We start from the raw sequence: 50,831 nt of genomic DNA, 5'->3' as shown, positions 1-50,831 counted from the left end.
AATTTAACCCCAAAACCTCTAGGTTCTCCCACTGAATTTATAATGAAGAGTGGACGCTGTTCCAGCTATTTATCCAAGAGACGTTGCAAGTCTGGGGCTCTCAGCTGGTCTACCTCCCCGCTTTGTAGAGATTAAATCAAATCGTAGTGTCATGAAGCCATTTAAATGGCCCCCAAAGTTTCAATGGAGGACATAAGAGGAGTTTTGATCCCAAAGGCTTCAAAAAGAAGTATTTAGATGAGCACAAGTGAGGTTTTGGAGGAGGATTCTCTGCAAGAGTTGGACTAACATTAATTTTTGTGTGAGCTAATGATTACAAAAAGAAAATAAAGCAAAGAATGGCAAACATCACACCGAGGTGGAACATTTTTCCATACATTTTGTATGTAAACATACCTTCATTTTGTCTTATTATTTCAGCTCTGCTCGCATTGGCTTCACTCAAACTCTTTCAATGGGAAGTAAATGCAAGAATCTTGATTAAATACCGTTGCACTCCTGGGATAAGATCGGATATTACTGTAAAACAATGTCTGTGAGGATGAGTTAACGTGGTTTTCCCTTTTCTGACTCATTCTGAGCATTAGCAGGGTCATGAGCAGAACGTGCCCTGAAGTTCAGTGCGTGAGCTGCAGGAATTTAAACCTGCAGCATTGAGGCCTCAGCTTCACGTCCCCTCCGGCTCCTGTTTTGTAAAAATTGCTCTAACAGATGAAGCAAAAAGAGCTCACAGAGTATGGCTGTGTTCAGATGATTGTTTCACCTTTAATCATGAAACAATCTCCATAATTGCTTTTCATTTTCTGCTTTCAGTCATTTATTCCAAGCTATGGTACAACTTCTCGCCTTTTTCACACTCGGAAGGCCTTCTTCAACAGAAGTCTTCCTTCATCCTCTCCAAACAAGGAGCCAACTGTCTTGTCTTCAATCTCCCGTGTGGCTTTGGGAATCTAGAACTGTCTCCCAGCCTCTTGTGTGAAAATTCCCTGCTTTTGTTCGTGCCAAAAAACCCACTTCAACATGCCTCAGGGTAAGAGGAGGATAAGTGTCATGGGTGTTGATTTCTGCTGAGTTTCTGCCAAACATGCCCCAAGGAGAAGTTTCTTTGAGCTTGCTGTATGGCTTTGAAGAATCTGAGTCATCGGAAAAGTGGAAAGTACAGCAGATGCTAATAAAATCTGTAAGGTGTGCTTGTGATTTGAAACAATCAAAACTTGCATGTAAACACGGGTTTGTTTATTGGTTAAAAGTTCATTTATCTCTGTATCTCAACAAGAGGCAGTGTTGCTACTGTCTCTTGTGGCGTTAACAACAGCCGCCTCAGACAAAATGTCTGCCAGTCTCCCCCAGTGGTCACTCGCGGTACTTCAACGAATAATGTATGCTGCAGTTTGTAATGGTAATCTGTAGGGACGCACGAATATATCCGATACCAATCTTAGACCGACATATCTATTCAGCTTCTTGACTGGAGTCAGCCAATTGGCCAAAAGGACAACATAAACCGATAACAGTAACTGATGTTGCGTTGACTTTGCCCTGAAACCGATCGGATAAGTCTGCAAATATCAAATATCCAGTAGGTGGCAGCACATTTCCATAGTGAGCTATTTTTTTTTCACAAGAACATTACGTTGGGCCAATCAAGTACTAAAAAGTAATTGAGTAGGTAATAGTTTAACAGGTTAAAAGGGTTATTTGTTGCACAAAGGACTTTCCTCATGTGAAAGGCTATGATAAAGGATTGTTAATAAATCTGTTTAAAAGAATTTGTATTCAATAAAAATTGGCTTGATGGAGGACTGAATGACTTTTTCAATAATTTTTTCATATTGCCTATATTATTGTTTCACTGATACTTTCGGCCATCGGCCCACCGTTTTACAGTCGGTGCAAATGCTTCACTTTCAACACAGCAGAAGTGTGAACGTGTTGGCCAGAAACACCCAGCAGCGGTGGGTAATTTAGATTTTAAAAAAAAAGAAAGTTTAACCTTTGAGCTGCAGTTGCAACTCCTACTCTGACTTTACAGGATAATTGGTGTCTGCTACCATCCATTCAGCTTGTTGAACACAAGAAAGCGTGCTTGTTAGCTTGTTGGGGACTTTTTGCAAGAAAGAAAACTATAATTAAGTCGGTAATTACGTTACAGTAGTGCACTTAAACCCTTACAAGTATAACACTTACTGTTCAACAAGTTTACACTTGTAGAAAAATGATATTTTAAGCTGCTTTCACCCACCACATCTAGGTTTTACACAAGCCTTCATTAACTGTTAAAGCGATATGACGCCTCACTTTGTTTGCTGTAGAGTCTCTAGTGCAAACGGCACCTCTGTTGGTTTCTGGGCACATCTGAGGGAAGGGCGAGAAACCTCAACAGAAAAGGGACCAAGGTTTAAATGACTGAATGATTAAGCCTTTAATTTAATTTGACGTCTTATGTCTGAAAAGGGCTTTACTTTCTAGACTTAAACACTATAGAGCCTGTGGATGGGACCAGAGGGAAACCCATACTGAGCACAACCTCGAAACTCTTCTGGCACGTGGCAGAAATGCATGATCAGAACAACTGACTGCATTATAAATCCTTCCTACATAGGTGAAGTTGACATTTAAAAAGAGCAAAGTTAAAAGCTGTGTTTTGTGTGCCACTGCACACTGCTTCTGTGCTCATAGAAAAAAAAATGATATCTCTAAAACGCTATTAAACATTGAAGGGCCGCACCTGGTTTGCTGTAACACAGCACATAAAAGGCCTCTGGTAATGGCAAGGAGATTCATGCCTTTTCTATCCAGATTTTTATTGAGAAGCTAATAAATTCAAGTTTCAGTTCAAGCATGCTTTCCGTTGTCTCTTGCTTTTTTTGTCCTTGAGCATCAAAAAGTGGCAATGTGGGAAAGGCGCTTCTTGTAAAGACAAATGCAAAGCTTGCATTTGGTTTAATCATCTGACTTAATGCAGAAGTTTAGTGGTAAACTTCTATAACTACTTTTTAATTTTTTCGCCTGAAACCTGTTATAAAAACAGTAAAAACTCTTTTCTGCTGCCCTCTGCTGGTCAACAGTGGGAAGTCCATGCACCAGCAGGTGTGCAAATAAACTCGATGGATCGTAGGTTCTTAAAAGATCATCAAATTTTCCTCAAATTAACTCATGTTTGTCTTTCAGGGCAATTGTGACTGATGTGGGGCTGAACTGCGCTTTTGCAGGGATGTATTAACAACATTTATGCGAACATGGCCAATGGCCAGTTCTTTCATTGGACTGGTTCATTAAAAAAAGGTGACATTTGGTGCTGTGGTGTGTGCAGCGGGTGATAGATATGTGCCTACTTCTGCATCAGGACATCAAAAACATCTTTACAGCTCCTGCACACATTACCAACACCCTTTAGCCTCTTTCATCTGTCTCATCCCCTTGTCCTCCATCTTTTGCCTGCTAAGCATAAAGATTTTATGCTCCCGCTGCAGTTTCTCAGCTTCGTGACCCCTACTGTTTAGCCGGTGTATCGTATTTCTGGCTCACCATACTCATTTCCCACAGTTCACACGCTCAGAGGGCTGTCAGCTAATCGGAAGAACCCTCGTGAGGAAACGCATCTGCTTCTGCGGCGACTCCAGCTGTGGCTGTTAAAAAACCGCAGCAAAATCCTCAACTTTAAGACCAGAAGCTGCAGCTTTGTTTCACTTTTTTTGTTGTTGTCGTTTCCTTTGGTAGTATTTGCCTTAAGGCCGAGATTTTTCAGGGCTTGTTACGCAGTAGAATTATCAAGATAAGGCACATATCAAGCAAGTTGGGTGTCAGAAATTGTTGTAGGAGCATGAAAAATGACAGGAAGAATCCTTAAATAAAGCAGCATCCAGTTGGGGCTTGTTGCAGATGTCTGAGCTGTGATTTCCCCTCCAAACTTCTCTCATGGTATCGTTTAAATAACTTTAATTTTACTCAAATCTGCTGCAGATCGACCACTCCGATACTTTGAGTGCATGACACTCATATTCCCTTAATTTATGTAGAGCTCCATGTATTTTTAACCCATTGCAGATGATATGATAGCAGCCAGGGGAGCTTTAACCTGCAGCTGCAGGTAACTACACGCTCCTCTCTGTATGTGTATGGAAGCTGCCTTCATAAAGTCGCTCTCGCTGCGGCACGAAGCAGCGGGATGTTTACTCGCCCTGCTCGTGGACCCGTGCAGGTCGGAGCAGCTGACGGCTCCCGGCGATGAAAGGTTTTTGAAACGCAGAGGGGGTGTTGACGTGCGGTCGCCAGAGCCTGCGGGGGTGACGTGTGGAACATGAGTGCAGCATCTAAACACGTCTGAAGTACAGAGTCCAGTTTACAGTTTTCCAGGTTTCTTTGTTGTTGTTTTTTAATCTGTTGTTTTTACTGTTAGTACGAATGATTTTTTTAACTTAAATGTGGAAAAAAGTGTCCAATTTTCAAACATTTTGATGCATTAGTATTTATTCTATTTTTTTTTTAATTACCAGGTGTTCATTCTCTGCTTTTGAGGGGGGGGAAAAGCAGGGATTGAATCAGAAAGGAAATAAGTTCGACAGGAAGCCTGTTATTGATTTTGGTAATTAGTACAAGACTTATGAACTTCTGCCTGTAAAGTTTGCATGTCCATGCCATGTTGATGTTTTTTTAAGGATGAGGCTAAAAAGCTCGCACTGATTTCCACTAAAAGAACAACTTATGGACAATTTCAAGTATGTTTTTCATCTGAGGACCAAGCTTCTTTGTGGGGTCAGCATAGTTTAAGATAACAAGGGTGACTTTACTTTGCAAAAGCTCAAGAGCTTGATGGGAAAATTCTATTTCCATTGTGTTAAACCTACACTATTTAATTTGGTAGCTTCTTTGGGCTCCAGGAACGATCCACATTGTGCGTTATTTGAGGGAAACGCGGGTTTTTGAGGACTTTTACATTGATATCATGTTTGATGTACTTCTAATGTCCAATGATGGCACATATTAAATCATGGGCTGGATTTACGACTGGTTTTCATGCTACTGTGCCGACACGATTGATCTGGCCTAAATAATTGTATCTGTCGGTTTTTACCTCCGTCTGTTGATCTGTTTCAGCCCAGTCTCACAGCTACAAGTTAACAGTAACAAAAGCCACAGACAAGAACGTTCAAGTCACTTTATCAGGCAATCCTTTGGATGATTTATCGACAATAAACTGAAGTTGCTGTTTTAACCATTTGTGGTCAAATGGCAGGAGTTTAATGAGTTCAAATTGAATCCATTCATTCACTTAAACCGAAAACAATGTTTGACGTTAATGGTCAGAAATTCCTCCACAAATGCACAAAATGTCTGTCATGCGGCGTGGGCGTGGGAGGTCCGAGGGCTGGAATGTGCAACAGCTGGATGTCCCCGCTTGGTAGATGAGGCGGGTAGCTGATGAGGAGGGCACTCTGGGCCTTGTGGAGGAGTCGGAGGAAGAGAAGGAGAGGATTCCTCGCTCCCTTCCCATCCATCTGTGAGAACATGGAAGTGCCGTGAGGATTGGATTTTCTACCATGAGGCAATGGACTCGTTCCCCAGGGAGGGCTGGTGCTCCTCCCGCCTCACACTTTCCTCAGCTGCTGTGTCTCATTCAGCCTTCACACCGCTGCTGCAGTCCTCTCCAGCTGTGCTGTTCATCAGATTTCCTCACTTACGAAACAGCAGAAAATTGACTTTGGAGCCTTTTTTTTTTTTTTGGAAACGGAGCAACAAATCACATTGGAACACACTGACCTGCCAGCATTTTGTAACGGAGCGCCGCATTCTTTCCAATGCCCTCCTGAAATCATGTCTCTTCCGCTGCAGGTCGTTTATTTTGTGTCAGCCTCGACATGTGCTTGGTATTCTCCAGGTGTCGTCTAATTTTGTCAGCTGCTGGATTCATTCATTGAGTTTTTTCTTTTTTTTTTCCTCCCTCCTATTTAAACACGCTGCCACGGGCAGAGCTGGAAGAAGCACTCTGACGCTTTCTTTAGTAAAAGTATTACGAACACAGTTTAAAGTTATTTACAAGTAAGGGTTCTGCATCTAAAGGCTGATGTAGCTGTACAACCCCTTGCTTTATTGGACTGTTTTGAGAAATCGGTCTCAAATTCTTTTTCATTTGATAAAATTTGACTTAAATTTATCAGTAAACTTATATAACTTATCAGTAAACAATATTAAATAAAAGGAAGCGGAATGGAAATGTACATAAAGGTTATTTAAGTCAAAATTCCTCAAAATGCACTGAAGGACAGAAAACTGTATTGACATTAAATTTGTCCTGAAATCTGTACTCTGACCTCTTTAAAGAACAATCAGTCGCACTTTTTCTGTCAGACAAAACTAACACTATCTAAATCTACGAGATCTAAACACTCCCTATATAAACTCTCAACTAGGCTCAAATGGGTCCGAGACAGTCCGCACAAGCTCGAAGAGTTAATTGCAAGTGTAATATTAACACAGCCATGCTCCCGAATAAAGCTGCTCTCATCCATGTATTTTTGTCTCTCTGCTCTAATAAAATCCAGATTTTACCACGTGTCGACTCACTATCTTTTAAAGCATTTCCAGGCAGTTTCTCTGCTCTAATAAAATCCAGATTTTTATTTTTAATTTTTTTAACCACAGCCTCATCTGACAAAAAGCCCCATTCAAGTAACTATAAGACCACGTCTGTGCCGTGAACACAGACGCAAAGATTTACGATATAGAAACTTAGAATGTCATTTTCTCACACAGCCCACAGCGTTGCAGCGACTGAGGTTTGTTTCCTCAGCAGCCCACACACTTTTTTTTTTTTTTTTGATAACTCTGTACTCCAGGTTTTCCATGAAGAGTGTTTTCGCTCTGCTGGATGTTTTGATTTGGATGCTTCATCTTTTTGTTTGCGTGTCCACGGTCAGTCAGCTGCTTATACAGACTCTTGATACCGAATTAGATTATATTTGATTGGATCAAATTGGTTTCTGTTTGGACTGCAATGAATTGAGTTTAGTTGGTAGTAACTAATAACAGATATCAAGCTTGTTCTGTCTTTTAAGTGCCGTGAGGTCATATGTGTTTTGAATTAGCATGACATAAATAAACTGAATTGAGCTGAATCCAGTAAAAGTGTCATGATTTTGTACAAAAATAGAAATTTGATTCTCTTCTTGTGTACCCACAGTGATCTTTCCCAGATGGAAACCATTGCACTGCACCATGCACTCAACAATCAATACACAGCGTCCAAGCAGGGTAGACTCAGAACTATTCTGGGATCCTTTGATCAGAAATGAATGCAGCGCTATTGACTGTGCAGTGAAAAAGAAGCTATAGAACCAAAATCTAGAGCCCGTGTTACGCTCATTTACAGATTCATACTCTCATTCCATCACGCTATTTGAATTTGTGTACACACTGTAAGGTTGGAACACTTATCTGTTTGGGTCATGGAAAAACTAACAACCAGACAGGCAGTATGCAAATATATGTTTCAGAGTGATGTCATTAAGTAAAGGTGCAGGAGTCTGGACTGCAAATGAGGCGTCAAAGAGCAGCATCTTCTCTGGGAGAGAATAACTGTCTTTGATGTGCACAAATGTATGTGAATCTTTCCCTTAAAAGACCATTGATGCAGATTTAGATACATTTTTTTAAACAGAACTGTTGAAAACACTGGTATTACTTGTTCTTTGTGAAGAGAAAATGTTGCGATGTAACTGGAGCAAAAAAAACCATTCGATAAATTGAGGTATTTAATAAAAGAAGTGGGACTTGCAGTGTTTTTGTAACTGCTTCGCACAAGGAAACATGCATTTGATGTCTCTGGTTTTGATTCATTCATTACTTTGACAGACAAGTCTGACACACAAAACAAATGAAATACTTTTAATAATACCTTTACCTTGGCTCTAATTGATCTACAATGTTATGGCACCAAAGCTGTCATTTTCAACCACTGCAAGTATGCATTTAGTCATAAATTGGGCATAAAAATGCAGTGATTACATTCGATCTCGCCTAATGGTGCCAAAATTGTGGTTTGAAAAGTCCTCATGATCTGTGGGTTTTTAATCGTATATGTTGTTGTTCTTGCTTGTGCTAACTGTGGGGTTCGCCTTCCAAATGATTTCCAGACATTAGATTTGATGATGCGTCGTGGGCCACATCAGTGCTGGTTGCCAGACGGGTTCTGTTAATCTCGCTAACAACCGAGGTGCCTTTTTGACGCTTTCACTGCTAGATCTGAGCTGGGATGTGCTATGTAAACGGCATGCTGACTCGTCACCCACTTGCGTTTCAAACTGCCGTTGACGAGGAAGTCGTGCCTTGTCTACATCTAAGATCTGAAGCGAAACCTCATTAAACTAGAGTTTCATAGTAGAATCAGGCCAGCAACTGGCGTTTTAACATTTTGTTCAGTCCACAGTTCTGTGTTCTGATGTAATTTTCAGATTTTCATGTTAAAATCAGGTTCTGAATTGGACCATTTCATCTCTAATCCCTTAACAAAAAGCTACAAAACTCATGGAAGAAGAGTGAGAACCTTGACAAGCAAAATGGGATCTCTTTAAAGTTCAACACTAAATCTCCAACGTCTTTAAAACACATGCAAACAACTGTTGTCATCTTCAGTTCACCTGTACACCAAAACATTGACTAAAAGAAGTGGGAATTTGAAGGCTTACGACTCAGTGTAGCATTTTTATGATTTTTGCAGGTATTTTCTTTGTCTTGACTCACTTTGCAGACAAAAAAATCATTCAATTGAATGAATGAATGGGCCAAAAGCTCTCTGCTCTAATGAATTTGAGTTTGAGATCGTTTTTCTGTTTTGATGCACATGATGGTTTGGAATCTTCACAATTCCGAACTAAATCGGTTTTTAAAAGATCCATATTTCTCCAAGTGCCAGGCTCTTTTTCTGCTCACTGAGGGTGTGGTAACAGGAACACTTTCATGCTCTTTCTCCATCCCACAGACAGGGTCTTAGGGGAGCCACTCGTCAAGTTGTGCAGGGGAGGAGTTTTAGTGTGTTTGGGCAACTCTGAGTAATCAGTCCTATCATCACATCACAAGGCTGCCTCCACACTTGCCCCCCCCCCTCGTACATGGGATTATTTTTCCTGAGCAGCAGCCGTGCACAGGGAGCTGTGGAGGGAGGGTCTCTGAATGGGAGTTTTTGTGTGTCTGTGCGTTCATTCAGCGGATCCTCAGTGGCCCTCGAACAGCTTGGATTTAACTGTTGACCGGCTGGCTGACAGGTTGCATTTTGGGGGAACAGTGAGAGTACTATTGACAGAACCAGCAGCATGTTGAGCATCCAGACATGCTCGCTTCTCCTGGTTCTTTGTGCCGGGAGCCTGGAGGCCTGGTTGTGGTACAAAAAGCCAGAACCCACCACAGACACCTCAACAGAGACAACTGCAACCACAAGCGCTGCTACCACAGCCAGTGACACGACTGTGAAGGAAGGGAAGGTGGATGGCACCTTATCCGGGGTTGGGGAAGAAATCATCAGCGTGGCCACAGGAATCCGTAAGTTTGTGGAGACGTGGGACGGGACTCCGACCACCTGGACTACAAGCCGGAGCGTTACAGAGAAGGCGGAGAGCGCTAAGCCTAACGTGACGGCTGAAACAGGCAGGTTCAGAGAGGGGAGGGTGGATGAAGGGTCTGGGGTTGTGGGAGGGAATGGGTCAGGGTCCAGGGCTGATATCGGGTCAGTTGTCAAGATTGATGTTTCTAGAATAAATGTGACTGTTGCCTCAGCATCACCTTGTCTCCCGGTGCCTTCTGATTGGCCCCTTTGCAAACGGCCCAACTTTTTCACGCTGCCCAACTTTTTCAACCACACATCTGTGGAAGAGGTGAGGGCGGTCCTAGATGAGTGGGTGTGGCTTGTGAGGGCGGGGTGTCACCACAGCGCAGAGTGGTTCCTCTGCCTCCTGCTGGCGCCCAGGTGCCCCCCTCCCGCTGCGCCCCTGCACCTGCCCTGTCGCGGTTTCTGCCACGTGCTGCAAGACAGCTGCTGGGCATCCCTGGAAAACGGGCGCCTTCCGGTGGAGTGTGACCACTTACCTGAAACAGCGCAGGAGCCCGGGCGTCCTGCGTGCGCGTCAGTTAGTAACTGGAAAGGTAACCCCAGCGGATTGGAATGTATCCTGTGTGGTGATACATTTCGAATCCGGTCAATTTTTGTAGTTTCTTTCTTTAGTTTGTTTTGTTGTCCAAGCACATTGTCGTTGCTGTAGTCTTTAGGTTCAGTAGGTGTCATTCTGGTTGTATTGGACATCAAACATATGGTTGGTTTATGACAGGAAATGTTGCAGGGCTCCTCTCTCGCCGTACACTATTTGATGTTTTTTACCATTTTTCAGAACCAAACTAAATACATGGCATTCGTACCAGGCGCCCTTTGGTGCATCGGTTTAACTGGAAAAACAGACTGAACCTGCTGGGCTTCGAGTTCAGATGCAAAATTGCAACGATCAGCATGTACAAAGTCAAATAGAATTTCCTGCAGCCCAGTCCAGAACCCCAAAATATTAGTTTTATCGTAATGTAACGCAACAAAGTCTCAAATCTGAAACACTTCCTAACTTTTTGCTGATTTTTGAGGAGTAGTTTATGACCCTATTGGTTCATTTTCAATTGAAACCAAACTGTTAAAAAAAGGCTTTGCATCAGACCCACAGCAAAATAAAAAAAAATTCCCACACATTTTTCTTTTTCCTGTAAGAACTCATTGTCTACGCCACCCACAATGCAACTCAGTCACCAGCAGTTAGCTAATAGATGCATACATGGTTATCTCTATTGCTCTGCAAGTCTCTGCAAATATACTTCTAAAACCCTGTGATGCCTGGAAAATGGTGACCATTAATTTAAAGTACAGAAAACCTGAAGTTCGGCTTCACATGATTGTCTCGTAAACTGCGCTGTGAGGAATCCACAAAGGCAGCGATTTTGTGTGACGAGTCGGTAATGTTTCAGCTTGGGAAGTCTTCCAGGTTCTGTGAGGTGGATAGGTGGGAGCTGTCTGTTTTACAGCATTCACTGATGTAATTCTGGTCGTACTGGACATCAAACACATGTTCCCTTCATGTTGCAAAAGCAAGACTTGGCCCAGAAGCTTCTCCCCCAGAGTGTAAACCCTTATGACAGGAAATGCTGCAGAGGCCCTCGCATTTGGCTTTTAGTGCCTTCATAAATTCAGCAGCACGTCGAGTCGGTGGCTTCTTCCAGGGTTAACAGTATGAACTCTGCTACATAAAACCATCGTTATGTGTTTTCCCAAAGGCACAGTTAGTGCAAATGTTCCAGGTTTAAGTGGCAGATGGTTTTGTGTCACATGCAAGGTTCATGTTTACACAACTGTTCAGCTAAGAACAACAACAAAAAAAAAATGGATGGTTTCCAAAGGTACAGTATGTGATGGAGAATATTTCTGCAGAAAATGCTCTGGCTTTGGACTGTTGTCGGGTTTTGCTGCTGTTGGGCCAGAAAAAGGCCTGAGCACCTGTAAAGATTCAACACAGAGTGAGAAAAGCCATAGTGACTCTGCCTATGAGATAACAATACTTCAGAGGGGTGTGGATGACAAAGTGCAATCAGTGGCTCGGTTGAGCTAACAGGTAGGTTGGCTAGTGGATTACATTCGGATGGGTTAGGGTTCTGGCATTTCTAATGGCAGCATTTAGCGTTTCAGCAGTAAATCATTGACGCACCATGGGTTTAAACCTCAGCTATGAAGCATTCCTTTGCACCATGACTCTGTAGTGAAATAACTACTTGGAATTTAGGTTCCTCTGCTGAAGGAATATGTTAACTATCCAAACCTGTTGACCCGCCACACAAACTTTGTGTCCTGTTGCTGTAAGTTTGTGAATCAAAATGTACTGATTTCCCAACAAACCCAGCCTATAACTACTGATGATATCAGACCCAACACACAGTGCATTCTCACGTAATCTTTCCCGCTTCTAATATCAATGAACAGTGTTTGCAGAAATCAAATGGAGTGTCTACTGTGATGTAGGTGCCCCCCCCCCTCCTCCTTGCAGCGTCCCTTGGGTTGTATGTTTCCACTGTCACGTCCTACTCTTGGATAGCAGCCCTTCATTTCTGTCCAGGCTTATCTCCTCGTCATCGCACTTCTTGGTTTCTGATCAGCTGCGGTGGCGTGAAGTGCAGATTTTTCGGCTTCCGCAGTCGCAAAAAAAGAAAAGTCAGTCGGGCCATCTGTGGTGGGAGGGGGGGGGGCTGTGGATGACATTTATGATAGTTGCTGTGGGTGGGAAAATGGTCTGCTCCGAAGAGAGAGTATGCCGATTGTGTGCTTGGTTTGGGGGGAAAGGGCAACGGTGTCACAGATGGCAACAAGAGAGCTTTGTGGCTGGGAAGAGACGAGGCAGCTTGACGTCTCTGCCAGGGGTCAGAGGGCACCGCCAGTTGCCCACCCTCTGAAACCAGTTAAGCTTGGTAGTTGATAATTGAGTGTTTGGCCGACCATTGGAAGATGAGCACAGATAGGGAGTGGAACAGTGTGTGAGAGAGACTTTTATGCGAGTGGGGAAGTACCCGCTCTTTAACTCAGAAACACTGCGTGAGGTCCGTTTAAACAATTGAATCGCCTTTCGGGACATTAACGTATCACTTAAGTGTGAAAGATTGACCCAGACTCGCTTTCAATTGCCTGAAATTGGCTTGTTTACAGTTAGATTAATGCTTAGATTGAGGTGCTTTTGCTCACCCGAGATGTTTGTCCTTTTTCTGCATCCTATTGTGTGCAGCTGCTACCTGATAACATCATTACCAAGAAGGCTGATCATTACAGACTAAACTGAGCCCACATCGGTCCAGCTTTAATTAGGTCTCATCTCTCAGTTTAATCAAACGAGGATTAGGATCTGACTGGGGTACAGAAGGGGGTGAACCTGTTTGAACCGATGCCGCTCGCCCGGGTTCGGGTCTCTGTACGGCAGAACTGCAGCTGTGGGGGCAGCTTAGCAGAGAGTGTTGGCTTCCGACTCGGTTGGGAGTGTTTGGTGTTGGTGTTGTTTAGGGTAAAACAGCAGATTTCAGTGGATTGTATCATTAGATGGTTTCATTAGCTTGTTATTGCAGGGCTTACTTATTCCAAATATGGCCTGCAGCTATCAGACGGGTAAAATGACCACGACTATACACACTTGAACGTTTTTGTGTAATTGTAAGAGGTTGAATTAGTTTTCTGCCAATGTAAATATTTCAGGTCAGGCAGAAGTAGATTAGAGTGAAGTTAACTTTTATCTCTTAACTTATGCTTGGACTTTTAAGCCCAAACAAACTATGAATTACACTGTTTTGTCCATCTAACTTTGTATATTAGCCTCTTAAGATGGCTGTGTTTGTATTATCTGAAATGAAATACGACCGCCTGCTGATTTTATTTTTATTTTTACTTGCCTCTCATCTTGTCTTCGTGTTTCTCCACCAGGGAAGAGGGAGGCACTCCACTCATAAACCTCTGGAGAACCCCATTAGTTCCACAATGACATTTCAACATGCTTTAAATGGCATGCAGTGTCAGTGCAGCCTTCTGGGGTTGTGTGCTTCTTCCATCTAAGAGTCCCTCATGGTCCTCTTTCCCATGGATATCTGACACGCATTTCCTTTCCCTGTATCTCTGCCCATCTGGCCGTCTTTGCCTCTCTTCACTGGCATATCTTTTTCTTTAACTCACTAAAGGAGGCATTGAATTTCTCACAAGTTAAAGAATATGGACATGGCAGTCCACTAATCCTCTGAAACTGAATACACATGAAGTCACTTGTATTTTGCCTTCAGGCCTGGTTACTCGTTGCTTTCTTATTGTTTGTCAAAAGTTGCTTCAATTTCAGAAAGAATCATATATCACACATTTTTATCCACCAATCAGTATTTAGCAATGTTAGAGGAGAAAGGGCAAGAATTTCAAACCACTGGCATGTTCATGATTATTCTAAGTATAGTTTGTCTTCTTTCTGTCTTTAACACTAAACTACATTCAAAAGGGTGGCTATTGAAATTCTCTCTTTCTCATGTTTTTGAAAGAAATGTCCCTCTTTTGGCTACAATGCATTATAAATCAGTGACCGCAAGAATAGGAATAAATACGCTGGGGAAAAGAAAAAATTCTCCTTGCTACTTGGTGTTTGCTTTGCTTCTTTTATTCACAAGGAAAACAGAAATAATTTCAGAGCTTGAAGCAGAAGATTGCAGCTATGATAAAGAAGAAAAAAAAATCCAAAGTTTGTGTTATTTTCACATAATGGTCTTGAAACCATAGTGTTACTAGTTTCTTGGCAGATATTGTTGGTGTTCATTGGAGGTTTCCTTACTCCGGGCTGTAGGATCTTGCCAGTATGAGAGCCGTGGTCAGACGAGACCGCTTCCAGATGTTAAAGCATATTAAATAAGAACAGGACTTGGCTTGAGAAAGTCAAGTTCCCATCCTTGATTAAATGTAAACTCACAGCTTGAAACGGAGAAGCTGGCTTTTTCTCCAGGCATAATCTGTCAGGCGTGATTCGTGAAACAGCTGCAGCAGCTGTGTTGCTATGAGATGAACCAATAGCAGGTGCCCTCAGTGGGAAGCCGACCACCCTGCCCTGCCCAAGCTTCAGCTCGATGAAATCTCTCAGGATCCAGGCTTAGTCATAGTCTCTGTACAGGTGGAGACAACACAACAACCAACATATGTGCAGCATAAACTTAAGCATAAAGTCTTTTTTTGTGCTTTGGTTCACATCCTCCCAGCAATTGGATCTGAGCTGGTTGTTGCTATACACTGCAGCACCTTTGGAAACATAATACAGTCATAATTTAATATTGTGGTGTCATTTTACACAATAAGTCTTACAGAAAAGATTTTGTGGCTGCACTTTTTGAAAATTTCCCTGAAAATGTCAGACAGTTATGGCTGTTTTGACGAGTTGCCTCCTGATATATTTTCTGTTGTTTTATGACGACGTAATACAGAGGATGTTGTTGTCATAGAAACTATGTAATCCGAAATGACATAGTATCCTTTTTTTAAAAAGTATATTAATTGTAATAGTTGAATTTCAGTTAAGTTATTCAGTTTATACTTAAGTTTATGATCAGATTTGAGATTCCTTGAGAGACCACCGTTTAAGACCATTTTTGTCTGCAAATTTTTTATTATTCCTTTTATTTTGACTTAAAACCTTCAAATCCATTGCATAAGAGAAGGGGGGGGGGAGCTTACTGGGGGTAATTAAATCGCATCACTGAATTCAAGATCTGCCTTTGATCCCTCAAAATTTGATACCTTTTTTGGTTAATTCATTAAAGTAAACAAATGATAGAACTTTCAAATAAATCCTGCAATGTGTTTGTTATATTAACTCACATGTAGTGGATTCTCTTAGTCGTTGTATCGATAAAGGAATTAAAAAGGACAGTTTGAGTGCAAGTGAGAATGACAGCAACTTCACATTCTTCAAGTCTCTTTTATCACGTTACCTTACTAAAATGCTAAACTTACGAAGGGAACATGGTAGATATTATGCAGCCTTTAGCTTTAGCATATTAGCATTTCAGCATGTTACATTGGGACTTAGCTTCAGTTCAGTTAAACTGTTATGTAACTGTACTCTTAAACTGCTGTTTAACTGCAACAAAATAGTTCAAATCTTTATGTAAAATTGCTTAAAAGGTCATTATTTATTATGCTAAACTAATATTTAAAACATGTGACCTTTATGCTAAGCTAGCATGAACATGTTAGCAAAGTCGTAGCCCCATTATTATGATGAAAGCAACAGCATTTAGCTGCAGAGCAAAATGAGTCATCATAGATGGCCTATTTTTGAGTTTTGTCAAAATATTCAAATAGTTTTTGTCATGGTATGCATAGCTGTGTCAAGCTTAAATCAGGTCATGGCTAAGGTACATACACAAATATGCAATGCTAATATCAGTATATATAAAACCGATGATCAGTTATTGCTCAAAATGTTCTAATGCCAAAATTATATCAATCTCTGTTTTATCAGTCTCTATATGACTGTGCTTCTCCCTTTGCTGTTGGAATTTACAATTTCTCTCTTTCTACTGTTATTTTTCTACTGAATAATTGATGTCGAATGAGAGGCACAGTTTAGCAGGTAAATTGATGTTTCTCTGTAAAATAAGCCTATTCCCCATTTCATATTTTGTTATTAAGATTATGAATGAGGAATTTATCATTTTCATTGTCTTGTTAGGATTTTGCCAACAATCTTTGGATAAAGCATTGCTGCTCTCATGACGTTCACATCATTTATGAAGTTGAGACACCCCCCCCCCCCCATCCACACACACACACACACACACACTTTGAAGTCCCTTTAATGCACAGATTTAAAAAATCCGAGCCAAATACTTTTTCCCCTGTGATGCTGATGCAGAATAATTGTTGGTCTCCTGGTTTCCCATTGGGCTATTTCAGGCCATGGGAACTGGAAAATGAGCAGTTTTTCCATTAATTTGCCCACTCGGCCTCTCAGACACCATATCATAAATATGGTATTGGTTCAATTTGTTCAACCCCGCTGCATAGAGGTCACTGCTGGATTTAACATCTGTGGTTTGCTTTTTGACTTTAAAGTAAGTGTGGCTTTAGTTTGTTTCTCCAGAGACACATTGCTCACTTGGTGTGGTGGCTAATTTTATAGCAGTCGACCAACTTGTTGAACTTCATGTGGTTTACACTTGCATTTTAAGATTTCCCCTTAATTTACTTTTGTATTTATTTATCCACACAAAGCCATGAAAGAGTAAGTTTTTTTTCTTCAAAAACACCTTATTTTTTAAAACACATATTCGTTGACTTCAGACTTTATCTAAGTGTTTTTTTTAACCTTGTCCCTAAATCTGAATACTTTGTTTTGTCTTTCTCGCAGAAGAAAATGGTGTGACTTTGCTCCAACTGATTGGTGAACCTCCACCAGACCAGATAACTAAGGTCACGTTACCAGGAGGCAATCCTGCCTACCAGTTCAGTTCTGCAGCTGTAATGGGCCAGCTGGCTGTGGCCCATGTCCCTAACCCACTGTTCCGGCACTTCTCCCTCATCTTCAACATCAAACCCTTCACCCCCGCGGCTGCCGTCCTTTTTTCCATCACAGACGCACCCCAGAAGCTCATGTACATTGGCATCAAGCTCAGCGCAGTGCAGTCCGGCCGCCAGAAGCTGCGGTTCTTCTACACCGAACCAGACTCTGAGGCTTCGTACGAGGCAGCCAGCTTCGACTTGCCCAGCCTGGAGAACAGCTGGGGCCGGTTTGCGCTCTCAGTCTTGGAGGATCAGGTGACTTTCTACTCGGAATGCGACATGGAGCCGCAGGTGGTGAAGTTTGAGCGCTCGCCGGATGCGATGGAGCTTGACCCAGGGGCGGGGATCTTTGTGGGTCAGGCAGGGGGGGCGGACCCTGACAAGTTCGAGGTAATCTTTTTGAGGATTGATTGACCAACAAGCTTCTTGTGATTGTTCAGTTTTCTCAGGATTATTTGATCATTCATCCACTTACAATGTAAAAAACACTGAGGAAAACAAATGAGAAAACAGTATTCTTTAGAATTTGGACAAATGAACTTGACTTTTGTCAGCTAATATTCTAAAAGCAGGACATATGTATTGTTTCAGAATGGAAAAAAAGGTAATTTGGATAAACAAAGTAATCACTTTTACATACTTTAGTTCATTCATTTAAAAAACGTTTCGTTTTGCACTTTTGTATACGGAGGAGAGGCTGATTTTCTAGCCATAAACTCCAGGGTACCGGCAGAGGAAATGCTCATGTGCTGAAGAAATGTTTCAAGAGAGTTGTCGAACAGGGAAGAAAAAAAAAACAAAAACGGAGGAACAGCTATGAATCTTCTGCCAAACGTCCCTTTTGGGACTCGGTTAATTCAAGAAACATGCTGTTTACAGAAAGAGCAGGTGTGTGAGTGCGAGTTTTTCTGTCCAACGCGTGTGATTGTCTGTGGTTTGTTTGACTTTGACCAGGTCAGCGCATGTCACAGACCTTTTGAAGATTGAAAACTGAGATGAAAAACTGTCCATATCTCAGGGTATCTCATTTATTTGTTTATTCATCCTAGGGTTTAATCTCAGAGCTGAAATTCGTGGGAGACCCTCGGGCAGCGGAGCGTTTCTGTGACGAAGACGACGACCCTTATGAAGTGAGCCTGTGATTCTGTCATACTCCAAATGAAAAAGTTTGTGGATGCTTTTGTGTTCACACGTCTTTGTCCGCGTCTCGCAGGTTTCTGGTGACTTTGGCAGCGGTGAAGCCGACAGGACTCTGAAAGGGAGCACTGTGAAGGTTGGTGTACCCATTAACTCTGACCTATGAATCAATCAAGCGGAAAAAAAACAAAAAACGCACCTAACTCAAGGGACTAAGCAGTTTTAAATGGTATCTTAAGGCACTGAATTACTAGCCTGTCAAAATCTCTAGTTGCATCTATAAAAAGAAAACCGTTTAAGAGACAAAAGGTAAAATTTTTGCGGCAACAGTGTTATTCCTTAAGAGCTATGAGCTTAAAACGTGGCATATCTCAGCATGGTTTGCAGTGCTTCCTTAAAACATTGAAGAAACCGGAAAAGTAGCAGATCGACAAAAAAAATATATAGTATAGAGCAGATGAGCTGTATCTGATAGTAATGGCCTTAAGAAAAAGGATAAAAAGTCAACAAAGACCTTCAGTGATCCATCCACTGAAGCCTCATCCGAAATGTGGCAAATGACACAAGAGGTGGACTGAAAATCAGCGACAACAGGTCTTATGGAGGGATGAATCCTCCCCAGAGTCCGGACCTCAACATTATCGAAGCAGTGTGGGATCGTGTTGACAGAGAACGGAAATTACAGATTGAGCGGCTGACATAGTGGGCTGTACAGTGGTGTGGGTTGTGGTTGGCTCTGTCGCCTCAAAGCCTGGTCCGAGTCCAGGCCAGGGGCCCCCGTGGTGTGTGTTTTCCCCATTAACGTGTGGGGTCTCTCTGGGTCCTTCAACTTCCTCGCACCATCTAAAAACATGCGTGTTAGGTTAGCAAGGTTATTATAAACTGTCGACTTGGATTGAGCGTGAGCATGCATGGTAGTTTGTCTTGTTAGGGTGAACCCTGCATCTCTCCCAGTCACAGCACAGATTGGACACAGGCCCAGAACATGGGTGGATGGATGGGCTTAATATGATTCTAGCATGACTCCTTTTTGAAAAAAACCTTGCTTTCTTGCAAGTGTTCACCTCCTGGCTCTACTTCAGCTGCATTAGACTGTCAGGAAAAAACCACTGCTAGGGTTCATGAAGCTCTGCAGTTTCGGAACGGGGACCCAAGAGGCCAAAAAACATGAGATCAACAGTGAATGAAGCAAACTCAGATGTACCACTGGTTCACCTGTAGGTTTGTTTAACTTATTGCTGCTTTAAAACCAGCGTTAGACTCAGTCAACTCAAGTAGGTGTTAATAGAATACAATAAACCTGTGAGGGTTGCAACGGCGGCTGCAGGGCCTTGTGTTTAACAAGGAATGGTATGAAAATGTCCACCGTTAACACGCTGTGTTGCAGTGGAGCATAAATTGCTCCATTTTCTGCTCAAAGCTCCTTAAAGCAGCAGGTGGCAGCGGTGGTAATCCAAAACCTCCAGAAAAATGAACCACAATTGGCAGAATTTATTATCCGCCTAAGATTAAGAGTAGGATCAACTTCTTTTAGCGATATACCGGCCAGAATTTCATTTAAAACATCCACTGTTTTCAAGGACCGAAAGCTTTGGTGAGGTTGCATCAGATTTTCTGTATTTGTGCAAACGGGTTTTTTTGTTCACAACGCTTGTTTTGTATTCTGTTTCATCCTCAGATCACTCACCCACCCCTCCGTCCGGTCCCCGAACCCCCGCAGGTATCCTCACAGGGGACCACAATCACACAGAAAGGTAAGACGGAAAGAAAAAGCGAGACCGTAAACCTTCAGCTCGAGGCAGCTTGAGACACTCGCCGTCATTACCTCACCAGGCTGTTGACAGGTCACGTGGAGTCGCAGCATTCTCGGCAAATACATAAGCAAATCACAGATGAGAAACGAAACGCTCCTTTTACCAGCTGAATACTCAGGCTTCGTAAGACGTACCTGGAAAAAAAAGTAAATTGTTGTCATAGTTGGGCTTTTTTGGTCCTCCAATTAAGGCAGAGGAAAAAATGGGGAAATCATCAACCAGATTATCACTCTGTCATTGCTCTGTTGTACCTCCGCTGGCTTTTTCACGACGGCTTGAAGCATTTGTGGACTTCAATAAAGAAATATCATTCCACATCACTCTGGTTCAAACCCTCTTGTACAGGGGTTGATGGATCCGTTTTGCAGGATGGAGCCTTGTGTCTCCAGTTTCCATCACTTAACCTCCTTATGATTGATGGGTGAGAAAAGTGTCCAAAATTTGAAAGTGCACCATGTGCTTTCATGGTAGAGGTAATGACTTCCATCTTCCCTGGTCCTTTAACTGACATCAGCCCCATCATCTCGTCTCTCTGTGCATTATTGGACCTTCTGCAAACAAAGGGTCTGTGCTAACCGTCACTGCCTGTAGCCGCTGGGTGAGGAAATCCAGCAGCCAGTTGCAGAGAGAGGCGTTACATCCGAAAAATAGTTTTTTGTTATATATGTGATGAGTGTAGACGTTTCCCAAATAAAATGGCTGTATAAAAACCCTCCAAAAGTGTTCCATTACTTTACCAGGGGTTGTGTTTGCATAGGGCTGCTCGTCTTGCTTGTTTGGACCTGAAAGCGTCGGGAATTTTCCAACGTTGTTCCAACACGTTTAACCTCCAAAGCTCCCCGAGATGGATGATCCGATAAAATGCATCTTTTTGTGGCAATTTTTTTGACCCCGTTTAGGCAAAGCTGTATGAAATGGTGGGAGTGCCTCAAAAGAAAGTGCATCAACGAACAGGATACACATGTGAATTATTTTTTTTTTTTAATAAATCAATTGTTGTGGAAATATAAACACAAAATAAGTTATTTTTTGTGGTTTTTTGTATTGCCAGTTTTAAAAAAATTATAATTTTAATCACTTATTAGTCGCTGTTGTTTTTCCGTTTTTTTTTTTTTTAAACCTTTTTATGTCATTTTTGCGCTCTTTTCTTCCCTCCGACTTTTGCTCTCAGGCCAAAGTTACCTGCTTCCTTTTTGTGAATTGGGCCTTCTTGACTGAGGGAACCACTGCCTTCAAGACTCATTTCACCTTAACTGTCAATCTTCATCTGTTTTTGAGCACATTTGAGGCAGGAAATAAACGCCCAGTTCTGACTTTTGGGAGGCACTTCTGGTGTAACACCAGATACTTTGACACATGTTCTACGATCCAAAAAATTTAAATTGAAGTTGTACTTTGTACATGTAACATGAAAGAAAAGCAATGAGAAAGTAGTTTCTTCACACAAGGCGGTGCAGTTCATAAAGATGACTTGTGCTTGAACCTGATTGACTGATTTATGAGGAAAAGAAAAAACAAAATGAAATAAAAAAACACGACAATCAGAAATTTTTAAAAAAATGTATTGATTAAAAAGCTAAATTAAAGGAATCAAAATAAATAGACGACAATTTAGGGAACTGAATAAGAACCTTAGCCGTAGCAATTTACATAGAATAAATATATTAATACAAAAACATGTATAAATGAACAAATAAAAGTGAAAATAGATGAAAACGCCTTTAATTGTCTGTATTTCCACATTTGTTTGTTCTTTTATTTATTTGTTGTAACATTTTCTTATGTTTGTCTGTATTTCTGTATACATTGCCTCATTTGTTAATGTTCTTATTCGTCAACAGGTTTAGCTTTCGACACTCCTGTCGTTCCGTAATGCTGCAGCGCTGACATGAGAAAGTGTCAAAAACACTCGCTCTGTGTCGCTAACAGCAATTTCAGTTTGACACAATCCGTTGAGCGGCTGTGTTGACCCTGAACTGCAGAAAAAAAGATGAAATAAAAAATGAAATGTGCACCAGAGCATGTTGGAGAGGGATTGAGGAGGAATCAGTGGGAACAGGCACCTGTTGTGAGCAGTGCAGTGGCGCCCCCTAGAGGACTGATATAGACATTGCTTCTACTAATCGAATAGTAATAACACTATGGATCAGTGTATCCTTTTTTTTTTTTTTTTGAAGAAATTGAGCAATATGAATGTGAAATGCAATAGGAAGTAATTGTAGCATGTTTCACATTTACACACATTGCATGTCAGCACATTTTCTGTGAACTGTTTTTTATTTAAAATGTGTTGGATGAGCCGGTCATCCTGCTGCTCAGTCCAGCTGTTCCTACCTTTCTAAATTTATTTGACTTCCTACAGGTTCCGCAAATAACAAAGGGGAGAAAGGCGACAAGGGAGAGAGAGGCTCAAAGGGAGATCAAGGCTCCGCAGGGCCAAAGGGGGATTCAGGTAGCAGCTCTGGCTCTAGTTTCTCCTCACAGGGTGCAGTACAAGGACAGAAGGTACGCCGTCCTTCGCGCTGCCATTTGCATCACGTATCCAGTGACATGCAGCTGACAAAGTAATGTTTGTTTTTTTTCTTTTTCCAGGGAGAAAAAGGGGCAAAGGTATGTTACATACCAGCTGCATGTTTGTTTTTTTAATCTTTTAGTTGAGTAATTTTGTTTATCCGCCGATGAAGCCACAACAAGACTGAATTTTTATTTTTCATGGGCGACATCATCGAGCATGAGTGTAGTTTGAGATTTATACCTCCCACATATTCCCATGTAAGTGGGTTTTACACACTTAAGAGGCCTCTGATAGTTTAATTCAAATAAAATGTCCTGAAGTGCAAAACATGGAGAAAAAAAATCCAATTATGTAGATGTCCACAAACTATTCAGCCAAGGGCAGAATTTACAATATCAGATACAGGGAGAACATGGCAGTGGAGCCACCTGGTGGCGCAGCAAGTTCTCGAATCATGACTTCCATATATATATGTCAAAAACACATAAGAATTACAACAAAAATAACAAAAGATATTGTTTTTTTACACAAAATTGGAGGATTGTTGAGGGGAAAACATGCAGGTCGACCAAGGAAGACGTCAAATAACAGTCAGGGTCCCAATCTGGGTTCAGATTTATCAGAATTTAACATCAGAGTATTTTCCATCTGTTCTCTTTTTTGGGTGGGGTTTACAGTTTCGTCATTTTTGTCCTGTTTTTCTGTAGGAAAAAATAAGTTTTTATTATTTATTCATAAAAAAAAATTCTGGATTCTTTCTCCAAAGTTCAATTCCATCATTTTTGCTATCGCTAACTCATGAAATACATAGACTATATGCAGAACTAATCTGAGCTCTGCAGGCAGATTGTTCCTCTTCGATCGATTGTGAGGCTCAATTGAATCCATAAACAATTTATGATGCAAAAAATTATTCTGGTGTTCCAATTAACTCTGATTGAGAATGAATTAAAGCTAAATAAGTGTAATTACATATAGAAATAAACAGAATCATATGGAATTTTCACCAGCGGCGTTATTCTAAACAAACCAGAGCCAAACATCCATCAGCCTTTTCCTGACTTTCCCCCCTCTTCCTCATCAGGGTGACTCTGGCTTTGGATACCCGGGCAATAAAGGAGAACGTGGCGCTCAGGGATCTCCCGGGCGCCCTGGTCCTCCGGGACCTGCAGCAGAGGTTGCCCGACTTGGGGATGGCTCCGTTGTGCAGCAGGTGGCGGGACCCTCTGGACCACCAGGGCCGCCAGGTGTGGATGGAGCTGTAGGACCACCAGGGGCTGACGGGGAGCCTGTGAGTATAGAGGAGATGAGAAGAATCTGTTGAAACTTTTAGATATTTCTGCGAATCACAAATTGTTTCTGTCTTTTCAGGGTGATCCAGGAGAGGATGGAAAAGCCGTGCGTCTCTATGTTCCTGAAATAATTATTCACTCAGTAACTTGATTTTTACCTTGTTTCATTCACTTCATGGTTTATCAATCCGTGTAACTCTGGCTTTCAGGGTCCTGCTGGTTCAGCTGGTGTTCCAGGACTTCCAGGAACTACAGGTGCTAAAGGCCAAAAGGTGGAGTACAGGAATACGTGATTAAGTTCTGACTCAAGTCATTCGGTCGTGTGTTAATGTGCCACCTGAATCTCTCCAGGGCGAGCAAGGTGAAGGTTCACCTGGCCCCAGAGGCCCCCCAGGTCCACCAGGACTTCCTGGACCAGGCACTGGTGATCGTCCAGTATGTACAGGCTTTGAAATGTTTGTTGTTGTTTTTATTTAACTATTTAGCTTTAAAAGACAAACTTTATACTCTAAGTTATCTTTTAATAGACATTTGTTGACATGGAGGGATCAGGATTCACAGACATCCAGGTATGTTGTTTCTCCAAAACAAAAAATTACATAGTTATACAGGATGTTAATTTTGGGATTTGCTATCCAAGGGTCCACGTGGTCTTCCAGGTCTTCCCGGTCCACCTGGTCCCCCAGGGATCCCTGGCACTTCTGTGGCACTGGGACCTGATGGTCCAATAGCCTATGGACCTCCAGGACCACCCGGACAAGATGGAATCCCTGGTCTACCAGTAAGTATTCTAGTTCTTAAAATGTTCAAGAAAAAAATCTCAAAAAGCGATGCTTTCATCTGCTTTGAAGGGCTGCTTTTCAATTACTTTTGTAAAAATGAAATAGTTAATTTGCGAAAAGGGATCATTTCTAGAAGAAAGAATATTCTTCATTCCATTTTAGGCAGGATATAATGGAATTGTGAGATCAAATACACTGACTGTATTTTGCGTTGGCTGTTTCAGGGCCCCCCCGGCCCTCCCGGTGCACCTGGTCTGCCAGGACTCGGAGGAGAAAAGGTAAAGACAAAATCTTAACAGCCATGCTTGCTGCCCTGTGAAGCACATTGGAGCTTTGCAAAACAATATGCAAGTCAGACACAGAAGTAATATGCAAGTCAGACACAGAAGTGTACCTCAGGGTTTTGTATTAGGGCCACTTTATTTTCTTTACTATACTGTAGATAACCCCCCCCCCCCCAGTGTTTGATCCAGCAAAGATGTGAATAACTTTAGCCCCTATTGTGGCTATAAAGTGTTTTTATTTTTCTCGTCCTCCAGGGTGACAATGGTTATCTTGGCCTCCCAGGACCAGCTGGAGAAAAGGTGAGGGAAGTCTGAATTTCTTTCCTTAGAACAAAAAATATTGTCTTGTTTGTGGAAACCCATAAATGTTTTCAATAAAGATTTGCTCACTGTTCTGATGTTTAAAAAAAATAAATAAATAAATTCAATGTTTGTGGCGGGTGCATCAAGCCATATTTTTTGTTGCGTTCCTCTAGCAAGACGCACGAAGCTCCAACTTTTTCGACAACTTCTTCTCTTACTTTGCTCCATCCTATACGGTGTGTAATGGGTTGCAGGTACTGGGGGAGGGTCTTTGCTTTTTGGTGGTTTTCTTTACTTTTCCTAAGTTTTAACCCATTTTTTTTATTTCTCAACATAACCTTTTATTTTTTGTTATACCAAAGCTGTATTTCTTCCTGGTTGAACTAAATGTTCAACTGCTTGCTTTCACTTTTCGCTGTGTATGATATCTGCCCGTGTTTGATAAACTTAACAGATCGCCTCACTACCTAACTTTCTGTACGTCCCCTTTTGCTGCATTAGTTTTCCTCTCTTGTTCTCTTTTGGATGCACTGAAGGTAACATCATAACCCACTAACGCTGGAAATTGTGCAAGTTGGACAAAAAGCACCCATATTGTTGCCGTTCCACCTCCAGGGCGCTCAAGGTAACCGAGGACTGAGTGGTACACCGGGACAAACTGGTCTGGCAGGGCTTCCAGGTCCCATGGGACCAGTTGGGCCTCCAGGACCACCTGGACCACCAGGGCCACCACTCCGCATTGGCTATGTGAGTATAGGTTTCTGTTGATTCAGTACCATTCATAATAAACATTGGCTCATGTTCCAGAATTGAAATAGTATAATGTTGATAGTGATATTAATAAAAAAAACTTGAAAAAATTGGCTCAGTTTACCATGTCCGAAACAAGACATTTTAGTGCCTGTCCCTTTAAGGCCTTCCTGCCTGAAAAGCTCTCTTCCAATTTGCCAGCTTCTGGAAACCTGCTGAGCGACAGCACCCAGTGATAGTAGCGTAAAAGTGGATAAAGATGTTAGCAATCTGGCATTCATAGCTGTCTTAAGCATGCAATTTTCTTATTTGATGTAAATGTAAATCAGGGATACCAGCAACAGCTAATTGTATCTGGTCTATAGTGTCAGCTGGTTATATTTGAACGATCTAAAATTTCTCATAAGATATAAGCCATAGTATGAAGAACATTGGATGAATTCATGTTCAGTGCTTTAATTACATGTCCTGTAATTGAGACAGAGTGAGTTTACTAGAGAGGATTCATGCTGAATTTCAGTGGTCTATATGGAATTCAGGATGAATAAGAAGTTACATTTTTGATTAGCATCTTCCTCTTACAGAGCGACCAAGAAGGAAATGAGGTGATCGACGGTTTGCCCGGACTCAGAGGTCCTCCTGGACCACAGGTAACAATATTTGTTGTTGCTCTGCTCACAGTCCCGTAGCTGCTCTATCTCATGCTGTCTATGTTGTGCCCTCCAGGGTCCACCTGGCATCGCAGGTCTACCTGTAAGTACCAAAAAGGATGTGTGCGAGATTGTGCATGTTGCTTCTCTCTTTACGTTTATCCCCTTCAATCCCAACAGCTGTCGTGGCATAAGATAAACTCAATATAAATAAACCTGGTCAGATTTTAAGATTGGATTATCGCAACAGAAAATGTCTGTTTAGGTCTGAAATGGATGGATTTTTTTTTTCAGCATATCACCAACTGTTTATTCAAGCCTGACTCAGTATATTGTCAATAGATTTCAATGGAATATTGATTGAAAGTCACAAATACAGTGCAGAAAATTGCTTTAACTAAACACACCTTCTTGAAAAACATAATTTAGAACACAAGTGCTAGCTTTCTGGATGATATTGAGTGATTTTTTGCATATGTAAAAGTAATCAATATGAAAAGTAAAGTTTTGATCATGGTTTGTAGGGTAAGCCAGGTTTTCCAGGTGTCCATGGGAATAAAGGAGCAGAGGGACCACGTGGACCTCCTGGAATTCCAGGTGTGGACGGATACCCTGGACTGACAGTACGGAGCCAAATAAACTAGAATTCGCAATTAAGTTGCACCTAATATTTACCTTATAGGTACATATTCTTAATATTACATTGTAGCATTACTTTGCTAATCAGGTCTTGTGTTCACCTTTTAGGGTGAAAAGGGAAGCAGTGGAGAGAAGGGAGAGATGGTGAGTGACGTTTTCTGTTTTTTGCGATCATCTTGCAAGTATTTTTCATTCATTCAGTATGTGTTTTTGACTGTACTGATACAATAATTTGTTGGCAAAGTGGTGAACATGTACAGGACTTCTTCTACATTCTACATTCTGAAAAACTTCATCTGTAAATATATCCCCTGAATTGATATGAAATAGACTTATATGTAATCTTGTTCTGCCAGTTAAAGGGAATAAAAGTAAAGGGAACGTGATGGACATGTACTGTCATAAAATGTTTTTATCCTAAACATAAGTCATTGCCAAAACACGTTTTTGTTTTTTGACTAGAGGACATTTCCCAACATGCATTGTTGTGCTCCAGCTCCTCATAATAGAATCTAAATTTGGTGTACAGGAGTGTAAATCAGACAGAACGGTGTACCACAGGGCTCTACATTAGGACCACTCCAGTTTGAATCTCTTCATAAGTGACATCCAGTCACTTTTTCTTACTCACAATGTGAAGTTAAACGCACACAATGCTGCTATACCTATATCATAACATTACTTTCTGAAAATTCAAGATGCCTTACAACCGTCCAGAAACCAGGGGACACTGGTTTCAGATGCCTTTTCAGTGTCCAGTATAACCAGGATACCAGGATGTTTCTTCTCATACGTCATGTGCACAGACTGCACCCATTTTTGTCTTCATCGCCTTTTATTTGGTCTAAGTGTTCACCAAGACCCAAACTATTTCTCTCTATTTATTTTTGGGTGTCAATATTCAGTATCTGTGCTTATTTGTAACATAGGGTCCCCCGGGACGAAGTGGCGGGTTACCTGGACCTCCAGGGCCTCCCGGACCTCCAGGACAGATCATTCGTCAGGGAACAAGAGATGTGAGTCACGGCTGAAAATGTAAATGGAAAGAGATGAACTGAGTCTGCATTCACCTGTGAAAACTACATCAACTGTCACGCATCAGCATGCCACTTTGTCACTACTTGGCAAGCCTTCCCTCATATTCACTAACGGCCACTGCTTGCCTGATTGTTTGTTACTAACTGACCTAACTTTGTTTTGCTGTAGTATAACGAAGTGTATTGGAACGAAGTGGGAGAGGTGAGTCTCATCCCCTAACTGACCTCACCATCAGCCTCACTGAACTAATGCCACTTTAACAAGTCACAGAACTGTGTTTTCTTTTCTCTTTGCTTCATGTGTTTTTATTCTCTCTTCTTTAGGGAGGCTATGGTTCTTCAGGGCGAGCAGGCTTCCCGGTATGTAACATGATGGAAATCACACAGTTTAGTTTGAGAAATTATTAATTATGGGAATTAATGTTATTTTACGTTTTTTTTATTTAGGGGCCTATTGGGCCAAAAGGAGACAAAGGGGACACAGGTGCTCCTGGATATGCACCTAAGGTAGGATAATCCATGTTTTTCATGAAAGTAGAGATGGCATGGTCATTTCCACTCACGTGAATCTTGATCTCGGGTACCTCTGGATTAGCTGTGCAAACTTCATAACTTGCGGATGATGGGGATGATGGTGACTCATAGGTGCGAAACGCTCCAGTTGCTGGGATGCTACAACAACAGATGAAAGAGAAAAAAATAGATTTAGGCTATGTTTTTAAGCATGACAACACAGATGTGTGTTCGAGCCAGAATTCCACCCCCAATGGCAAACTGTTCCAACGGAGATTGTTGCAGGATGTCTGTGTTTGGTATGTATGCTCATTAACTGCAATTGCGCTCTTTTAGCGATGGAGGAGCCTCGACTTTTAGCCTCAGCCTCCTCGCAAAGCCGTCGTCCTCCTGGTTCTTCTTTGGAAAACTGTCGTCCGTGAGGTGTAATGAATAAATCCAAACCTCTTCCAAACTGTGCTGCTTGCCAGGAAAAAATAAACGGCATCCACTCATCCAAGATCCCTGGGTTTTTGGAGAAGCTGAAACGGCTCAGCTCGGTCCTCACAACCAAAAACACGTTTTCTTGGAGACATCTCTGAAGCAAAAACAGAGCATCGTGCTCTGAAAAGTGCCCAACTCATTCCTTGCGGTGCCATAACTTCTGCTTTTAGTCCGCTGGACAAAACGAGTTACCTTCTGCATGAAAGCAGTTTTTTCGTGGTGGTGCAGCTTCTCTCCTGACAAACATCGACGACTGTGTGGTTGTGAAGTCTTCAGCTGGAGTAAAAGATCACATTATTCACTGCAACTGTGTTGCTGTTCAGCCGCCATGAGTAAAACGGTGACTTTTCAGTCTTAGATATTCTCAGCCACTTCACACTTTGCAGATTATAGAGTTTTAGAGCAGACGATATGTAGATAAGGACCAGTGGACTCGTCCTTATCTACATATTGTTGTTCTACAGTATAGAAGTACTTTTTTCTTTTATTTCATAACCTCAATTTCCACTCTGCTGTTATCTGAAGGGAAAAAAAAGTTTTCCTGTCATGTAATGATGTTTTTTTTTTTGTCTGAAGCTTATCTGTTAACATCTATGCTTTGTTCAGGGACAAAAAGGTGAGCCCGGCATCATTATGGGACCTGATGGGAGACCTTTATATCTGGGAGGTCTAGCAGGAAAACCGGTACTTTAATCTTTCTTTAATGAATTCCTGCATTACACCTTCACGTCTGTCTGTTCTATTTGCTCATCTTTTATTGAAAAGTACCTCTGTGATGTTTACACCGAGCGTGTGTGTCCACTTACAGGGCGAGAGGGGAAATCCTGGCCCGGAAGGACCTTCAGTATGTAAAATCTTTGTCACTTGACAAGTCGACTGCATCGGATTAGCAATAATTAGCGTATGTGTTTCTCCAGGGGCCACAGGGACCTCCAGGCCCGAAGGGAGAGATCGGTTTCCCTGGCAGATCGGTAAGTGGGAACTGTCAACTTACCAAGTAAATGCTATGTGGACTCATAAGCATGAATGTTTATTTCATGGAACTGCTCAAGGAACTGTGATGTTTGAATCCAGACCAAAAGTACCACTAACCCCAGATCCTCGATTCTTTTAACCAAATTAACAGTTTTTGACAGACAGGTCCAACTGACACATTACCCCTTCCCTTTTTCCTTCCTTCCCTTTTAGAAAAGTAACCCTGACATCAGATTACCACCAAAATGATTGTGAGCAGATGCATTCCCAATAACGACGTCATTACAGATAACTTGGCAAAAGATGGTGCTTTAAGATCAATTTGCACTTCTTTCTTGTTTTTTTTTTGTCTTCTTTCTTTGTATTTTGGAAACTGAATCAATGACACACAAAAACCCTCTTCAAAGGTGAACACGTGAAAGCGTTAGTTTTCTACACCTTAAATATTTTAGAACGAACGGCTTTCTGAAACGTATATATGAGCTATTTGAAAGTGAGAGTATGAAAAAAGCTTATTAAGCCGATAAAGTGAAGTCTTCCTCCGATGAGAGGCAATAACAAGACTGGGAGTATTTATTTTTTCATTTCCGACTTGAACTCACCGGCTACCTATGTAACAATCAATGGAGGAAACCTGTATTAAATCTCCATTTAAATGATTTAACAATGATTCACACCAGGTAGGTGTGAATATTTCCTGTCACAGAATTTGAACGTGAATACTTGGTTTTGTTTCAGGGTCGACCAGGATTGAACGGCGGCAAAGGAGAGAAGGGAGATTCAGGCGGTGGATCTGGATACAGTTACCCTGTGGGTGTTACAGGATTCCGATCGATCCTTTTCTGTTTCACTGTATTTAATCCCATTTGCTTCTGAACGTGAGATGCTGACAGCGATCCGCTCAGTAATGGATATTTTTGTCGTTGCTCAGGGTCCCCCAGGTCCACCAGGGCCCCCCGGACCTCCTGGACCCCCCGTTCCCTCCGGTGGACACGGAGTGAGTCGAAACGTGGACTTTTCCCATTCAGCTGCTTTTTATTGAATATTCCACTGATGTAAAGTGATGTGAAATGTCCCTGTTTTCCTTTCAGGGTTACGATGATTACTCAAGGTTTAACCCTGGTGAGTTCACAGTTCAGAAAGAAACGCTTTCACCTGACTCTGAAAAACAAACCATCATTCGTGCGTTGAAAAGATATGAACTACTGTCCATCTTGTTTGCAGTTAAAGGAGAGAAAGGTGATCGTGGACCACCGGGGTTATTTGAAATTCCAGGTAGCGTCATTCATGTAAATCATGCAGAGAAAAGCTGGGAGTTTTCAGAGTGCTCGCAGATTAATTGCGTTATATGTCTCCAATCCAGGTTATGGGTCAAACATCGACTTTTACACTTTAAAGGTAACCCTGTCCTCGTAACCACGGTTACGATCGCATCAGGTCTCGTTTGGACGCATGAAAATGTTTTCACATCGGATTTCTTGTCTGCTTCTTGTATTCGTTTTGTCCGCCCAGAATGAGCTGAAAGGTGAGATGGGCTTGAAAGGAGAAAAAGGAGAACCGAGCGGAGGATATTATGACCCCCGCTATGGTGGGAGTGGAGTCGGGACCCCAGGAGTGCCTGGACCTCCAGTAAGATCACACCGTGAAAACCGTCCCCAGTCTTCAGTTTAGCAAACAATCAAAACTTTTTCAAAGAGATCCTCCTTGTGGGTGACTGGGGTCGCAAAATTCTGGGAATTTTCAAAGTTGGAAGCTCTCCGTGGGAATTAACGAGAATTAATGGGATTTTATGGGAATGCGTGTAGGCCAAGCAATGTGTGAAGGCCTTACGCACCAGCTAATGTTGATGGAAAGTCTTTGTTTACATGTGAATGATCCAATTTGGAGTATTCCCAAAAGTTCCCAGGGAAAGTTTCTAAAAATGTACCTGAAATTTACCAGGAATTTTCTGCCCCTTTGCAACCCTACCTGTAACCCTGCTGTAAATTGGACTTTGCCTTCTGTGTATTATCAGGGCCCCAGAGGAGAATCAATCGTTGGCCCACCGGGCCCTCAGGGGCCGCCCGGACTACCTGGAAGAGGCTACGATGGCAGACCTGGGCCACCAGGGCCCCCAGGACCCGCAGGACCAGCACTGCCCGGGCCTTACAGGGACACACAGAGTAAGTCATGGCTCATATTCACAAGCCATTTAAAGCCCTAAGGTTTAAAGGAAGATTGTGCTCATTCTTGAACTATTCTTTAAGGATGAGAGCCATTAAAATACCGTATGACTATATATCTTGAGTTCATTGTGCCCATCGTGAAACAGAATACTATGACCTGACTGGAGGGAAGCCCTTAAAAACATCATGTTTCTCCTGTGAGTTCTTGGGCATCTGTCTGTATGGTTTCCATGCAGGTTTTTGTGTTTTCAATGATGTGAATTGTGGTCGACAGCGTTGTCGGGAATTGTAGTATAAAATAGTATAGTCACTGAAAACAAGAACAAAACAGCCCAGAACAGATTCAATCCTCCGCCATCTTTTCATGGACATCAGTCCTGTTTAAATAGTCTGCGTTCAGTCTGAAGCTCATTGCACTCTGTTTAAATGGCAGCCATCAATATTCCTGGACCGCCGGGACCACCTGGAGCTCCAGGACTACCTGGAATCCAGTCAGGGGTGAGTAAACCTTCCACAAAGTCAGACGTTCCTGCTGCATTTTCTTGTCTTCTATTATAAAATGGAGCATTATTGTATTGGGAATATGTGGCAAAAAGAGTTAAATAATAATTTCTGCGATGGGAGAATATGGACAGAAGGGATGGGTCGTTGTGAGAGAAAGAAACCGCTGTATCCCTATTTTAGTAACTTTTACGCCTTTGTCTCACTTCCTCTGCAAAACACTGTCAACATTGTCCTCATTGTGGCGCCAACAGGATTTGAAAAAGCAACATTGGAAGGCGTGTGCTTGAATCTGCAAAGTGTGAATGTGCTTGTAGGTGACAGTGTTGAGGTCTTACGAAACCATGACGGCCACAGCGAGAAGACAACCTGAAGGCTCTCTGGTGTACATTATAGACCAAACAGACCTCTACCTACGGGTCCGAGAAGGAGTTCGTCAGGTCCAGGTGATTTTTTTTATTCTTTATTTTATTAGTCTTTATCTTAATCAGTAAATCAGCCAGAATGACACAAATATACTTTTTTAATACTGATTTTTGTGTATTAATGCAGTTTTCTGCTTTATTTTTCAGCTCGGGAGCTACATCGCCTTACCAAGTGTGGATGTGAGTGCAATTTTCTCTTTTTTTTCTTCTTCTTCTTCTTCTTCTTCTTCTTCTGACAACACATGTCATGTGCTATTATGTAACACACGCACGTTATGTTTCAGGGCAATGGCGTCGCGGCTGCTGAGCCGCCACCGGTTGTTCCTTACTTCCCAGAGAGGCCGGCCGAGAGTCCCGTCCAGCCTCCGTCAGAGCCAGACACGCGTCAAACAACCTACACCGATCCACGGTACCCTGATCCGCGGTACAACCCCGACGCGGGATACCAGCCGGATCCGCGGTACAACCCCGACGCGGGATACCAGCCGGATCCACGGTACAACCCCGACACGCGATACCAGCCTGATCCGCGCTACCCTGCGCCGACAGATCCCAGGTTTCCGAGCTACACGGACCGCTTAAGCCAACCGGACGGCCGGTATGCTGTCCCAGTCACACCTCAGCGGAGACCTCCACCTCGTTCTCCGGTCCACAGCCACACCTCAGGGCCAGCTGTAAGAGAAGCTGCCACACTCCTCTAAAACTCCAGCCGGTCGTGTTGTAATGGTAAACGTGAGCTTTTTGTTTCCGTGCAGCTCCACCTGATCGCTCTGAACAGCCCTCAGACCGGTGCCATGAGGGGCATCCGAGGCGCAGACTTCATGTGCTTCACCCAGGCTCAGGCCATTGGGATGAAGGGAACTTTCCGGGCCTTCCTGTCCTCCAGACTCCAGGATCTCTACAGCATCGTCCGCAAGGCTGACAGGGACAATATGCCAATAGTCAACCTGAAAGTGAGTGAACTAAATATTTTCCAGCATGTTAGCGTTGGTGCTGATAACGGGGAAACTGTTGGCTTCATCAGAACATCTGAAATGTCTTGTTTCCTTGTTTCCGCCGCCTCGCAGCATCTGTTTTCAGCTGACTGTGTCGCACGTTTGTTTGCAGGATGAGGTTATCTATGACAACTGGAACGCCATCTTCAACAATGGCAGAATGAAGGACAACGTCTCGGTCTACTCCTTCGACGGCAAGGACGTTCTCAGAGACGACACATGGTGAGACGTCATAACCGACAACGGGATTTGGGCGTCCTCTTTTAGTCTTGAAAATGGTCACACTAAAGCTGTGTTTCTTTCTTTTTTTTTTCTCTACTTTTTCCCCTCGGAGGCCTGACAAGAAGGTGTGGCACGGGTCGAGCAGCAGCGGTCAGCACCAAGTCGACAGCATCTGCGAGGGGTGGCGCGTCGCTGGCCGGGAGGCGTTCGGCACGGCGGCGTCTTCAGAGAGCCTCACGTCGCAGTTCTCCACGAGCTGCTCCACCCCCTTGGTCGTGCTATGCGTCGAGAACAGCTACGTCAGCCACGCCAAGAGATAGACACGCACGGACACAAACACACGCTGGACAAAGAGCGCGCAGTCTGGCCACACTTTGGTCTGTCCTCTCACTGTTTGTGGTGCTTTGTAAATATGATTTTTCTAATGAATTATTAGTTTATGTTTGCTTGCCCCTCTTATATGGTGCTACATAAGATCATTCCACATGTTGAACCCAAATTAAGCTCAGGTGACCTATAGTAGCTCACTCATAGATTTCCAAAGATGCAGCCTTTCAGTTTGCACCTCGCTGGCATGCTGTGACGTCAATCTTGGCGTTTGCCCAGGTGTTTTTGTCAGATTTGAGCCTTGAGTCAAACAGAGGCTTATAATTGACCTGAAAGGACGGGGTTTTATAGCTTTTGTGTCACAGCAAAAAAAAAAAAACATGTCAAGGCTGAAAGTCTTTCTCCCTCAGCTCCAGGCTGTGGGGTCAGATTTTTACGAAGATAAGCGGGGGGGAAATTAGCGCCGCCATGCAGAAAAAGGGCTGATAGGAGGGATCAGTTCTGCGAATGAGCTGCGGACAATGCACTGATCTATGAACACAGACACTGCCTGCTTATCTCGGTAATGGCCGGAGCAGTCCGCCAAGAGCGGCACAAATTGGCGTGGAGGCGAGCAGAGCTGCTGAGAATCAGGGGAGGGTCGTGTAAAAGCCAGTTTTCTGGGTCTTGGGTGACATTTTCTGCCGCTGCACTCCTCCACTCCACGATGCTGCAGGTGTCAGAGTCGTGTCGGGCGTTGATTTATCCTGTTTCGCTATGTCAGCATCAGAAAGGTGAGGGCAGAAAATAAAGCTTAATTTTCATTATTACAGTCGGAGCTCCCAAGGTTGTTTTAGATTACCTCCAGTAAATTAAGACGGACCTCACGGCATCTATCAAAGCCACGTCAAGCACAAAATTGAATTTTTTTTTTTCCCCTGCTGTAAACAATGGGGCATTTAGCAGTAAATTAGCAAAGGCAAACCTTATTAAATCCCACTGCTTGAATCATTGCAGCAGCGTCCTCCACCTTGATTTTACAACTCGCAGACGAGAAGAGAAACTGACACATTTCTCTTTGGCGAAAAAACGAGTTTTGGAGTCAGCTGGGGTGACTCTTGCCCTATTTTCGCATCCGGAAATCCTTTAGCGTTACAGATAAAAACCACTGTGCAAACTGAAAAGCTGTAAATCGATAAATATTCCAGCAGTAAGCTCGGAGAAAGACAAAAAAAAAATCTAAAACGGGTGTTTGTTTCTTTTTTTCAATCTCTGCGAAAGCACCACGATTTAGAGCCGTCAGATTTATCTCGAGGGGGGATTCGCCGCTCCAAACGGTCTGCACAGTCACAAAGGTTGAACTGCCATGTTTTTTTTCTGTTTTTACCTGAAGAACAGTGTCAATAATGATCTACACAAAAGTTACTTTTTTGAAACAGCGTTTGTGTCATGAGCAGAGCTCGGATCCTGGATGAAATATTCAGACGATTATGATTATATAATGAGTGTGAGAGCAAGCATTTCTGTATGTTTTTAACCCCTTTTAGACTGTTTTCTGTAACCCCCACTCGAGCACTTGAGTAACACCCTTTTCACTTTGCTACAAGGGAAGATGTTTTCAGGCAGGAATGTTTTCGCAGTAACGGATATTTATTGTCCTTTTTTTTATGTATAAACTGTACTTTTTCTACTCCACCTGTGGTGTGCGACGTAGACGCTTTTGACGAACCAGGATGATTTGAAGTTTGTGCCTCCCAGCAAGGGAACCAATAAAAAAAACCACGTTCAGACGTCCGAAGAGGACTCGCCGTTCATGTGTTGTGCGCAGTTGTCTGTGTATTTTTACGTTGTAATGGAAAATTAATTACTGTTACTGTGTATAACCTGCAGATGACCTCGCTGCAAGACATCACCATGTTTCTTAAATCCCTCTTTCCCATTGTGTGCTCGTTATAATGATGAAGCTGCACTTTACGGGGGACGGGGATGAAGCTGGTATTTACGACTGTGTCTGGGTAACCTCAACTGTGCCTAGAGAGGAAGGGTAGACTAGATAAGATAAAAGCCTCTTATCTCCTCAGATGAAAACAACTGACTGCCTTACTAAAATTTCCACCACGTCTTTGTGTAGTCGCAGAGCTGAGGCCAACGGCTGTGGCCCGTCTCCTCTGTCCTGAGGGAACAAGCGCCTTGTTGAATAAAATCTGTGTGGGGAATGGGTTTTAAACTGGCGGGATGAGATGCATTTTGCTTGAAAAGAGACAAAAGCTCATCCTCCAAAAAAATTAAATAAATCAGGATTTGTAAATCATTAGAGGGTCTCTTTATAATGTTGAAAATGAGCTGGTTTTTTTGCCAGTGATTGTCTCCCGAGTGCTTTCGTGTCATCAGCCACCTGCCCCCACAGCTGTGGTTCATTACCTCCTGGACCGGATGCAATGTTGTGAGTAAAGTTCTTTGTCCTCGGTACGCGTCATCAGCCAAACTATAAGGCTGACACTTTGACGGTTTGATCTGTGTCGCGCCACATGTTACCGCTGCTCTGGTAATTGGCAAAGAAGTCATTTAGTGTTCTAAATGGCGTCCTGCTTCGTGGGCCTTCCGAGTCTATATTTTTCACATGGAAGGCTTTCCTTTTATTAACGTGTCTGTTGTGGATGTTAAAAAAAAGGGAAAATAACCGAGCTGTCGAGCAGTGGAGATGCGTTTCATGGTCTTCTCCATCCAATCTGGAATCAAGAGCAAGGAGAGTTTCACCGGCTGGAATTAGATCCCAATCATTTCCAGGTGCATTTCACTGTCAGTTTGATGCGTTGCTGTAATCCTTCTTTTGCCTCTAATTTGTGCCTCTTCATCTCTGCTCACATCTTTTGTGGGAAGGAGTCTCTGGATTCCTCCCGCTTTAGTCCCTGATGCAGGAGAAGTGAGCAGAGGAGGCGAGGTGAAAGGCGTTTTTTTCCCTCCAAGTCATCATTTTAAACCAGCATCACCTAAATATGACGAATAGCTAAACCACACTGCCTCCGTGTCCGAGGGGTTGAGTTTTTGCGTTGGATTCACCTCGTTGAAAATGATCTCGGGTTCCAACGCCGGCGTCTTCTCAAAGGATCTTAAAAGGTTTTTCTGTTCAAAACTGCACATTTCCTCCAGTTGAATGAGACAATAAAGATGCTGAACTACAGAAGGAGAGAGGAAGAAATTCAATGAAACTGAGCATTTTTAAAACATCGTCTTTTTTTTAATACAGCATTTACCATCAACTGGTCTCAGGAAAAAATGGAAACGCAAGGAAATTTGGCACCAAAAGACACAAAATGTAACATTAAAAAAAAAAAAAAAACAATAACCACAATATAATATCCCAGCAGGAAGCTGGGATATCACTGGATTTCATGACAAGCTGGTGTGTTTTTTTTCTTTTTTTTATTCTTCGTGTTGACCCATGTCTACCGACTCTTTGGAAGAAGTTAAAAACAAGAAAATCCCAGGCAGAGGCGTGCTCCTCTGCAGAGAAACATCCCACCACACGTCTCAGGGTGGTCGGCTTTGTGTGACCCTTTACGTCTAAAAATACCCCGCTATGTAAGCTTTTAAGTGTTGACATATTTTCAGTGTTTACAATATATACATCGTGTGTCAGGTTCTAATAGTCACTTATGCAAATGTTTCCAGATGTGCAACTTTGTTAGGCACAACATGCAGATGCAGATTATGATTCACACAAGGGAAACAGGAAGTCTATATACTGTCACCCAAACTGAAATTTAAGCGATTTGGTGTAAAAGGAATGACTTGAATGAAGGTATGGCAGACAGTGTGCTGATTAAGATGTGAATCAAATAAAAAGTGAACATGGAGCCGCATCTTTAACAGTTGTCTCTTGGTTGAGGCAACACACTTATTTATCCCTCCCGATGGGCAAAGTTGGAAAGGGAAGATGTCAAGTCTCCTTAAAACTGATGGAGGTGTCGGCTTGTCCACTTGAGAGCTGCAAGGTTTAAGAAAAAAAAAAAAGAGCTCATCCGGTGGTCACCCAGTTCCAGCAGCATCCGGGGGAGATGCTCCCGGGCTGCGGCCCGCAGGACGTGGCTCCTGCACGCAGGCTCTGTCCAGCAGTTTATAGTTCAGGCCGATCACTATCGAGCAAAACTCACCGACCTCTACGAAGTCGCAGCAGATTATGTTGACTCCGCCCCTTTGGGGCCCTGGCGACTGCTCAGCCGTCCAGTGAAGCAGAGACGACAGAGCCTTCGTCGTCATCCTCCTCATGCTCTGGCAGGGGTGGAAGAAGATGTATGAAGTGTTTTCGGTCAGGTTCAGACCGCAGACGTAAAAATCAGCTGAAAACCAAAGAGAACACCAGCGTGTTACATGAGTACTTCAGAAAGATCTGCTTGTAGTATTACCAAACCTTTGAGGCTGCTTTCTACGTCTAATCATTTCAATAAGGGAGGCTCATAAACTGTCAGATCACTAAATGAGACCATGTTTTCTTATGAATATGTAAATATTAAAGGGTCATTCTGCATGATTTTTTTTTTTTTGCTTATATTGCTACATCCCAACTTTTGAAATCAGTACACTAAATTCCATTTGTTGTGTACCTGGTCTTCCTCTGCTCTTCTGCGCCTCCAGATAGGCGATCACTTTCTGTGGGTCTGGGCTGTTTGCATACCTGCAGACAGAGCGCCCCCCAGAAACCAGACGGTAAAGTGTTAGAACAGTCCGAACATCTCTACGGCAAGCTAAATTAAAAAAAAACACGATCAATTTATGCCATTGATACAACCTGACAGTGAATTTACCAGAAAGGTATCTCAGTCCACAGCTCGGGGTGCTGCAGCGCCATCTGCATGTCGTCATAAGAAACGATGATCTGTTGACCTCTGGACCAACAGGACCGCAGAGTGGGAACGTCCTGCACGTAAGAGTTTACACGCACCGTTCAGCAAGCTGCTTCAATTGGCGTATAAAAAAAACAATCAATATATTATCTGGTGGAAAATTCTACTTTAAAACGCAATAAAACCAGAGGATCAAATTAGAAATGAGACTAAATTCGACTGAATTTTGGTTGCAGTCTGAATCTTCACCACTAGATGTCAGTAAACCCTTCTTTAATTAAATAATTGGTTGACCAGCGTCCCTACCTGCGAGGAACAGAGCTTCCTGCTGAAGAGTGAGAGGATGAACTCCACTAGATGGATGTGATCTTCATTGGTCAGGGATTCAAAGTGTGAACAGGCGACAATAACGATCTCTTTAGGATGAGCGTTGAGCCACGTCGCCAGTTCACTCAGAGCCTCCTGGGGGCAGATAAATATAGTGACTAAAACTCAAGCGAACAAATAAATTCAACCTAATTGCGTTCCGATTTAATTCACGTACCTTCACTGTCATCAAAGTGTAGATGCCGTGGGCAAAGAACAATTTGCTGCCCCCTGCTGGCTTCTTGGCGATCCGCAGGTCTAAGAACCGAATGCCAAGTTCACACTGATCTCTGAGGACTGATTGCTGCAAAAGCACACGAAACAGCAGGATAAGAACAAACTGAAGAAGAAAAACTTTGCGGCCTTAAACGATATCACTTCAGGAATCAGTCATTTAATTAATACCCAGAAAATCAGGGGTTTTAATGACTGGATTTGAAGTAGTGAGTCGTAGTCCAGCTTCTTAAATATGACTCGCATTTGTACACGGTGGTGTGCAGCACAGCTTCATCGTTGAGTTGATATTGTTTATCTGAGCTCAAATGATTCAACAATCAAGAATGATAAAAAGGTTTGATTGTTTTTTTTTAAATGGGGAAAGAAATTTGAAATATTCTAAGACTGCACAGTCATGTGAAACACAAAGTACACCCTCCTTCAGGGCCAAGTTTTTTTTTGTTTTAATCTATTGGGACATAGAAGAAAAACACCTAAAACTATGTGCACAAGCATTCCTTTTTCACCAGATTTACAAAGCAGTGTGTGTACATATGACTCTTTATAAAAAAAATAAATAAAGGTGCTCCCTCCAGCTGATGATCAATTTATTATCTACATTTGATTAGCAACAGCTGGCAGCTACTTACCTTATAAATTCTTCTGGAGGCAGTGAGGGGGGGGGGGGGGGGGGGTGGACTGCATTTTGAGCCTGTGCTAAATAAATGTGACCTGTGTAATAGAGCATGTGTCGTTCCTCGGAGTTTGTACTGACCTAATTCTAAGTCCTGGTCTGGATCTGATGATTTTGAAATGTGATTGTTTTCTGCTCGGCTTTGTCACATGACAGTTAATGCTCAGTTAAAAGTTGCCATGCCAAGCTTCTGACGTGTTCTTGGACAAAAAAACGACAAGAATTTAATGAATAAAACAACGAAAAGGTGCACTTCTTCAGCTTCTGGATAGTGCAGATTAATAGAGCGTTACGTGTCAAACGTTCAAAGAAGCTCTTTGTTGTTGTATGGGGAATGAAACTGAGAGATTTGGGGGTTTGTTTTTCAGGTTTCACCTTTGTGGGCCCCTGACTTTGGGGCCAACTTACCTGTGTGGTGGCCCAGCGGTAAACGCAGAGCCGAGTGCAGCAGGGGAACAGCCTGTCGGTCAGTCTGAGACAGGACTCTGACCTGACCACCGGAGAGGAGATGTCCAGGCAGAAAGACATGCTGTCATGGCTCCCTGTTGGAGCGAGAAAAAAAACAAAGTCCCCACACTTTATTTATTATTCTATAAGATTTCATCGTCTTATGCGTTTCGATATTATATAAGAAGCCGGGAGTGTGTTGTCATACCCGGGACAGCCAGGTCGTACAGCGGGACATCCAGCAGCTCCTCCGGAAGACGAGACATCCAGTCCGGGTTTCCTCCTCGCTGCGGCTGCGGCATGTCCTCCATGTTCTTACGGTGGAATGAACCGCTGTTTGCTCCGCTGTTTGCTCACAAAGGTTCAACACACATCTTACTCATGTTTTGAATATGAAACCAGTATTTGAACAGAAACTTCCGCATTATTTCGAAAAAAAAAGAAAAGAAAAAGCTCGCACTTCCTGTTGGAAGTTAAAGATAGAGACAGACACATACAATAGATTGGAACAGCGAATGCTGAAATGAATAAAACATGCCTTAAATGTAGTCAAATTAACCATGTGAAACTACATTTTAAGTTTCTGTGGTTGATGCCTTCATTAAACATCGTAGTATGGATTTTTGTTTTTATTTTTATCACAGTTCCTGCATTACAAATTATTAAAATGGACATTTCTTATGAGACTTAACATTTGTGAGAGCATTTGTGGCGTTAAAAGCATAAACTCCCCCCAAAAAGTAGTTATATCGCCGTGTGGTTTCGCTCATTATAACCACGAGAGGGCGGTAATGAGCCACTTAAAAAAGATAAATAAATAAAAATGTGACAGGCTTATAGCAAATTAAATTACATTCCTTCTTTGTGGTCATTGAATTAAACTAAATTATACAGTTGGAATATGTTCCCTTTGCTTTGGTATTTCTTGCAAACATTCAACGTATTTTCTTTTTCAAAAAAAGGTTGATGGAGCCATACAGTTCTTGCACTACCCTTTAAACCTCTCCCTAAATGCAAAAGCATTTTGCATTTTCAGAAGTCAGAATCACCCCAACTACCGTTACACCAAAAGCACAGGCACAGCGTCTTAGTGCACTTCGGTGTCGCACAAGTATTTGTTTGCTTATTTCTTTTGTGTATTTGTTGCTGTTTGTTGGAAAACTGGAAACCTGGGAGGAGTACCTTGTATTAGTGTTCATTTGGTACTGATTTAGTTCGTAAAATAACCTTTAAGGCTTTGTGTTGGTTCCCTAAGAGATCGTTCCTGATTATGTTTTATGACGGTTGCTTTTCGAAATCGTTAAAGAGCTCTTGAGAAGTCCTCTACGAATTCTCCCTGGAAGGCCTTGAAAATGTTTTACAAATTTCCCTTCAAATATTTCTAAAGAAGTTCAAAAACAATAATATTTGGTATTATTCTCAAAAACTTCCCAAAATCTTTTAGAAATATTTTTGAAGCAATTTTTTGGAACATTTGAGAAATACAGCCTGATAAAATCATAATTCCTGCTTTTTTTAAAAAATAACCATCACAGAATCCTGGAGAAATATTCCCCAAAAAAATCCTGTACAGTTTTCTCATTTAGGGTTCCCTGACCTTACCTTCATGTTCGATGATTAAACTTCAGGAAATGTTGTGTGAAGTTTCTTCGATGGCTCTGGGATTCACAGATTGAATGTCAAGGAATGTTTCCGTTAAGTTCAGCTGAAGTCCTGAAGTGAATTATTCTGTAATTAGCACATTTCACGGATGAATTCAAAATGTCGTCCAGAAATCCCTTTCCATGTAACTGCCATCTTTCAAACATATCTGGGCTAATCCTAGACATTTGTTTTAAAGATCTGATCATATAATCCTGATAACATCTTTATCTACTTCGAGCCAATCCCAGACCATTAATTTAGGAACAGTTGGACATTGATTGTTTTGATATAATCTCGCCACCATCGGACTCATGGTGGGTGTCGTTTTATCAGTCAAATAATCAGGAACTCAAAGGGAAGCTGTTTTTTTGTTTGTTTTTTTTACATTTTTGTCTTGAGGACACTTATGATTAAATAACAAAAGCTGTGACAGTATGAGCTGCTCTCCCAAAGAGGGACATGTTGTGCATACTTGTTCAACACTTTAGAGAATTACGTTTTTGTTCCTGAGGCTGATTCTTTTGACTCAGTAAATCTTGCAGGCACATGATGCTTCATCCAGCTCTGCTGTCCTGCAATTAGATTATACTGTTACATTTACACAATGTGTGCTGATAAACTGTTGGAACAATAAGAGGCTTTTTAAAAGGTGCAGAAAGTCACCTTTTGTGTTGCCTGGTTTTGCGCAAATGACGGTTGTAACACGAAAAAAATGAATTCCATCAAGAACAATCGAGAAGCATTCGCTTTCCCCCCGATATTTCCTGTTTCCATGTGTCTTTGCTGACCCTTGATGAAGAGGCACACGTGAAATCTTTATTTGCAGAGGAGTGGTTGCTGTTAAGTACTTACGTATGACTTTAGCGCCATTCAAAGAAACAGGAGAGAATGAAATGAAGCTTCTCTCCCAGGCAGATTCACATCAGGCTTTTATTTGCAGAAACTATCTCATAATAAAGCATTATATTTATTATTTAACCCAATTTAACATTCATCATATGATTTCATAGGAACAACGAGCCTCTCAATTCAAAGAGATCATGAGAAATTCAGTGACTAATGAAAGCTGCATGGAAACAAACAGCAAAGTCACCGTACAAATGCTGTTGTGACATTAGGATGAAATGAAGAACATATGGTTCTTAAACCAGACACACTGGGTCATCTGATCCAGCTGTGAATGGTGCATGAAAGTCCAGTTCAAATCATGTCAAATCAGATTGTTTTCTACTCGTCAAACAGCTCAGCATTCCAGTGTCAGACTCTGAGCCATCAGAAGGAAGTTTCTACCAGGAAAATATAAAACCTTATCTGCTTTATCAGCAATTAGCTAGCTCCTTCAACAATGTTACGTAGTCTCGTTATCAAATTTTTCAGGGACATAACCGAGTCGTCATATGAGGTCAGATGTGAAAAGCCCCAATGTAAAAGTCCAATATCTTAATAGATTTAGCTGATTATATTATGATTATTGTTTTTAATTTTGTTTTATTTTATTTTGCCACTTGTGCTTTATTCCAATACTGTGTGTGTGTGTCTGTGTGTGTGCTCTTGCTTTTCAATGCTTGTGGAATCAAAAAACTAGGAGCCCATAATACTTGTGGGATCCAACAAGTTGAAAGAGATTCTTGAGGGTCAAAACTTTATGATTAGGGTTAGCCATTCGGTAATGGTTGAGGTAAGAGGCCAGGAAATGTATATTGTCAAAGGTGAATCAACACAAAGATAATAGAACTCAAGGCAAAATGTATTCAGGGACAGTTTCAGGCAGGACAATCGACAGAAATACCATACTTTTTGCTGTTTTTGCGGTAATGCAGCCTTAACATCGAATCAGAATGTTATTCGGCCTCCTCAATTTTATGCGTAGAATTTTTCAATATTCAGAAGTTGCTCTTTTTGTAGGTCCTGTTTGTTTTGAACACGGTAGTTTGGCCCCTGCTGGTTCCAGCAGGTTTGAGCTACCTTTCAACCAATCAGTATTCGATCAACGTGTACCACCATCACAGGCTCTGGTGCCTGTGTGTGGTTCGAGGACGGTTTTAGGGGACTGTACGTCTGTTCGTCTGCTTTGAAAATATGTCTGTCTGCAGAGACTGAGAGCTCCGCAAATGACAACCATGGGATTATTAAATTTCCATTCGCTACTGCAGAATTCAGAATCCAGTTTAGAATTCTTCTTCCTATAGTCAGAGCCTTACGTGGTCAAGCTGATTTACGACCATAGGATTCCGAGGTCCTCAGACCAGCATTTGTTAGTCGTTGCTTAATCTTGGCTCAGAGCAAGAGGAGATTGTGCTTTTGATGTTGTGGCTCCTAAACTTTGAAAGTCTATCTATGAAAACTGTAAGTGACAGTTTGTGAAGCCTTTTTAACATCTGCCCTTGCAAACCAACAAGCAAGGGGTCAAAACCACATATTTTCCTTTGGATGTGTGCTTTGAACCCATGTCCACTTGGAAGACCTACCATAATTTGTTTTCCTGTTTATGTGGAAAACAAAAAGCCTTGTGACCATGTGAGATCGGTATTAATGGATCACGTCCGACTGTCTGGGCTTCTTAATTTCAAAACTGTGATGAGTTACCTCTTTAATTCACTTATTTCATGTGGGGACCAAAATGCAGCTGTCACTGTTCCTGTTAAACCTTTTTATTATTTTTCTCGGTACAATTATCTCTCCTGATTTCATGGAAAAAGCATCCATCTGACAATTGTATCTTTTATTTTATTTGTGTTATCTTTTCAACATGGAAAGGAACCTATGTAATTCAGACTGGAATTTGTAATATTTTCACATGTAAACTGATTGCGATAATTTTTGACATAAAGACTCGAAAGTGACCCATGATTATGGGATATTGATTCACTTCTCAAATCAAGTGGTCAGCTGCATTTTACCCCCTCAAACTGCTTCTCAGTATCACTTTTCTACAGTAAAAATGTCTAATATTTTTTTTTCAAAAAGCATTATAACTAACACTGGAATCTACCATCTAATAGATCATGCATCATGTCTGAAACTGTATTATGCATGAACATTAAAAGGTTTTTTTTGGCCTTATTGTGTCTGTATTTTCTCAGTGTTAATCAGCTTCAACCCAGTTACATGACATACAATTGTGTCTATTTTCTGAATTTTTACAGTTACATGATGGTGATTGCTTTATTCCCTAAATCCAAACTTAGCCTAAACTTAGCCATTTTGTTTTATTGCCTTAACTTAACCATGTAGTTGTGTTCCCTAAATCAAACTAATCAGTTTTGTTGCCTAAACTTAACCATTTTGTTTTGTTGCCCTAACTAAACCATGTTGCTGTGTTCCCTAAACTCAACTAATTAGTTTTGGTGCCTAAACTTAAGCATATCACTTTGGTGACTTAGCTTAGCCAAGTACTTTTTTTTTCTTTGAAAAAAAACCCACATTTGCCTCCAACCGGAAGTTTGGTTGTTCAATCCCAAGCTCCTTCATGACCAAAAGTGTCCTTCGGCAAAATACCAAATCCCACATTTCCCCTGATGTATGCTCATCAGTGTGCAAACTGTATATAGTGATGTGTGTGTTTGTGTAGCCGAGACTGACTGGGTTTTGTCATTTATTTTCCCTTCAGTGTTTAGGAGCAAAGAAATACAGTTTAATTTCAGTAGTAATGACAATCACTCGTGATCCTTTTTTTTTCCAAGAAACTTTTCAAAATACTTTTTATCTGTTAAGCCATTACCAACTGAATGACTCTTTTCAGTACTTTGATAGACCTACATTTGCTTTTTTTTTCACTTAGCAGACTAATATTAGACACTGCCATCGGTTGACATTATCCTATTTGCTGATAGACCAATTGCAGTTACCAAGTTGAATATCTGCTGTTAGGCTGATACATCTGTGCATCCCAGTTATAAAAATGAACTCAGCCTTCTATATTGGCTCTGAATGCTGTGTTTAAAGATGTAATTACCTAATGTCATTGGCTGTATGTCAGAAAGGGTTCTGTACTGATTCCACGTGTTCCAGAGAAACATTCTGATGAGCAAAATACATCTGTCTTTGTCTGGAAAGCGTTTTTTTCTGATATATATCTGTGCTAAACATAGACCTGCTGCTGGAAAAGCTCTTTTACTTAACAGAAGAAAATGCAACAAGAAAATTCATCGATGAAACGCAAAAGAATTTAGCGACAATCAGGCAGTCTGAGATGACGTGTGTATGCACGTCGTCAAAATATTTCTGCCAGGAGCAGAAAATGAGTATAACCAAGTATGAAGATCATTTTGATCATTGTTCTGGTTTCATACAGAACGTGAATTCCAGTGTTCATGTAGAAATCATTTATCAGGCCCGTTCCACCATCATTATCCCTTACTTAGGGATATATAAGAACTTAGAATATATGTGTATTTACCGTGTATATTCTGTCCTGTCCAGCATTATGGCAGCAGAATTGTAATCTGAATACCTTTTATGCCAAACAGATTTGCTTTGCCAAGGGAAGCTTTATAAATGTAAAGCTCCCCTTGATGCCCATCAACTGCTTATTTATTTATTTTTGTTACAATATTTCACATGTAATAGTGCCGAACCGGACCGGGGGACAGGGAAAGAGGAAGAGCAAAGAAGAAGAAACAGAACAAAAATGGAAAGAAAAACCAGACAATCCACTGCCTCTGTGGGGAATCCAGCCTTCGCGCCACCAGGAGCACCTGAAAGCAGACAAGCAGAGAAAAAGACAAACAAAACTATGGATATAGATAACCTGAAACCACAGGATAACGCAACAACTGCTTAGCGAGCGTGCTACTGGGCTAATGAATGTGTGTGTGTGTGTGCGCGCATAAACATGCAATACACATGGCACAGGTCGTACATGATATGTTTAGTTATGAGTGTATAAGTGTACAGGGCCACAATCCACAGCTCCCCCCAGCAATCAAAAGCAGGCAGAGAGGACCACAAGACCCAGGCCACCAGCAGCCCCAACGGAGCACAGAACCCGGGAAGCCCACCGCAGGGACAACCACCCATCCACCCAGGAGACTGCAGAGGAAGCCCCCAGACAAAGCCCCCATAAGCATAGGGCAGAGGCACCCCGGGTACCAGGGGCAACAGCCTACCAACCCCACCAGGCCCCAACCACCCAGACATGAGCCCTGCACCGGACCAGGGCCCCCCGGCAGAGGCCCCACCCAATACCCGAGAGGGCCAAGCGCCCCAGACAGCCAAGCACAGTGGGCCAGCGCATGCCCCAGTGCCCCTGGCCAAGTGCCCCGGGAGACAAGACGTGCCCACAGCAGGTGGGTGAAGCCGCGAGCAGCTGCTGCTTTAAATGCATACGTAGTTTTCCGGAAAGGTTTCCCAAACAAACTGTCTGCCACATCACACGGTCCTTGAACTTAAAGTCCCCCCGGGCTCCGCGGAATTATGGTCAGAAATTCAGCGGGAGCGGGATGAAGAAAACAGTCCCGCGCAGGGCTCTACTTTAAGTTTCACCTCGCGTGCAGTGACTGCATACAAGTAAAGACAGACACAAACCTTAAAGTACAAATATAGATTAGTTTAGAGATGACACTGGTTTTCTGATAAACATATATGAACATCTAATGTAATTTTCTTGGAATAACATCTTTCTGACGCTCAGGGAGGGAATTAGCATGTTCAGTGCACTAATGCACTAATTAGACATAGAACCCTGGTCATCCTTCAGTGATAATATAAGAACATTTAAATCCTCCATCCTGACAAACATCCTATTAAAACTTCCTTGTGTATAGTACCTATCTATATAGTCTGTCTGATTGCTGTCCTCTTAGTCTGTGATGCAGCTGTGGCAAGAAGGAGGTTAAATGAGGTGGGTGAGTGATAATTAGATTAATATCCTCTAAATAAACTTAGCGAACTCAGCTGAGTGTCAGGAGATCCATGTACTGCTTCAGTTTGTTTTAGATGATTGATTCACTACCTCATTCCCCTCCACTGTGAAAAATAGAAATGGAAAATGATTGGAAAGCCCTCTTATTGACAGAAAATGTGACGAGGTGGCACCTGCAGGGTTTCCTTTGTTGTTTTTTGTAAATGTGTGACAGCTCTGGACTCACAGGCAGGGCAGTTTCACACCCGGATTCTTTTAGGTCCCGCGAGAGTCTCTCCAAAAGAAAAATGTCACCTGGACGGCGGCCAATGCTGCTCCATGAAATGTGTATATTGCTCAGCATTAACGGGGCCTTCACAGACGAGCAGGTTGACCATGTTATGTGCACTAACGCACCTTCATGCTGTGACAGATGAACTTTGTGCTGATAAACAGGCCCGATAGTTCCTCTCATCTGTAGCTGGGACAAAAATTTCACATTTTGATTCATCAGATAACGGGACAGTGTTCCACTTGAGCTCAGGCCCAGGGAAGTTGGCAGAGTTTGCAGAACTTGTCCATAAAAGTTTGCAACTGTTTTGCATGTGATCACGACCAGTCAGTACCGGTTTCCAGCCTTTTTTTCCCCCTGAGTGCAAAGAGTCTTTAAGCTCAAGTTTATGTTTGGAAAAGTGTGCCGACAGTTTCAAAGGGTGTGCTTTGAAATATGGGCACGATGAGCTTCACCCACATTTTCTTTTTAAAACATTTAAATGTAATATTACATATTTCATATTTCAGTGCTTGATTTGAATGTCTCATGTATCTTTTTCAATTTAAGCCTTTAAAATGGTTCTGTCGTGCATACATGAGCAGTTAAATTCCATTCAGTGTATGTTTGCCCAATCAGCTACAGCATGAAGAGATTTGTATGCAATGGCCAATAAACTGGCTATCTAAGCTTTATGATCTTTACTCAAGGTTAACCATATTTACATTTAAGATAGACGAATCTTGTGATGTGCGGAAAAGGTCAGCATCTTTCCACCATGTCAGAGTTTCATCTTCGTAGTTGTTTTTTTTTTTTTTAATGTCTGGTTTCTCCTTTTATCAGATTGCAATTATCAGGATTTATTTCATTGCTTTATGTGTCTTCTGCTGTGTCACCCAGGTCAGACTTAAATAGACCCTCCATGTGGGACAAATTGGATAATTAAAGCCGTAATTACACTAAACTGAACACTAGACAGCACAGCCCCTCGTAAGGTTTTACAATTTTTCCAATTTTTAAAAAAAATTGTATTTTCATTCAGTGGCAGAGAAAGTTTTTAAATTCTTTTTTGCCTTTTGATCCAAATTTGTATTTGTTGATTACTTGGCCCATATTTTGTCTGGGAATTCCAGAGTTTTGCCCAAAGTCGAGTTTCACAAGAGAATCTGATGCCTGATGGCTGATAGGGTAGTATTTATATTGATCATGATGCTCTATTAAGTTACTGACACAAAACCACAACCAAATAAAAGTACTGTGGCCGTGTTTATGGAATAGATCAAATATAACCCTTTATTGTTTAACCAATTAAGAATAGTGTGTGATAGTGTAGCCATTTTTGGTCCCAGAGCCTAAAAACCTGTGTGCTGTGTCTCCCAAACGACCTGCAACGCTGTCATCTGATCCCATTAAACCCTCCACCTTATTAGATTTAGAAAGTTTCAGCATTTTCACCACAAACCATCTTCTTCACTAAAGACACAATAAGCCAATTTGAGTCAACAATAAGTCCTTTCGAGCGTCAAATAATCTTGTGATGTGAAAAGAAAAGAAGTTTTTATCTCGAGTGCGTGGCAGCAGAAGACCTTTGGAAGGTAGAGTGTCAACAAGTGAAAAGCAGGACTAGTCATTCCATATG

At 42.0% G+C, this 50,831-nt stretch overlaps 2 protein-coding genes across 2 annotated transcripts; one reads left to right on the top strand and one right to left on the bottom strand.

Moving 5' to 3' along the window:
• Positions 1-9,136: 9,136 nt before the first annotated feature.
• LOC140303544 (uncharacterized) lies at positions 9,137-35,786 on the top strand. The gene is made up of 42 exons (XM_072382372.1): positions 9,137-9,628; positions 16,936-17,470; positions 18,130-18,210; positions 18,294-18,353; positions 19,896-19,971; positions 22,394-22,536; positions 22,624-22,641; positions 23,631-23,837; positions 23,918-23,944; positions 24,048-24,110; positions 24,190-24,273; positions 24,366-24,407; positions 24,479-24,619; positions 24,845-24,898; positions 25,160-25,204; positions 25,381-25,443; positions 25,823-25,954; positions 26,542-26,607; positions 26,684-26,710; positions 27,132-27,230; positions 27,355-27,390; positions 28,176-28,262; positions 28,453-28,485; positions 28,608-28,643; positions 28,731-28,790; positions 29,886-29,963; positions 30,088-30,123; positions 30,197-30,250; positions 30,993-31,064; positions 31,186-31,251; positions 31,346-31,376; positions 31,479-31,529; positions 31,618-31,652; positions 31,767-31,883; positions 32,269-32,416; positions 32,853-32,917; positions 33,238-33,366; positions 33,493-33,525; positions 33,630-34,019; positions 34,101-34,298; positions 34,453-34,562; positions 34,675-35,786. Exons 1-42 carry the CDS (start codon positions 9,309-9,311, stop codon positions 34,880-34,882), a joined length of 4,356 nt encoding a protein of 1,451 aa, XP_072238473.1. The 5' UTR covers positions 9,137-9,308; the 3' UTR covers positions 34,883-35,786.
• Positions 35,787-38,887: 3,101 nt separating this feature from the next.
• Positions 38,888-41,858, bottom strand: LOC140303452 (PI-PLC X domain-containing protein 1). Its single transcript, XM_072382254.1, has 7 exons — positions 41,644-41,858; positions 41,397-41,530; positions 40,257-40,382; positions 40,019-40,174; positions 39,674-39,786; positions 39,473-39,543; positions 38,888-39,208 (listed from the first exon to the last, which is right to left on the bottom strand). The coding sequence occupies exons 1-7, from the start codon at positions 41,744-41,746 to the stop codon at positions 38,898-38,900; spliced, it is 1,014 nt and encodes a 337-aa protein (XP_072238355.1). The 5' UTR covers positions 41,747-41,858; the 3' UTR covers positions 38,888-38,897.
• Positions 41,859-50,831: the final 8,973 nt, after the last annotated feature.

This window comes from Leuresthes tenuis, unplaced genomic scaffold (genome assembly GCF_036924035.1).
Source record: "Leuresthes tenuis unplaced genomic scaffold, fLeuTen1.0.hap1 SCAF_1, whole genome shotgun sequence".
Classification (NCBI taxonomy): domain Eukaryota; kingdom Metazoa; phylum Chordata; class Actinopteri; order Atheriniformes; family Atherinopsidae; genus Leuresthes; species Leuresthes tenuis.
This window is presented reverse-complemented; position numbering and strand designations above follow the sequence as displayed.

Bases quoted from the DNA above. Each gene is read 5' to 3' on its own strand.
- LOC140303544 (XM_072382372.1), top strand. From the start codon at position 9,309: ATGTTGAGCATCCAGACATGCTCGCTTCTCCTGGTTCTTTGTGCCGGG. The intron at 18,354-19,895 runs GTTGGTGTACCC...TTTCATCCTCAG, and splicing joins TGAAAGGGAGCACTGTGAAG to ATCACTCACCCACCCCTCCG. The intron at 24,111-24,189 runs GTGGAGTACAGG...GAATCTCTCCAG, and splicing joins CAGGTGCTAAAGGCCAAAAG to GGCGAGCAAGGTGAAGGTTC.
- LOC140303452 (XM_072382254.1), bottom strand. From the start codon at position 41,746: ATGGAGGACATGCCGCAGCCGCAGCGAGGAGGAAACCCGGACTGGATG. The intron at 41,531-41,643 runs GTATGACAACAC...TCGCTCCAACAG, and splicing joins GTACGACCTGGCTGTCCCGG to GGAGCCATGACAGCATGTCT. The intron at 39,787-40,018 runs GTAGGGACGCTG...TCTTACGTGCAG, and splicing joins GGAAGCTCTGTTCCTCGCAG to GACGTTCCCACTCTGCGGTC.